General features: G+C 37.1%; 1 pseudogene; it reads right to left on the bottom strand.

Annotated features, from left to right (window-relative positions):
• Positions 1-46,473: 46,473 nt before the first annotated feature.
• LOC122231498 lies at positions 46,474-47,768 on the bottom strand (annotated as a pseudogene).
• Between the last annotated feature and the right edge of the window lie 24,321 nt (positions 47,769-72,089).

Here is a 72,089-nt window from a genome sequence, read left to right as displayed (position 1 = left end):
GTCTCTCTCTCTCTCTCTCTCTCTCTCTCTCTCTCTCTCTCTCTCTCAAAAATAAAGATTAAAAAACAACAAAAAATAAATAAGATAAAAATTAAAAAACAAGGAAAAGGTAAATGTATCAGAAACAGAGAAACATCTAACAAGGGAGACATCCTCATCCCATGCTCATCTCTCCATGGCCAGTGGCCAGCAAAGACAACACTTGTCTTACACTGCCAGTTCTTGTATGCAAAGACTAAAGGCTATGTGTCATGTCTTCAACCTCATCAGTGGAGATTCAGGACAGCAGCATAAATTCTACTCACATGTGGCACTACACAGGAGAGAAAAAAATGTAAAATGAAAAATAAACATAAAAATAGATGCCAGGGCGGCTGTCTGACTCAGTCATTCAAGCATCCAATCTCATGGTTTGTGGGTTCAGGCCCCATGTTGGGCTCTGTGCTGACAGCTCAGAGCCTGGACCCTCCTTTGGATTCTGTGTCTCCCTCTCTCTCTGCCCCTCCCACGTTCGCACTCTCTCTCTGTCTCTCAAAAATGAATTAACATTAATTTTTTTAAAAAACAGATGCCAAATGCATTTAATATAAACAGGCTGAAAATCATAGCATATAAGTATTTACCTAATAAATATACTTATTTTTCAAATGCACTATTGATTCAAATTCTTATTTGACTATCAATCATTTCATTGGACACCAAGGTAGGGTTCTCTGCTATGATCTGGAGTAGGGATTCTCTTAAAAGTATTTCTTAAGTGGGTACATCTATATTCACAATTTCCAATAGTACATAGAGGGATACAATCTGAACTATGTTGCACAGATTCCAAAAACAGTACTATAAAGCATTTTACTGTAGGCATCTAAGGTGGGTACTGGAATCATCTATAAGGAGTTGCTCCTTATAATAGTTTTAAAGAGGCCATCTTTGTTTTCCTGTGAAGTTTCCTTTTTTAGAGTTACCTTTGTAATGGCCTTTACTCAATATTTTGACATTCAGTCAGGATTCCTTTTTCTTGAACTACTTTGCTCTCAAAATCATGTCCAAAAGAGTTTAACTTCTTCCTCCTCCAACCACACAAATTGTTGCATTTGTTAAAGAGTAGATAAAATTCCTAATTAAAGAAAAAAGACATATGCATGTGTGTATGTATATCTCTCTTTCTTGAATTATTTCATAAGTATCTCACTATATTGTTCTTTCTTTGCAGTATTATTTTGTTACAATTTGGCAAACATCCCCTAAGACATTTACCATGGACAATAAAATCACTTCAGGCTTGTCAGTTCAACCTCATTGAGATAAATGACCATTCTCTTCTTTAACACCTGGGACACTAACTGCCAAGAGAGAAATGGGCCTCTCACTCTGTGCCTAGTATAAACAGCACAGAAACAACAGCAAAGTTGATTAAGGTCAATGTGACCAAGCTCCAGCACACCACTGAATCAAATCCATATCTTAAAGTATGACTTAATAGGGGAAAATAAAATTTAATAATCAAAGCTTAGAGGAATTTTATTTGGAAAAATTCAGGCTTTCTTTTCTGAAATCTGTGTTGTCTTTTTCAAATGATGGTGTCAACAAATCTTATACTCAAATACCTAAGGCTGAGACTATGAATCTGGAGGAGATTCCAAATCTGTCCGAAATAAGAATTATAAATTGAAAGACAGGAATTGGGGATCATTTTTAATGAAAAAAATATTCAACCTTATCTTTGGATTAGTGGCATCATTATTTTTTTTTTTCCTTTCACTTCTTTTAAACAGTAAGAGAAGGAGTACTGATTTCAAACTTTAATTTCTCCCTCCCCTGGTCAGATACCCTGTAGTGCTTCGTCTGTGCCTACTGTGATTAATTTATTGGACACTTATGATTTATCACCTGAATTAAGACAATATTCTTCTAACTGGTCCCCCTGCTTCCAAGCCATAATCTTTAAAAATCCCTATCCAGTTCTGCAAAATGATTTTTCTGGGTAAAAAAGGTATCATATTGATCCCCAACTATTTTCTCATTCCCCTCAGTACAGATACAGACTTTATAGACCAGAATAAAGAACCTCAATGACAAGGTCTTGGCCTCTTTGTCTCCTCTTTTCTACAAAACCAAACTCACCATGTGCTCTCTGTGGAAGACTGCACTGATATACCCAGTATCTATATCTTCTGGTATCCATGCATTTATTAATGCTCTCTCATGGATTTTGGACTCAGTAGGCCATGTGACTTGCTTTGGCCAATACGACAACAGTAATTTTGATGCAAGCAGAGTCTTGAAAAAGCATCTGCATATTCCTACTCCCATTCTTGGACCCCTGGGGATATGTGTCCAGGTCTGCTTACTGTAGGCTGAAAGCATGGATTAGGGACACTTGTACTGATAATCCTACATCAGCCAAAAGCAAAGACACATTTACATATGTATCCCAAGCTAAGGCCAGAAGAAATGGTCAGACAAGCCATACCAAAATCATTTGCAGATTCACAAACATTAGTAAATCACTATTATTTAAGGATCTAAGTAATGCAGCATTATTACAGTAAAACCTAAAAGACACAGAAATTGACACTGGGCAACGAACACAAGAGTGCGACCATAACAAAAAACAGTGGAATGGACATTGAACAAAGACTAGAAAAATGCTGAGAATATTCCTAAAAAAATGTTTTATAGTGGCAAAACAACCGAAGTAACTGTCGCTTGCAGTAAATTGGAAGATATAAAATGCACCTAATAAAACTTCAGAATTGAGCAACAGAGTTTCTAAGCACAAAGTGCAAAGTGTGCGGGCTTTTATAAGTTGCATATGTATATGACATAGATGGGCCAGTTTTTTCTGGATAGAGCATAAAATTGCTTCTCTTCTCCAAATTCTCAATTGGGAAAAATAATTCTCTAAGTAAAATACCTAGGAGCAAAGATCAAAGCAAGAAAGACTCACCTAAGTAAAAGGACTTCTTAAAGTCATAAAGGCATTACCCCACTGCAGACAGTGATACCCAAATTATTACTGAATAAGTCTAGAGAGACAGGTATGTCTCAATAAAGAAAATTCTTGGTGTGACACTTTAAGCATGAAAAGGAATCAAAAAATGTTTTAGATAGCCACAGTATCTATTGTTATTTTGTAGATGACCCACAGCATTTTTTTTTCAATATTGGTAAAAGTGTCATTGGCCTAGAGTTAAAAAGAATCTATGTATTTCAAAATGGATTTCAAAGCCTTTCAAAAGGCTTTGGGACATCTACTTTTAAACGTGCAAGGATCAGGCTGAGAAAGTAACTGAAAAAGTGTATTTTCCAATGACCTCTTCAGAAGTTAAAAAGTGAGGGCAATGGACCTGGAAAGATATATCCCAGAATGTGGAGCCATAAGTTGCTAAAAATAATAAAAAGAGAGTTTACTCCCATAGAACAGTAGAGAACAATGGTTTAGGGAGCCACTCCCAAGGAGCAAATCTTGGTCTAATCAAGAAACACCAACTCTCCAAATTTGGGTAGTGGGAATTTACAACACTGCTTCAGCTGGATTTCACAATCTCTAAGAAGTAGTGACTGCTATGTGTCCCCCATCCTATATTTTAAATGAAATGGACTATTGAGGTTATCCTATCCTTATCTCATTATGAGTATATAAAGATTTGGGAGGCTAAATAACTTATCTTTCTAATTTATAGATCTCTGCATGATGACAAACTAGATTATAAATATACAGACCTCATGTAAAGCCTGGGTTCCTGGACTCAGAGTCCCATATAATGATCAATGATTGTAGGGAATATTAAAGGGAAGTGGCGCATACATAAAAGGTATTTACATGTGAAAGAGACATGAATAACTGACCAGAGGGAAGATGTTAGCAAAGTCATTCTGTTTATGCCTTCAAGTTTTTATGTCTCTCTCTACTCATGTTCTTTGTGGTACCATCTTACGTGGATTCTGGGTTTGATTACATGAGTTGCTTTGGCCAACTGGCCACTAGCAAACTTGTCGCAAACAGAGGATTAAAAAGTACTTGGTACTCCCTTTGTTTTGCCATCAGAATATGTTTAGACTTGCCAGCTAGAGGCTGAGGTATGTCTCATAGAGACAGTCAAACAAGATGAGAGTATCCTTAACAGGCCAAAACATATCTGATCACCAGATAAATAACCCTAAGAAATACCATCATTCCTTGTCTCTAAGAAATGCTCAGCCAAAGGCCAATCAACCTGTAAACCTATGAGCAATGACAAATGTGTGTTTAAAGCCAGAGTTGCCTGCTGACTGCTATATGGCATTATTGTAATAGTTAACTGATATACTCCCTCAAACCAGATTTCCCTCTAGCCCCTACGTAATTATCATCTACTAATTACCTGAACTAGTAATCCCCAAATCTTCATAACTATAGTCTCTCCCCACCTCATCCACACACACACACACACACCCCAAATCATCAAAAATTGAGTCAATTCTACTTTTATAATATTTTTAAAATTTAACTATTTACCCTATTTCTACAGCCACAATTCTAATTTGTATTTTCATTACATTTAAATTGTCTCTTTGCAACATTCATCTCCTATCCACCCCCTTTCACCTATCTTGTATTATTCTTTCATATGCCAATAAGACTGTCCTAAAAGACATTTCATCATGTCACACTGTCAGGCTTCAATGTCTCTGGCCAACCTTACAACTTGGTTTGCTATTGGAAATCTTTCCCAACTTACCTTCGTCTATTATCCAGCCTCATCTTCAAATACACTACAGCATTCATCTATGCTCTAGCATTTACAAATTACTATCTTATTTCCAAATACACATGAATCTTTTCCTCTGAGCCTATTAACTCCTCCTGGAACTGCACTGTTCAATTAACCATGTGTGGCTATTTAAATTAAACTAAAATAAAAAATGATTAAACATTCAGTTCCTCATTCATACTAGCCATATTTCAAGTGCTCCGTAGCCACATGTCACTCTTGGCTACCATACTGTGTAGTACAGATTATATAACATTTCAATTATTATATAACATTTATATATATAATATATATAATAATATAATATATATAATTATTTATATATAATGTTATTATATAACATTTCAATTATTACAGGAAATTCTATAGCTGATCTAGAATGTTTTCTCCTTACAGTAAGTATCTGTTCTACTGGACTAGGCAGACATAATGTGAGGTCCAAACTGTATTTATATTATCTGATGTTCATGCCATTATTCTCATTGACAAAATATAGATGAAAAGGGGAAAATACGAGGATAATCAGGCTCAAATTGGTTACTTTGCCAGGCTTCAAAAGGACCTAATGAAGTAACCAGTTATATAGAATCACACAGCAGATTACTAATGGGTTCATATCATGTGACTCAGAACTGGGATTTAGAACAATCCAACAGAATCCTAGTACTACCTAGTACTACTCATCTGATTAGATTTCAGGAATTCTCAGGTCATTTTTCAAAGTCCAAGTCCAAATTTCACCTTCCCTCTTTAATATTCCATGTCATATCTCCTTTCTAAAATTGCTGTATCTCGGCGCACCTGGGTGGCTAGGTCAGTTAAGCATCCAACTTCGGCTCAGGTCATGATCTCACAGTTCATGGGTTTGAGCCCCAAATCAGGCTCTGTGCTGACAGCTGGGAGCCTGGAGCCTCATTCAGATTCTGTGTCTCCCTCTCTCTGCCCCTCCCCCATTCATGCATGTGCTTGCTCCCTCTCTCCCTCTACCTCTCAAAACTGAATAAACATTAAAAAAATTAAAAAATAAAATAACATAAAATTGCCATATCCCATCCCCAACCCATCTGGAACTAATTCTTATTTTCATGATTATAGTTATATTTTGTTTTACATACCACATTATATTATGTATTGATTAAATTCAACAGAATTTAATGGATGTCAATTATTTACTACTCATAATGTTCCATAGAATAAAGGATGATTAAGAGGGTAATAGGAATCATGCTTTATATTACACATTGCATATAAACATTATGCATATATCTCTCTACTCCTGCCCCTCAGTGTTCATTAGAATATTAAAGTGTTTGCTGACTCCTGAGTCTCAATTGAGAGGCTCTTCAGAAAATTGCACATTTTAGGGGGCACCTGGGTGGCTCAGTTGATTAAGTGTTGGGCTCCTTATTTGGGCTCAGGCCATGATCTCAGAGTGTCGGGCTCTGTACTGATGGCCAAGAGCCTGCTTGAGATTCTCTCTCCCTCTCTTTCTGCCCCTCCCTCCCTAATCTTAAAATAAATAAACTTAAAAAATAAAATAAAATCCCATGTTTTAGGAGAGGTTATATTCAAAGGTAATGCTTAATCCACATCGATGAATGTTTCTGAAGAATTTCAGCAACTGTGAGAGTTTGGGGTATTTTGTGGGTAGAAATGTCTTCCCAGTAGCCTTCCAATCATACTACATGGAATCCAACTCCTACTACAGGAAGAAATTTGGACACAAGCTTGGGCATGGTCTTATTCTTCCAACCGACCAATACAGGTCTTAAAACATTCAAACCAGCAATTCTATTTAAGATAACTCAGAGACTATAAGTATATGTCAATTCATGGGGGACCATTCCTCATAGACTTTGTGTATCTATACAATGAACATTTCTACTGTGGCTACATTTTAAAGAGAAATAAAAGGAAAGTATGGGATTTACTGCACCTCAGGAAGTACTATAAAAGTATTCATCCACCCCTTGTTAAAGACAAGACATTCATAGTTGAGTTGCCTTTAGCAAATGTAATCAATACAAGTGGTAATGAGAGTAGCAATCAGGTGGCAATATCTTGGGAGGAAAATTAAGTGCTCTCTTAAACAATAACAACAAAATGTCAGTACAATTTTATCAATGAAAGACAGACACATTACTAAAAAAAAAAAAAAGTGAAATTCCAAACACAGGTACTTTACTACACACTGTCTCTGGGTTTTCCTTTCCTATTACAGTCTTTACCTACTTCTGCCTAGCAGTATTAGCTCTCATATCTGACATCTCACTGTGCTTTTTCTGTATCTTATATTTGACATTCATGGCTGTTGTTATATTTGGACACGTGTTACCTCTCATACAATAGTCTGTGCTCTTAAAAGAACAGGCAGGTCTTTAAACCATGGTATTCTTTGTTGTTCTTATGTGTGGAACATGAGATATTAAACGAATGTCTGTTGAATGTATATATAATAAAAACTTTTGCATGTTATTAGTCAGACTCTCCTCAAGAAAAGCAGTATAGTGTAATGATTTTAAAAAACACTAACCTTGAAGCTTAAATATTCATTCTTTCAGTTTTTAGGTTGGGCAAACCACTCAACTTCGAGCTCTAAGTTTCAATTCTGTCATCTTTAAAGTGAAATTAAAAATAACTTTTTTATAGGGTTGTGAAGATGAAGTGAAATAAAGTATTATTTAACTGAGGAATTTTTAAGTGTTATTATCATTAATTAGGTCCAACTTAGACTTATCTTCACCAACTTCCCTCAAGGTAAAATAATAGTGTAGAGACAAGTGTGATTAAGTATATTGATCGCAGGGGTGCCTCGGTGGCTCAGTTGGTTAAGCCTCCTACTCTCGGTTTCTGCTCAGGTCATGATCTCATGGTTTCCTGGGTTTGAGTCCTGTGTTGGGCTCCCCACCCACAGCACGGAGCCTGCTTGGGATTCTCTCTCCCTCTCTGTCTGCCACTTCCCTGCCTGCACTGTCTTTGTCTCTAGCAAATAAATAAATCAAACCTTAAAAAAAAACCTGTTAAATAAAATAAAATAGGATATTGACTGTAATTGGCATTGGCAGTTTGGGTTTTTTTTTTTGTTTTTTTTTTTTTTTTTTTTTTTTTTTTTTTTACTTTGGGGATATGGAAGATGGTGCTATAGCTTCCTTAACTTCTGTGTTAAAACATACTGAAAAGTTAAAAAAACAATGCCCAATTCATAGGCATCAACAACTTGTTAACTGTGACAGTGCTTTAAATTTCAAAGCGGCTCCTCCTCACAACAACTAAAATAACCCGACACTTGGCTAAAATCAGTTAATAAGTCTTTTTCAATTATGGGAGATTATAACTGGCAAAGAGTATCTTCTCTAGCTGCAGAGTCAGCTTCACCAGCCTGATGCTCATCCTAGAAAAGCCAAACGAGTAACAGACTCACCGTGAGCAACTTTCCAAATGTCTTGCTACAAGTGCTATAATTTGCTTACAGGTGTAAGGTGCCACCAATAATTGGACGAGCTTGAATTCTGTTAGTGTAGCATCTGCTGATACCGTTCCTTCCTCCTAATTGCAATTATTAGAGCTCTTTTTGACTCTGTCAATTTCCAACTCCAATGCATTGGTTGTTCAGAGCTATTTGAGTAATTATGATTGTTGTTCTCCAATCATAGATTAATTCTTGCAAGCATGAATTGGGAGATAATTCAGTATGCCTGTTGCTTCATCATAAAAATGGAGAGACATTAAAAACAGAAAGTAGGGGGCGCCTGGGTGGCTCAGTCGGTTAAGCGTCCGACTTCTCACGGTCCGTTAGTTCGAGCCCCGCGTTGGGCTCTGGGCTGATGGCTCAGAGCCTGGAGCCTGCTTCTGATTCTGTGTCTCCCTCTCTCTCTGCCCCTGCCCCGTTCATGCACTGTCTCTGTCTCAAAAATAAATAAACGTTAAAAAAAATAAATAAAATAAAATAAAATAAAATAAAATAAAATAAAATAAAATAAAATAAAAACAGAAAGTGTGAATATGTATGGATGTGTATACATATCCACACCTATATAACATATATTTAAACCTTAAAAATATACATATATATATACACATACACACATATGTTTATATACATTAGCTTCTTCCTATGAAATGGGAATAATATCAATCCAAACGCTACAACTTAAATTTGTTTCGCAAATAACTAATTTATTGTTTACAGTTAATGTTAAGGCTGTATTGTCCCTTTGTCGTGTTGTTATGTTTGTTGAAGGGGGAGATTGCCTGTTTTATGTCTATTCTAAGTTAACTGAGTAGCTATGAAAACAAAAGATTTATTTTGGGCTCAGTCCACTCATTTGTTTGTTGTGCAGTCATTACCTGGCCCCAAATATATGAACTAAACTCCTGCAAAGTGTTTTGATTGACTCCTATCAATCATAATGACACTAATTATTGCTAATGAGAATGTGATAGGAGAGTCAATGTTAAATTTTAAATAAACTTGCTATGCTTCACGATGATTTTCTCATAATGACCATACCTATTGTATTAATGAGTGACTACCTGGCAGAGTTGGAAAACCTCCTGTTTAACTCTGTGTCGTGCAGTGAATGTAAGGTTTTGAACCAAAAAGAAATCAATCTAAAATTCTTTTTTAACTGTGCCAATAACCTAACAACTCTGAAACTCAGTTCCCTTATCTGTAATGTTGACATAATAAAATCTCTCTTTTAAAGTTATGAGGAATAGAATTGTCATGTACTGGGTCTAGCAGATAGTGTTCACCAGAGAAGTACCAAAGAAATGGTATTTGTCAGATCCGGAGTTGAGACCTAGAAAGCAACACAAGAACCTCACTAACTAAATGTTACATAATGCAGGGAAAATAATAATGCCTTTGGGAAAATTAGTTACATGGGCACCTGGGTGGCTCGGTTGGTTGAGCGTCCAACTTCAGCTCAGGTCATGATCTCACAGTTCATGATTTCAAGCCCTGCATCGGGCTCTCTGCTGTCAGTCTAGAGCCTGCTTCGGATCGTCTGTCCCCCACCCCCCCTCTCTGCCCTTCCCCCACTTGCATTCTCTCCAAAATAAATAAACATTTAAGAAAAGAAGAGATAGTCATATAAAGACTCAGAAGTTGGCTTTACTGGTTTTATTCATAAAATACCCCAAAAGTTGAATACATAAAATCAGTTGATAGTATAAAGCACATTTCACCATTTATACCTGAAGCTATCTACTTTCTGGTCTTCTAATCAACTGCATTTCAGAAATCTCAGTCTCACTCACAGACTCAATTAACTCAATAATAAAAACTGCATTTATTTTATTTTTAATTTGTTTAACATTTATTTATTTTTGAGACAGAGAGAAACAGAGTATGAATGGGGAAGAGTCAGAGACAGAGGGAGACACAGAATCTGAAACAGGCTCCAGGCTCTCAGCTGTCAGCAAAGAGCCTGATACGGGGCTTGAACTCACAGACTGCGAGATCATGACCTGAGCCAAAGTCGGACACTTAACCGACCGAGCCACCCAGGCGCCCCAAAACTGCATTTATTTTATAAATCATTAATGACTGTGTGCTATGTGCTAGTATATTAATATAGATTAGCTCAGTTACCACTTATGACAAATCTATGTTATAGTTGTTGTTATAGCCATTTTAAAGATAATTTAATAGAGGTTCAGACAAGTTAAATAATTTTCATGGATTCATATGTTAGTGGAGTTATTATTAGAACCTCCAAAATTCAACTCTAAAGTCCAAAGACAGCAAAAAAACAATAGAGGTTACAGCAGAGACACCATTTACCTGATTGTAAGATGACCCCAACATAGTTCCAGTCCCATAAAAAGGGCCTCATTTGGACCCAACTTAGAAACTAGCCCACAGAAAGTCCTGATTAAAAATAAACAAAAAGGTAGGTTCTAGAAGCAGCAAATTCAATTTGTTTAGTACTTAAGGTATGCATAAAGACAAACGGGGAGATAAAGCTGTGACTACAGATTGCATTTGGAACAGCAAGAGCCTTACACAAGGTATATGAACTGTTTTGTGCAGTCCAAATCAAATGCATGGCATCTCTGCTATGAGTTTTGTTGGTTCTTTGCCATTTCTGTTGGTTCCTATCAAATACTAAATGTTGTGTCCAAAAACTGAATATCATATGAATGAAAATTGGGTTTTCCCCAGTGTAGACAAGAAAGTTATCTCAGAATTCTCAAGTCGGTACTATGACCAATGATTCAATGGATATACACGGATTAATTGTAATATGATAGGAAAAATCAGAGAGGTTAGAACCTGTAACCAAGGCAATGCACTGAAGGAGAGAAGAGACTGCAGACTAAGCAATGGGAGCAAGTAGAACATTGTGCTGGGCAAATTCAGGTCATACGATACTACCTCCCCTCCCTCTTCTATTTCCACGGTATCCATCACTGATCAATCATGATCCCCATTTTCTCCTATAAATCTGAAGAGCCTTCATTCAATTCCTTTGAAACCTAGTGAAACAAGCAGCCACTACTAACTGAGAGGAGTTGATTTGGGTGAAATCTTGTGGCTATCTTGAGTCCACAATATTTAATAAATATTTACTCAGCTACCTATTAGTAACACCAGCCCATTTGAAAACAAACCAGAAACAAATATTGTTGTGAACAACTTACCAGATGAAAGGACAATGTAACAACTGAAAATTTTTTTCCAAGAGTATATTTTATATTAGATTTATATAGAATATACAAACTACTCCTGCAGTTATAGATAATCTTTGGAAACCTGAGAAATCTTTGGAAATCTTTTTAAATCTTTCAATTTAAAAATTGAAGAAAAAATTTATAAGGAAAAATCCAGACATTTAAACTCAGTATTCAGTCTCAAACAGTGAAGTGCATGTGAAGTGTGTTGTTGTTGCTGTTGTTGTTCAGGGTTCGTGTTTTGGTTTGAGGGGTTTTTTTTTTTCCACAAATTCACCTGCTTACCCCATAGTTTATCTCACTGGTTATATGAACAAAATGACTCTCTAACCTTATGCACATCAGCATGATCAGATAACTGGAAATTCTGTAATGCCAAAAAATGCTATGGCTGACAGTAAACAGTATTCTAGGCTAATTATTAAAATCAAGATTGTCCAGCAAGAGATACTCCTAGCAATAGAAGGCTTATAGCCAAACACTATTAAGGGATCTGTCCCAGCAGGAAGGTAGATCTAAATCACACCTTTCAGTAAGTGCATGAGAAAGAAAACTTCTGGGAACAAGGGCGGGCATTATAAAATCTAGGCATGTTATTCAAACAAACATTCAAGCAAAATCTTTACCAGGAGCAGGGTGAAATATGGTGGCTTTGTCTCAGGAATGAGGCAGAAACTCAAATTACAGAAGTAGGCCACAAGGTCAGAGCTGGACGGCAGCTCTGTTCCTGAATTCTAAATCCTCTGGGCATTGCCTTTAGGAAGTAAAAGACCTGAAAACCCAAATCCAAATTCTGGCTCTGCTATTTCTTATTTGTGTAACCTTGGAAAAATTACTTTGCCTTTCTGAACTTCAGTTTTCTCATGTGTAAACTACCATTAGCATTCTTACTCTGTAGAGACAGCTTAAGGATTAAATTAAAAAGTATAGGGGCGCCTGGGTGGCGCAGTCGGTTAAGCGTCCGACTTCAGCCAGGTCACGATCTCGCGGTCCGTGAGTTCGAGCCCCGCATCAGGCTCTGGGCTGATGGCTCGGAGCCTGGAGCCTGTTTCCGATTCTGTGTCTCCCTCTCTCTCTGCCCCTCCCCCGTTCATGCTCTGTCTCTCTCTGTCCCAAAAATAAATAAAAAACGTTGAAAAAAAAAAATTAAAAAAAAAAAAAAAGTATATATACATATATATATGTATATTTTTTTTTAAACATTTATTTTTGAGAGACAGAGAGAGACCAAACACAACTGGGGAAGGGGCAGAGAGAGGCACAGAATCTGAAGCAGGCCCAGGCTCTGAGCAGTCAGCACAGATGCAGGGTTCAAACCCACAAACCATGAGATCATGACCTGAGCTAAACTCTGACAGACTTAACCAAATGAGCCACCCAGGTGCCCCAATAAGAAAGCATTATTTTAGGGGAGCCTGGGTGGTTCAGTTTGTTAAGCATCCGACTCTTGATTACTGTTCAGGTCATGATCTGACATGAGAATAAGCACCTCATCAAGCTGTGTGCTGTCAGCTTGGAGCCTCCTTCCGCTTGGGATTCTCTCTCCTCTCTCTCTGCCTAACCAACCCCCCCCCCACATATACATATGTGCATGCTCTCCCTCTCTTTAAATAAATATTTAAAAAAATAAGAAAGCATACTCTACATGCTTCATACAGTACCTTAAGTGGACCTCAATAAATCTACTTGAATCCACTATGAAATTGTACCTCCTCGTCTACAAATGTTATCAGAATTAGGCCTGGAGTTTAGTGTGAAGTGGGCAGGGAAGTGGACTTCAAGGGGTTACTCCACTGTGGGGATATAATGTTCAAGAAATGCAGTAAAGTATGGACAAATGGACTCAGAAGCCAATTAAAGTCTTACTCCTCAAATAAACACTGCCTTCCTTTTTGGACCAGTTTGATTCAACACAAGAAAGGATAAAAACAAATATAACTGTTAATAACTTTTTCAGAAAAAAGGGCAATGACAACTTAAGGAGTTTTTTTTCTCCCATAAGAAAATGTCCCAAATAAAAGTAAAGAAGGTAACTGCCTTCATTATTGCAAGAAGGAATTCAGCTTTTAGTGCAACTTCTCGAACTAACTTCCCCCTCAACCATATGCACCAAACAAAGCCCACTGATGGTGTGTGGAAAGAGCGGTAAGAGAAAAGGCTCCTACATATGGCTCAGCCTCATTACAGTCATACCTTCTTGCAGCCATTTCCACAAGATTAAGGCTGGGAAGGTTTTGTTTGGGAACGATGTAAATGAGAGAGGCTGGGAGCTCAGCTGCCGAAAAGTAGAGGCAATATATGAAATTGGCTTTCTGCATGTCATTTCATATGCATTTAATGTTTTGATACGCTTTTGAGAAGAACTGCCAATAAAGTACTTCCTTGCTGCCATAGAAAAGAATATAAAAAAATTTTTCTCTATCTCTTGGACCAGGTAATAGTGTGTTTGCTTCCCTTTTTGGAAAGCTGTATGGGAAGATTTTCAATACATGCTTCTTCTCTCTCTTTCTCTCTCTCTCTCCATATATATGCTTATATTTATGTATATGCCCACATAAATATATCATATCATATATATGTACTATATATGTGTGTGAATATTGTATGCATTATCTGATATTTGTAATGTACCTTTTATATGATAATTTGGGAATCTTTTCTTGTATTGGGTTTCACATAAGAAACAAGAAAATCTTAAGCCAAAGAGTCTTTCATTATTGCAATAACCCTAAAAGCCCACAGTGTACTTTAGGAAATCAAACAGTACAAAGCACTACATTTAAACCTTTGGACAGCACTACCTCATGCTTACATCTATAAAATTATTACAATACATTTACTCCAGGTCATAACTGTTTATGTTTTCCAAACTATATGATATAGAAGGCAGAGATAAGTAAATGCTACCTTTCAGATGGTTAAGAAACTAAAAAAAAGGATTATTTCTTTCCACTGCACTAACCACTCACATAACTCATTTAAGTGATGATTATTCTTCAGTTAGGGACTCTAAAACTGATGAATATGAACGAGCTCCTGGATTATCCATAAACCCCTGTACAACGTATGTTGAATCTTCCATATGTATGTAATGTGTATTTTTCTTAGGGAAAAGATCCATAGCTGATATCAATTCTCAGGTATGTGATTCCCAACATAAAAATAAATGGCTACTACATTTGAGTATGTTTGCCTGGAGTTGTATCTCAAACCTAAAAACACATTCCTCTCAAAAATGAGAATTATTGGAGGCACAATGGAATATAGGGTGGTAGTGCACCTCCTTCATTTTCTGCCTCCGATTTCAGTAATGGCAGTGACCAGAAGAAAAACAATTGCACTCAAACGTGAAGGTTTGTTTTCTGAGGTTTACGCTAAACAAACAGCCAGGAAATACTAATTTAGGCAAAGGTTTCTAGAGAGTTGTGCACACATATATTTTATACTAATGAAGAATGACAACAACACATGAGTATTATCATTTATGACTCAAAAATCAATACAGCTATCCCAAATATCAGTACCAAACATTATGGATTTTACTTTTAGAGAAGGACATCATGTCTTTGTTTCAGGTCATGTAATCTCAAACTCATCCTTATTTTTGTCTGCATTAAGTTTTATGCCAGGCCTTATCTATATGTAAGTAGAAAGAGTCAACACAGCCATTTCCCTGAAAAATTCAGGATATTTCCTCTTATCACCTATGGTGTGATAGCACTGGGATAAATAAATCTTAGTTCTTCTATTTATTCCCTTTTATAGTGTTTCCTCAGGGGAAAAAGACGACTAATCTAAAAGATCCATATCCCCAGTGGCTGGAGCCCTGTTAGAGTCAGTCTTAATGTACAATCTAGCCTGTCTCTGGCCCTCCCAGACCTGTCTACACCCGGGCATGCTAGGCATGTTAGGCATGGTCTATGTTCTAACTCTTCCAGAGTTCCTCCCTACAAATAACTAAGTCAACAGACAAAGCTATATATCCCAGGGTTTGGATTTGAAGCAAGAAAAACAAATCCTTCACATGCTTTCCAATCTATACAGCCAGTAATCAGCCTCACATTTTGCCCTATTACATTCACTATTTTGTATCCTACTCTTATCTGACAGCACTGTGAAACAGAAGGATGAGTGGAAGCCCAAGCCACACTTCCAATAAAAACACAGACTTCTGGGGGGCTCCTGAGAGGCTTAGTTGGTTAAGCAGTCAACTCTTGATTTTAGCTCAGGTCATGATCTCATGGTTCAGTTCGTGAGATCAAGCCCTGCATCAGGCTCTGTGTTAACAACATAGATCCTGCTTGGGATTCTCTCTTTCCAACTCTCTCTGCCCCTCTCCCACTCGTGCTCTGCTCTCTCTCTCTCTCTCAAAATAAGTAAAATAAACTTAAACAAAAAAAAGCACAGACTTCTTGATGTTTGTATAAAACTCAGAGAATCTAAAAAAAAAAAAAAAGAAAGAAAGAAAGAAAAATAAAATAAAAGTAAAAACAGAACCTGCTACCCATGATCTTGACATCTGACTACCGGCATACCTTGTTTCAATAGACTTCTTATTGTGCTTTGCAAATATTGTGTTTTTTACAGATTGAAGGTTTCTGGCAACCCTGCATCCAGCAAATCTATCGGTGCCATTTTTCAACAGCATGTGCTCCCTTTCTGTTTGTGTGTCAATTTTGGTAATTCTTACAATATATCATACTTTTTAATTATTACTATATTTGTTACAATGATCTATGATAGGTGGTCTTTGATGTTACTATTGTAATTTATTTGGGGCACCACAAACTGTGGCCATACAAGATGGCAAGGTCAGTACATATTGTGTGTGTTCTGACTGTTCCACTGACGAGTCTTCCCCTATCTCTCTCCCTCTCCTGGGGTGTACCTATTCCCTGAGATACAATATTGAAATTAGGCTAATTAATAACCCTTCAATGTCCTCTAAATGTTCAACTGCAAAGAAGAGTCACACGTCTCTCACTTTATTTTTTTTTAACTTTATTTTTTTTCAAAGTTTATTTCCTTTTGAGAGAGAAAGTGGGGGAGGGACAGAGAAAGGGGGACAGAGGATCTGAAGCAGGCTCCAAGCTGACAGCAGAGACCCTGATGTGGGGCTGGAACTCATGAACTGAACCCTAAGATCACGACCTGAGCCAAAGTCTAAAGCTTAACCACCTGAACCACCCAGGTGCCCCATACATCTCTCACTTCAAATCAAAAGCTATATAAATGATTACCCTTAGAGAAGAAAGCATGTTGAAAGCCAAGACAGGCCAAAATTAGGCCTTTTGTAACAATTATCCAAGTATTAAATGAAAGGGAAAATTTTTGAAGGAAATTAAAAGTGCTACTCCAGTAAACACATGAACAATACAAAAGTTATATAGCCTTATTGCTGATATGGAGAAAGGTTTAATGATCTGAATAGAAGAGAAAACCAGCTACAAGCCTAAGCTAAAGCCTAATCCAAAGTAAGGCCCTAACGCTCTTCAATTCTGTGAAGACAAGGAGAGGTGAGGAAGCTGCAGAAGAAAAGTTTGAAAAAGGATCCTGAGGTTTAAGAAGCATTCTCCATAACTGAAACTTCTACTCTAAGGTGAAGCAGCAAGTGCTGAGATAGTAACTGCAGCAAGTTTTCCAGAAGATCTAACTAAGATCATTAATGAAGGTGGTTACACTAAACAGTTTTCAAAATAGGCAAAACAGTCTTATATTAAAAGAGGTTGCCATCTAGGACTTCCATAGCTAATGTGAAGTCAATGCCTGGCCTCAAAACTTCAAAAATCATGCTCCCTTGTTCATGGCTGATGACTTTCAATTGAAACCAATCATCACTTACCATTCTGATAATCTTAGGGCCCTTAAGAATTATGCTAGATTGGGGTGCCTGTGTGGCTCAGTCGGTTAAGCATCCGACTATTGATTTCATCTCGTGGTTGTGAGATGAGTAAGCCCTGCATTGGGCTCCATGCAGGGTGTGAAGCCTGCTTAAGATTCTCTCTCCCATGCTCTATCTCTCTTTGTCTCTCAAAAAAACAAAACAAAAAAACAAACAAAAAAACTCTTTCTCCCTCTTCCCCTCCCCCCACTCATGCTTGCTCTCTCTCAAAAATTAAATTAAAAAAAATATGCTAAATTTACTCTATGTTCTATAAATAGAAAAACAAAGTCTGGATAACTGCTCACCTGTTTATAACATGGTTTACTGAATATTTTAAGTCCACTGTTGAAACCTACCACTCACAAAAAAAAATATCCCTTTCAAAATATGACTGCTCATTGGTAATGAACCTGGTTACCAAAGAGCCCTGATGGAGATGTACAAGGAGATTAATGTCTTCATGACTGCTAACACAACATCCATTCTGTAGCCCATGGATCAAGGAGTCATTTCAACCTTCAAGTCTTATTACTTAAGAACTACATTTTGTAAGGCTATAGCTGCTATAAAGAGTGAATGGTTCCTCTGATAGATCTGGGCAAAGTAAATTAAAAACCTTCTGAGAAAGATTCTAGATACCATTAAGAACATTTGTGATGCACGGAAAGAGACCCAAATATCAACAGGAACAGGAGTCTGGAAGACAGTGATTCCAGCCTGCATGGATGACTTTGAAGGGCTCAAGACTTTAGTGGAAGAAGTCACTGCAGATGTGGTGCAAATGGTAAGAGAATTGGAACTATAAGTAGAAACTGAAGATGTGAATGAATTGCTGCAATCTCATGTTAAAACTTGAACAGATGAGGAGTTATTGCTTATAGATGAGCGAAGCAGTTTCTTGAAATGGAATCTACTCCTGGTGAAGACACTGTGAAGATTGCTGGAATGACAACAAAGGATGTAGAATATTATATAAAATTAGTTAATAAAGCATCAGCAGAGTTTGAGGGGATTGATTCCAATTTTGAAAGAAGCTCAGTGGGTAAAATGCTAGCAAACAGCATCACATGCTACAGAGAAATTATTTATGAAAAAAGAGTTCATCGATGTGGCAAACTTTAGGGCTTTGTAATTTTTAAAAATAGCCACAGCCACCCCAACTTCAGCAATCACTACCCTGATCATTCAGCAGCCATCAACACTGAGGTAAGACCCTCTACCAGCAAAAAGACTGTAACTCACTAACAGCTCACGTGATTAACATTTTTTAGCAATAAAGTATTTTTTTTATTAAGGTACATACATTTCTTAGGCATAATGCCATTGCACACTTAGGAGACTACAGTACAGTATAAACAAAACTTTCAGATGTCCTGAAAAAACAAACAAACAAAAAAATGCATTAGAGTCACTTTACTGCAGTGGTCTAGAACCAAACTCACAATCCCTCCAAGGTATGCCTATATTAGATTCTGGGTGCAAAGCATGTGGGAAAATAATCGCAAATATTTTTGCAAAGTTTTTCTACAAAATTTGGACTTGGAGCAACCACTGACCAAATCCAGCCATATCATTAATGTAAGGTCAGGGCAAAGGAACACAGTATGCTGCTAAGACAATAGGTCTACCAACTTCTACAATTAATTGGTGCCCAAGACTCTTAACAAAATCATCTCCAGCCCCACAACCCTCATGCCAAGCTGGCCAGGCAGAGCCTTCTCCCCAATGACCACAGAATCTAGATTTGTTACAAACCCTGAGGGCAAGGATCTAAGCCAAAGGTAATTCAATCTTTACACTATGTATACTCACTGCCAAAGAAAAATGTGTAACTCAAATTTTCCCTGCTTTAGGAAGGTAAAAAAAAGACAGAACCCTGTTGTTTTTTTTTTTTTTTTGAAAAAAAAAATTAACTAAATGAGAGATAAAACCTGCACACCAGGAGAAAGTCCTACGTCCTAAGTGGAATATAACTATAAAAACCATCTATTTTGAAGAAATTAATGATTCATTCCATAAAAGTTTATTAACTAACTGCTGCATGTAAATGTTTTAGAACCCAATCACCAGAATCTATTATATGGTGTTTAACATGAAACATAAAGGCATATGGCTAACAAGAGCCCTACAAACTGATGTTTTGAAACAGATCAGTGAATTTAAACTGATGAAACAGTTCTACTAATGTAGGTCACTATATACCCTCAGCGCCCTTTAGGACAATTATATTTGTCCAGATTACGTTCACTTTTGTTTGACACTTGGAAAAAATAACAAATTCTGTATTTTGCAAAGGAATAAGATAATGTTTATGTATTATTGAATTAAAATTGACTTGCTAGTGTAAGTAATTTATATGTTTAAATATGAAGGCTCCTGATAGTGGTTAAAATGACTGTGGTAAACCAGAATAAAAATAAACCAATTCCTCAAATGGGCTCCTTCTTTAGGGGCTGCGAAATAGAGGCTGTAGAAAGAGCTTGCAAGGAAAATGATGAAGCAATGACAGGTATCAAATGGTAATGATAGTGACTGGGGTGGGGCACTGGAAGTGGCCTTAGCTGACATCCAAAAAAAAAAAAAAATCAATTGAATCAAATCCATCAAGAAAATGATGTATTTATTGGGAGTTCAGGGAGTTGGAAAGCAGAAAAAAAATACCTGAACTGAGGTTACGTGATAACGACTGCTACCTAAATACTGACATAGACCAATGGATAGAAGGGAATTCTATGTCTGATTCAGCTGCCTCTCAACCAGCGGCACTGAGGCACAGTTTCTTAAAAAAATCTACCAGAATGTGCCACAGCAATTTCATGAGAATATACTCGGTATCCTATTAATCTTCCAATTCCTTCTCTTCTGTGGATTCCTGGCTTCCCTGATTTCACCTTCAATTTTATCACCGCTATTCTTAAATCTCTAGATCTTGATCTGACTAGGTATTCTTGTTCAAGCTGTGATTGGTAAGTGATCCCCTGCTATGTTTCTTGCTCAGGTTTTACATTACCATCCTCAGGAAGAGTTTTATTCCTTGTAGCTCTTAGGAATAACAACGTCCAGCCTGGTGTATTATCCATATTCCTTGGACTAGGGTAAAATCACCTCTTCTATGACAGATCTATTAGCCATGACACATCATTTATTTCCACGCTTAATATTGTACATCTTTCTGGCAGTATGCAATTATTTAGGACCTAATACAAAATGGGCTTCATATGAAGGTCCAAAATCAATTTGTAGAGATGTATGGAAGTCTACACATAAATGAATTCTCAGGTCATATCAAGGGTCAATATGAGAGATTCCAGGACCACACCCAGGTTCAGTGAGAAATGGCATATTTATCGATTAATATTAGTTAACTATGATATATGTTGCAGTATCTCCCTTTGTCTACAAGTGGAATTGAACCCATAGTGCACATATAGCATATTTCCTTTCACTTACAGAACTAACTTGCTCTCATTCATTTGGCTACAACTTCACTATTTACACTATTAAACACACCTATCCACCTCACCCTGATGGGCATGTGTTCCAGGCCTTCCAATCATACTACCTGTTCTCCCAGTTTAGCAATTCATACAAAGAGTGAACAGATGACTCCAAGGTATATACCTTTCTAGGGACTGATAGATGTCCAGGAGGAAGAAGCATTATCTTCCCTTATGAATTTGCAGTGAGATCATTGGGAACTTCCAGTGGCCATCTTTCCTAGCTGCATGGAAGAAGACCATTTACAGTAGGAGCAAATAAGACCAACAGGTGCACATGTATACATACACATGCACATGTGTACATACACATACACAACAAAGAAGCAGGGATATGAAGTGCTGAAAAAAGGACAAAGAGAGGGTACTCTAGAGGCATTAATAAATGTCCAATTCCTCTGAGGACTTTATTTCTTTGTAATTATTTCTTTGATTAGGTAAAGTGCATTTTTTCTAGATGAACATGTAATTTCCTTTTTGCTCAAGCCATTTATTCTTTTTCACTTCCAGTACACATTCATTCAGTGCATATAATTTTCTTGGCCACTATTTTAGAAAATGAAAATACAGCTACAAACCTAACAGACCAAGCCCTGACTTCATGGAGCTCATACTCTAGTGGAGAGATAGAGAGTGAAAAAATATATAAGTAATTATTTTAAATGTGCTAGGGCGTGATATATGTTAAGAAAAAGAAAATGAAGAATAGAAATATAGGTGCTGCTGATGGTAAGGAGGTGTTAAAAATGTATATAGTGTAGCCAGGAAAGAGAATTTTTTTTTTAATTTTTTTTTAATGTTTATTTATTTTTGAGACAGAGAGAGACAGAGCATGAATGGGGGAGGGGCAGAGAGAGAGGGAGACACAGAATCGGAAGCAGGCTTCAGGCTCTAAGCCATCAGCCCAGAGCCTGACGCGGGGCTCGAACTCACGGACCACGAGATCGTGACCTGAGCTGAAGTCGGACGCTTAACCAACTGCGCCACCCAGGCGCCCCAGGAAAGAGAATTTTGAATTAAGGTTTTCTCATATATCACCACAAACATTTTATTACAAAGCCCAATATATTGTGTGGATCCATCATCCTATAAATTTTACTTATCACCTTTTATAATTTTAATCTTACATATTACCCTCATATTCCCATTAAAAGAGTCTATCCCACAAGATAATAGCATGGTCTCATATTGTAAAAATATGCAACCTTTTTAATGTTTTCATTTTATATGGTTTTTAATCCTGTAATCTTTATACTATTAGGCTGCTTCAAAACTCATTCATATTCTTCATCTGAAGCAACAATAACTATTTTCCAATAGTTTTTTAACAATGAGCACAGTTGCTTTATTAGCTTTTGCTGCAGTACCAATATATAAAAAACAATCCCAAGATCTCAATGGCTTACAACACTGTATTTTATGCTCACAGTTTGGCAGACTTTTGATCTCTTGATGGATCAGAGCAGCTTACGAGACATGGGGGGCAACCTGCTACGTAAGGACATGGCTCAGAAGTGACCATGTCCTTCCCTTCCAAATTCCATTGTTCAGTGCAAGTCATAAGGTCAAGTCCTACATAACGGGATGGAGATTAATATTCTACTCATAGTGAACCACTGCAAGGGCAGAGAGGAAAGGAAGAATTTTTAATAGATACTATAATCTACCATATTCACAAAGTAATTCTATAAACTGAGTACTAAAATACTAGGAGAGATCTAAATAAATATGGTTACATAAGGGAAATTCTAGAAATTTGGCCCTATATGGGTGATACAGAAACAACTTCCAAAAGACAGAAAGGACTTTAAAAATATATGTAAAGGTGATATGCCCACCAATGGAATACCTCCGTATGGTTGCCTGAACATGCTATGTTATTGTATGCCTCCACTACCTTCTACCTAATTCTCTGCCCTTCACAATTGATATTCTCCTTTTGCAAAGCCCTGCCTTGCTCTCTCCAATGTAACTTTGTTTCCTGTATTTACCCCTTATAATAGAATGTGTAGAGAACCATAATACATTTATTATTTAATATGTCAAAACTGTGCTATGATCAATAGCGTAAGAGTCTTATGAGTTCTCTGAAAGAGAGCACTATACATTTACCTCTGTGCACCCATGCCTAGCTCAGTCCCTGGCTATAGGGATATTCAAATATCATATAATCCTTTTAACCTGAATGATCTTTAAAATTCCTTGCTCCTCTAATATTATAAACAAAGCACCATATTAACACAAGGATTTGAAATGTTGTTTTAATGAAGGGTCAATGATTCTCCAGTCCTACCAATGCCAAAAATCCTTAACAATAATCAAAACAGTTATTTTGTTTGCTGCATTTAAACAGCATTTGCTCCAACCTTTAGCTCCCAACCCTGGGTTTTTCATCCTCAGGGTCCTCTTCTGCAGTGCTCAGTTGTGCTCAGTCTTTGGACTGCTGTTGGCGCTGCCGATCACTTCGCAGCAACGATTTTGGCAGACGAAGCAACCCCTATGCGCAGCCAGGTGTTCACTTTGGCACCCTCACCACTGGAAGGGGTTGACTCAGATGTTTTCCACACCTGTGAATTGGCTGCCCAATCTTAGCCAGCTCCCAAGAACTTAATTATCATGTTCTATTTCAAAATTAAAAAAAAAAAAAAAAACAGTGAAGAGAACGCACATAAAAATTCAGACATGGCTGCTTCCTGCCATCCCCGGCCACATCCTCCCCAACACAACACTACCGTAAACAAATCAGCATTTCCTCATCATCATTTTAGTTTGACTTGTGGGATGTGGAAATGGAATACAACTCATTTTCTCTGAAAAGCTGATTAATTCCACTGGTGAAAGCATCTCTGTGTTTGCCCACTGGATTGTGACTAAGGTGCTTAACATGTAATCCATGAATAAGTTAAGGGTCCATGATTAACCTTGACATTTGACATGTCTGTTTTTGAAGCCCACTACAGTTTAGACACCAAAAGGTGGAACTTTATACTAAAATAAAATTGTTGGGGTGCTTGGGTGGCTCAGTCAGTTAAGCATCCGACATCAGCTCAGGTCATCATCGCAGTTTGTGAGTTCGACCCCACATGCAATAGCAGTGCAGAGCCTGCTTTGGATCCTGTCTCCCTCTCTCTCTGCCCCTGCCCCACTCACACATGAGCACTCTTGCTCTCTCTCACTCTCTCTCTCTCTCTCTCTCTCAAAAATAAATAAGCGTTTAAAAATCATATATAAAAATAAATAATACAAAATAAAGTTGTAAATAGAATTAGACTTCAAACACATTCTCACAACTTTCTCTTTTCTGTCAGCAAACTATTTGCTTTATTTCCTCAAGGAAAAGTATTTTTGTATATTCCGAATAGCCATTCATTTGCTTCCTACTTTTCTCGCTGTTCCACTTATTTTATCTGTTGTACCAACCAACTGATTGCAATTCCACGTTTATTTTTCAGAATCAAAACTAGGGTACTGACATAAGAACTGGCATACAGATCAATGGAATAGGTTTGAGATTTCAGAAACAAACCCATATATGCACAGTTAAATGATTTTTGACAAGGGCCCTGAGACAATTTAATGAAGAAAGAATCGTGTTTTCAACAAAAAGTACTGGGATAACTGGATGTCCACAGACAAATTAAGTTGGACCTCTTCCCAAAATAATCAAAATTAACTCAAAATCAGTCAAAAACCTAAATGCAAAAGATAAAACTTAAAAACTCTTAGAACAAAACAGATGTAAATTTTCATAACTGAGAATTAGACAATGGTTTCTTAGAGACAGCACCTGAAGCACAAGCTAACCAAGGATAAAAACAGGTAAAGTAAACTTTACCAAATTTAAAAACCTTTTGCCTCAAAGGATATTATCAAGAAAGTGAAAGGACAATCCCCAGTAAGTGGAAGTAAAAAATTTTCAAACCATGTATCTAGTAAGAGTCTTATATCCAGAGTATATAAAGAGCTCCAAAATAAAAAAATAGTAACTCAAAAAATGGACAAAGGATTTGATACATTTCCCCCCAAGAATATATACATGGCCAATAAGCAAATGGAAAGATGTTCAACACTATTAGTAGTCATTAGGGAAATATAAGTTAAAAACAATAAGATACTACTTCACATCCACCAGGACAGCAATAATCAAAAAGACAGTAACATGTTTTGACAAAGACGAACAGAAATTGAAACCCTTAGGTATTGGTGATGGGAATGTGAAAGGGGTAGAGCCCTCTGGAAAATAGTTTGACAGTTCAAAAGTTACACAGAGTTACATTATGACCAAGAAATTCCACTCCTAAATATATATCCAAGAGAACTGAAAACTTATTTTCATGTAAAAATTTATACCAGAATGTTCATGGTAGTATTATTCACAATAGCCCCAAAATGAAAACAACCCTAGTGACCATCAACTGATGAATGGATGATACATAATATAATATATCCACACAACAGAATATTACACAGCCATAAGAAGGAATGAGACACTGATAAATCCAACCAGGATGAACCTTGTAAAGGTTATGCTAAGTGAAAGAAGCCACATACAAAGAACTACATATTGTGGGATCCATTTATATGAAATTTCTAGAATAGACAAGTCCATAAGACAAAGTAAATTAGTGGATGCCAGAGACTTGGGGGAACAAGAATATAGGACTGACTGCTAATGCATATAGGATTTGTGGTGGGGTGAGGCAGATAAAGTTGTTCTGGAATTATACACTGGTGTTCTGGAATTAGAAGGTGTACAATCTTTTGGGGTGCCTGGGTGGTTCAGTCGGTTAAGCATCCTACTCTTGATTTTGGCTCAGGTCATGATCTCAGGGTTATGGGATCAGGCCTTGCATTGGCCTCTGCACTGGGCATTTAAGATTTTCTCTCTCTCTTTCGCTCTTTCTCCCTTTCTCCCTCTGCCCCTCTCCCTGTCTTGCATGCTCTCTCTCTTTCTAAAAAAAAAAAATTGTACAACCCTTTAAATATACTAAAAAAATCACTGAATTGTGTATTTTAAATGGGTGAATCTGATGGTATGTGAATTATATTTCAGTAATAAAAAATGAAAACCTATTGATACATTAAGCAATGTAATTCTGGACCTCAAAATAATCATGTTGAGTGAAAAAAGTTAAACCAAAAACATGGTACATACTTATATAATTTTATTTATATATTCTAGAAAATGCAAACTAGTCTACAGTCGTAGGAGGCAGATAGGTCAGTGGTTGCCTGATGGGAAGCATGATGGAAAGGACTAATTTCAAAGGGGCATCAGTAAACTTTTGGGAAGGATGGATACATTATCTTGATGGTGGTGATGGTTCCACAGCTATATACCTATGACAGAACTTAGCAAATTGTTCACTTTATGTATGTGCAGTTTATTAAACATCCATTATTTCTTAACAAAGTGGATAGATTTTTAAAAATATATACTGAATCTATTGGTAGTGAGTAAATCATCATCTGGGAGGAGACAGGCCCAAACCTAGAAAATTACAATTAATATTTTAGCTTATACAATTTTTATGATGAGATAAATTGGACTTGATGAGTAGAAATCTTTTTGAGAACTTGTGTCTCTAGTACATGAGCTTCAAAATTAGATCTGTTCAATCATAAAAACCCCAGGTGCTGACTCGTCTCTTCTCCACAAACCTTCACCATTTTCACACAGATGGGATACAGGGAGAAGTAACAATAAAAACTGAATTTCATCCCAAGAAGTCCTCATCAAGACCTCTGTTGCCTACGCCATGTCTGCAGTGGAGTAGAGATACCATGTGTCCTGAGGAAGCTCTCCAATCACCACCAGTTGACAGCTGTCGGCGTCTGTCTTCTACCTATGGATAGGGCAGGGCTATGGCCTTTTCCATCTGGTTCTCCAAGCCAGGCTTCAGGTCTGGTCCTATTGTGGAAATGGAGGAACTTCCTCCAGACCACCAACTCCCAGGCTCCCTAGAGTTAACAGGTCATTTGTCACTGTTCTCTGTGCTAGTATGAAGCCCAGCTCTCACATGTGCTAGGATAGGTGATGTGGGCAAAGGACAAAAAAAGGAGAGAACTTCATGAAAACCATTTGGGAGTCACTAGTTGGTAGCCTCCATGATGAACTTGCTTCTTCTCAGAGGGACGAGGGACAAAAAGCAGACATTATTTTACTTCAGCAAACTCAAGGAGGGGGAATAACTCAGCTCCCTTAATTTGAATACCAGAATTACAGAGATGGGTAAAACTTTCTTGTCAAGACAATAAAATAGCAACATAACTGCTCAAAGTTAGAAGAACGCTGTATTTATGTCTCTTATTAGTAGGCTCCTGGAAGTGGGCAATTACTGAAATGTTTGGCCTGAAAAGAAGTGACAGCAGAAAACAAGGTCACAGGCGTTTGTAAAGTCACCTAAAAATTATGCCCTAGACAAAGCTCCATGAGAAGTAGGTCTTTGCATTTAACCTTAGTGCCTGAGAACAGTACCTAATAAAAAGTGGCATTCAATATATGACTGAATAAAATATTCTAGACTTCCAGTGATTAAATGACCTGTTGTCACTGAAGTCCAGAATTACTTTAAAAAGAGCAGATCTTGGGGGCGCCTGGGTGGCTCAGTCGCTGGGTTGCTGACAGTGCGAGCCTGCTTTGGATCCTCTGTCTCCCTCTCTCTCTGCCTCTCCCCTGCTTGTTCTCTCTCTCTCAATCCCTCTCTCTCTATCTCGCTCTGGCTGTCATTCTCGCTCTCGCTCTGGCTCTCTAAAATTAATAAATATTTTTAAAAGGAGTATAGTGTGTGTGTGTGTATGTGTGTGTGTGTGTGCGTGTGTGTGTCACACGTTTAATTAGAGACTCAAGTGGATCTATGGCCTAAATACAGTGAAGAATCACTTGTTTAGACCTAGAAATTACCATTTGTAAAGCTTCCAATTTGAGAATCAGTAAAGAAGGAAAACTCTCCCACCTCACAGCTGATCCCAGCTTGATATAAGAGTTAAGATTTTATACGACTAGATATTTGTTCCCAATTCAAAATTCTTTCTCCACTTAAATCCTTCTTACCTGGAACGTTCTTTCTCTGGGATAGCAGGGTCTATTTCATATTCCAACAGAGAAGAATTGCTAACCATGCGATACTAGTGCCTTTCCCCGCCCAAACTATACTGTATTGTATCTCTTTGCATCGTCCTAACAGCACTAACACATTCCACTAATATTTTTTTAATTTGTCTTAAATCTGACTTCTCCAACTAGAATCTAAGCTCCATGAAGGGAGGAACCTTATCTATCTTATTCCCTGCTGAATCTCCAATACTCAGAGACCAGCACATTGTAAACATTTAATAAACATTCGTGAATGAATGATGAATAAATGAATGAATGAGTTTAAGTATAAGAACTTTAAAAGGGAAGCTAGTTGAATTCTTCGAATACCTTAAAACTCTGGCTGGTCTCACTCACAAAAATAAGTAAGGAACGTATCCCAGCTCAGGAATTACAAAGACCCTTTCACCCCACAATACCAAACTGTGACCATTTCATTCCAGGCTAACAGTTCAATATCTTTTGAACATCCACTATAATCCAAATCTGTTATTAGTTCTTGAAGATAGAAAGATTAAATAAGGATTTCTGTTGTTTTCCCTGTTTGGAGGACAAGTGACATGAAGAGATGAAGCTGAAATCAAAAGACTTCATCTCCAGATAGTGTTTCCAACACACTTAGTGCAAGAGGAGAAGGATGTAAGTGATTAAGCTCAAGTTTGGGGACAGTCTGTGAATTTTAATTCTCTCTACTATCCCTGTCTCTCATTGCCATGGATAATTGAAAGTTGGCCATATTGCTAGGTAACGCTTCATTCCCTGCATAACTTGGCACTTAGAAAACGTTTTGCAAGAGAAGCTATTACAGCAATTGTCCCATCTGGGGCGGGTGAAGGGTGGATATAAACTGACTCTTGATGGTATTTTTGCTCTTTCAATGTATTTATAAAATAGATTCTTCAAACTGGTTTTGAAAATCTTCAAACACACAGGCTTAGTTGCTACACCTACAAACCTGTGTGGGCAGAGAGGAATACAGCAAGAAGTTTGTATCATTCCAGGTAAAGCGACTTTCTTCAGTCCTTACATAAGGGCACTCTGAGCAGTAGCCACTATGGCCCCTCATTTCCCTCCACATATGTGTGCCAAGGTAGTTATGTTCAAGATATCATTAAACAAAGATCTGAAGACAAAAACAAACAAAACAAAATACAGAATGGTCTGAAAAGGTGCGGGAGTAGTTCTGTTTGCCCTGCAGACTTAGAGCTTTGGTGGAGAGGACTTACAGATTTTTCAAATTGTTTAAGCACCCCCGTAGTTCATTTCATCAACTTTCTCTAACCACCTTGCCTCCCAGGTCACTGCTCTGTCACTGTGACACAATACGTTTAGACTTTTCTAAAGCATGGCGTTTGAGACAACCCTTCTGACGTGTGAATGCCTAGGAGGGTCTGCTGTGTTCTCCACTCCTATTATAACAGCCATTCCCACACAGTTTTTTAGGAAGGGATCTGCAGAGCCTCTCAGATATCGCTCTGACCCTCTGTGGCACAGGCAGAGAAAGATTTTTCCAGCAAGAGGGAGAAACAGGCATTTTAGTCCCGGACTAAGCAAGATCTATTTGGTGTTATCAATACAACCATCAGTGCTTACTAGTAAGTCAGTTGGGAAGAGGGTCTCTGCTGTACCTAAGGCATAGTTCACAAAGTATGATGAAAAATAAAATTCACTGATACCTGAAAACCCATCAGGATTTACAATTAAATAGGTCAGTATCTTCTGCTCATATTTATGTGTGCTGTTTCTGGTATCAGTATTTTTTTTTGATAATTCTTTTTCTTTGGGTAGTAGATTGAACTTTCAGGGTATATTTCAGTTCTCCTTCAAATGCCTTCACTTCTCATTAAAAATTTTAAAAAGAGGAAAAGCACTTTTATGTTTAAAGTTATCATTAGTTATGATATGGGTAAGATTCCTTGACATATCATTACCTAATCAGCTACTCTCAGGCAAGTGATTCCTACAAATTCATATGACATCTCCTGACTTCTTTCTTTTTTATTTTTTTTAAAGAAGGGAAAACATACTTCTAATATAATCACTGAAATCATTTTTCCTTACCATCCTCAGAAATTCACAGAAGTCTCCTACTACACTAGGGAATTCGTGGAAATGCTGGTGTGGATGGATGATTCAGAGTACTGGAAACATTTGCTGACCTTCCTGATCAGGTTCAAACCTGCTATGTGCACCCACAGCATCTTATATATCTCCTTTGCAGAACTCAAGACAATGGCAATTGATTATTTGTGTGGCTTTTGCTGACTAAGCTCTACATGTATGTCATTATGCTAAGTGCTTTGCAAATGTTATATAATGTAATCTTTAAAGTAACCCTGTAAGCTCGATACTTTAATTCAGTATTATAGAAATGAAAAATGTGTCTGTGTGACGCTAGGTAGCCCAAGGTCACATGCTTTGTAATTGGCAGTGTTCTGAGTGACCAAGAGTTACTTGACCTCACTGGACATGATCTTAACCACTATGTAAAACTGGCTTTCCAGTTGATAAACTAATGCCGGGTTTTTAATTTTTTTAATGTTTATTCATTTTTGAGAGACAGAGTGTAAGCAGAGGAGGGGTAGAGAGAGAAGGAGACGAAGAATCCGAAGCAGGCTCCAGGCTCTGAGCTGTCAGACGGAGCCTGACATGGAGCTCGAACCCATAAACCATGAGATCATGACCCAAGCCAAAGCTGGACACTTAACTGACTGAGCCACCCAGGCGCCCCAATGCCAGATTTTTTAAAATGCATTTTTAGTTGCTCTTTAGGGGATTGAAGATTGAAGATTGAAGAATTTACTGTCCATTTAGCTGTCCATGTCTTGGTATGGACTCCTCAAGACTGAGTAAAGAAACTGCATAATGCAGCAAAGACAAGCAGAGTTCTAAAGAGTAATAGCCACAAGGCATGTGTGCAGTGTCGAGGATTTAGTTAGAAATGTATAATACAAACCTTCATCTAAGTTTGTTGTCATTTATAGATTTAGAAATAGATACGCTCTTGGGGTGTGTGGGTGGCTCAGTCGGTTAAGGGTCAGACTTCGGCTCAAGTCATGATCTCACAGCTTGTGAATTCGAGCCTCGCGTGGGGCTCGGTGCTGACAGCTCAGAGCCTGGAGCCTGTTTTAGATTCTGTGTCTCCCTCTCTCTCTGCCCCTCACCTGCTCACACTCTCTCTCTCTCAAAAATAAATTAACATAAAAAAAAAAAAGGAAATAGATACGCTCTCAAGTTTTTAATAACAAAGGAATAAAGAAGGTATCAAATTACCCTAAATCTTACTACTGAAAAATAACAAGTTTTATATATATATATATATATGTTTGTGTGTGTATACATATATATATATACAGGTATATATATATATGTATACACATATATATATACATATATATATATGGTGACCTTGTATATATATGTATGGTTATATATATATATGGTTACATATATATAGTGATTTTGTATGTATATATATATATATGTGTATATATATATATATATATATATATATATAAAGGTGATCTTGTAAATCATTCTATCAGGGTAAGTAGACAGAATCAATCATAAGATTTCTATTTATAAAGACATTACTGAACATGGATTCATATTCTCCCTACTTTAAAAAATAAAATGTTGAGATTAATTTCAATTAAAATTAACATATGTAATAAAAATGTTACCTTTTAGCTAAACTAAAATAGCTACTAAATTTAAAGAAGTGTTTCTTAACAGTAAAAGGTATTACTAAAGTATCTGGATACAAAATTTAATTAAGAACCGTGAGAAATATTGAGGTTGAAATAATTAGTTTTTAACTCCACTTTACAAGTTTAATCAAGTTTAAACTGTATCAACTGACTCTGCTATGAAAGATGAGGAGGAACAGTCTCCTTCCAATTTTCTTAACTATATTGAAATTTTAAACTGTCAGTGTTCTTAACATATATTATCTTGTGTAATCACTATTTTAAATTTACTTAAAATTGATTAAATGCTCACTACCAGTCCTTTCACATAGATTCAGTCCTAAGGTCTTTATTATGAATTAATTCCTCTGTGGGCTGGATTTCATTATCAAGATTTGTTATCCCCCAAGAAAAATGGATGGGTGCTATAATTGCTGAATTCCTGCCTTTTGAGAATGTCTGTCTCTTGGCTTTATTTAAATAATAAAGACAATTTGGCTGAGTTTAAATTATTTGTGATACTTTGTTTCATGCAAAAGATAATGTACATTGCTGCAGTTTTTTGGTACATACTATTGCTGAAGAAAACTTAAGCTTAAAATTTTCCTCTTCCTTGGTAACTTCCTTTTTCTGCCTAGACACTGACTTTCTTCTTTGTCCTTGAAAATCAGCATCCCCAATATACGTCTTCATTTTTATCTTTCAGTTTTATTTCCACACCATGCACCAATAGATCACATGTACTTTTGAAATGGAGAATCATGATTGATTTCAAGAATATAGTTCTGGCATTATTAAACAAATACCATGGTCACTTTTGTTTTTAAGTATCTGTTTAGGTACAGTTTTTAAAAGCTGAAGTAATTTTAATATTTCTAAATATTTGTGACAATGTCTTAAAATGGCAACTTTTTTTTAGATTATCTTTACAAGACTCAAAGTGGTTTGATCACATCAATGGCACCATCAACTGAAAGATACAACATTGTTTTAAGTACAAGTAAGAATAAAGACATGTTGTCACCGATAAGGTGGTGTTTATAGTTAGATGTGTTCCAATTTAAAAGAGGTGAAAATGGGGGTAGGGGGGCAGGCATTAGAGTTGATGAAATATGAAACTTTTCTCATTTTTCCAGTAAAAAAAAATCCAACCAGGCTCAGTAAAAAGACTTTACTGCACTGCAGTGACTGACCTAGTCACAGGGCCATCCAGAAGTCTCTACTCCCATGTCCTTTAATGCCCATCCTCATTTTTCATCCACCAAAATAGCTTCCTCCATCCTAAAGTATGTGAAGGTAGAGGGCAGAGCTAGAAACCTAAGCTCACAATAACAACAACAACAAAACCAAATTACTTTCAAATAAAAATGTCTGCTTTCATGATTCCTAATATGGGGCATTTTAATTTTTTTTAATGTTTATTTTTGAGAGAGAGAGAGAGAGAGGGAAAGAGAGAGCAAGCAGGAAAGGGGCAGAGAGAGAGGGAGACAGAAGATTGGAAGCCGGCTTTGTGCTGACAGCAGAGAGCCCAACGTGGAGCTAGAACTCACAAACCATGAGCATGACCTGGGCCAAAGTCAGACACTTAACTGACTGAGTCACCTAGGCACTCTAGATATTGGATCATCTTAAAGTTTATTTATTTATTTTGAGAGAGAGAGAGAGAGAGAGAGAGAGAACACTTGCAAGTGTGTGTAAGTGGAGGAGGTGCAGAAAGGGAGGGAGAGAGAAAATCCCAACACAGGGCACCATCCCACTAACCTGACCTGAGCTGAAATCAAGAGTCAGTCACTTAGCCAATTGAGACACCCAGGAGCCCCTGATATTGGATCATTGTAAAAAACCCATATTTTTCTTCCTTTCATTTGTTGGTAAAACCGAACTAATGGTCTATTGAGTCTACTGCATACCCAGCATTTGGAATGACCCATTACACTGGGGTTGCACCTTCATTTTCTGTTACTCAATCTTAAGATTGATGGAATTAATATGACCTTGTGAATAGTGACTCCTCTTTGGCCATTTGTAGATCATCATAATAACATCATCTGAATGTCAGGTTTAAACTATATAGGAATATAGGGTGCCTGGGTGGCTCAGTCAGTTAAGCGTACGACTTCAGCTCAAGTCATGATCTCATGGTCTGTGGGTTCAAGCCCCATGTCGGGCTCTGTGCTGACAGTTCAGAGCTTGGACCCTGCTTCAGATTCTGTGTCTCCCTCTCTCTCTCCTTCCCCTGCTCACACCTCTGTCTCTCTCTCTCTTTCTCTCAAAAGTAAATAAACATTAAAAGTAAAAAATAATAATAATAAAGTATATAGGAACAAACTCTCTTTATTGAGAATCATTTTATTTTGTTCATAAATACCTAAAAGAAAAAAAAATTCTTAACATGAATAATAGGATCAGGGGCTATGAAGAATGAAATTCACATTAAGAGGAAACTGGCTAGGGGCATCTTGGTGTCTCAGCTCGTTAAAAGGCTGACTCTTGATCTCAGCTCAGGTCAGGTCATGATCGAGTTCAAGCCCAGGCACCAGGCTCTACACTGACAGTGCGGAACCTGTTTGAGATTCTCTCTCTCTCTCTCTCTCTCTCTCTCTCTCTCTCTCTCTCTCTTTCTCTCTCTCTCTCTCTCTTCCCCTCCACACTCTCACTCACTCACTCTCTCTCAAAATAAATACATAAACTTAAAAAAAAAAAAAAGAGGAAACTGGCTAATCTGGAGTGTAAACTATCCCTAAAGGATGGCTTAGGGAATTATTTTAGTGCCAAAAGATTTTATTAGATGCTAAAGATATGGTTTCATGTCCCGGCTCCACAAGAAATTAGTGTGTTAAGATTTGGAATGTCAGTTAACCTCTCTGAGGCTGAGTTTTACATGGCCACTCCTGTATGCAGAGTAGATAGGAACAGTAGTTGATAGCTTCAGCGGGTATAAACCCAGGTAAAACTGAAGTGGTACTATTGCTAAAAGGAGGGTAAAAATTCATACCGAGATATAAGTAGAAGTGTCTGTCACAAAAATATTTAAATAAAAACAAAGCCTACAAATAAAAAAATACTTTAAAGGTACAATGCCTTTTTGGTAAACACTATTTTTTTTATCTCTTTTAAATTTTCAGGCAGGAAGTGATAGCTTGTTTTGTTTTTTTGGTTTTATTGTGTGTTTGGTTGTTTTGTTACTGCTTCACAATCTTAATACCCTAGTTTAAGGAGGAAGCTCTGCCAAGCCAAGTTTAGTGACATACTTGAGTCAACCAGAACTGTAGAATAGTTCCATTTAAGCAACTTATGATGCCATTAGTGACACAGGTGAAGGCATTTAAAATGCATGTTAGTTTTTATCCTGCCCCATTCAATAAAGAGGCATTTTGTTGAAGCAAGGTGATTATCTCTAAGATATTGTTCTTTCATCAAATTTCCCAATTTAACCCACTTCTGAGTTCTCGAAGGGTTTGAGTAAAAAGTATCATAATTGAATTGCTTTAGCTAATGATATCCCCTGATGGGCAGGCAGGAAAGCAGAGCAAAGTTCTGCACAGCTGAAGGTGCAATTTGGCCTGGCGTGAACACTCCTTTCTTGTAAGAGATGGAAGGGGAAACAAAACAAAACAAAAACAAATCGCTTCTTGAACTGATATGTATTAAAGATGTATAAAAGTATGTATATTATATATGTATGTATAAAATATGTATAAAAGTATGTATATTATATATATAAAAGTATTAAAGATGTATTAAAGTATGTATAAAGATTAAATTTAAAGATCTCCTTAATGGTAAATTTTCTTAGAATTTATGCTGTCATAGTATATGGTGCCAGCTTTGAGTTTATGATATATTAAACACGTTTTGCATTATACTTGAGCAAAAAAAAAAAAAAAATTGAGGGAAGATACAACTTTTCATCTCAAAATGTCCTACATGATAACCCTTTCACTTCACAAAGCAGTGTGTCATGCAGTATGAAGGAAAATTTTTTTGATAAACAGACCCACTGTAACCCAGTTAATTAACTGGTCCAAATAAAGTGACGGGGGTTGTTTCGGTTTTTTCTCTTGTTTTAAAGAGTGGCGGGAATTATGGCTATGACCGATTGAAGCAACTGGCAAATCCTCTCCCCAAAAAGCTATTATAAAGCTGAACAACATACCAAAAACATAACAAAACAAAAATGAGGAAAAAAAATTCAGTGCTCCAAAAATCAACCAAAAGCAAAACATAATCTTAGAAGTATTTATGGTTTAAAAATGGTTGGACATGAAATAAGAATAGTAGAGGTCTATGGCATTCCGGCCTGGGCAAGCTCCCATCTCCCCCACTCCCAACTCTGCACAGTGGTTCTGTTAGGATGGTCACGACACAAGGATTATCAGAGTCTTTGCAGCAAGAAGAAGGGGCTCACTTTATTTGGCTTGAGAGTTAACAGTACCAGTATCAGTGGATATGACTTCTCAGCAGTAGGAGAGTGGGGGTGGGTGGTCAACATATCATGTCTACAAGCTTCATATTGTGTACTAAGACTGATCACAGCAACAGGAAAGAAGCAGCAAAGTATTTCATAGTATAGGACTAACAAAAAACGTCCAAATTTGATGAAAATAAAATTTACACAACCAAGAAACTCAACAAATCTAAGCAGGATAAATACAAAAAGATCCATATTTAAAGACATCATATTCAAACTATTGAAAAACAAGGTCAAAATCTTGAAATCGCAAGAAAAAACAATTCATCATATACAAAGGAGCATTGATATTACTGTTTCTCATCAGGAACAATTGAGGTAGTGGGATGGCACATTCAATGTGGTAGAAAAAAATGTGATTGACCAACAAAGACTCCTATACATTGCAAAACTATTCTACAAAAATAAAGGTAAAATTAAAAAAGAAAATTTTCTGCTGGCAGATTTGCCTTACAAAAAATATTAAAGGAGTTTTTTCAGGCTGACAAAAAATGACACCAGATTGCAAACAAAAGCCACAGGAACAAATTAAGATTACAGGAAGTGGCAAAAACATGAGTTAACATAAACAATGCAAAGTTGAATTTGTTTTCTATAGGTTTATATAAACATATAAATATGTTTTTCTCTCCTTTCTTAACTTTTATAGAAAGACAAAGATTATATAAAGTGTTAAGAATAACACTGTATTGCTTGGGCTCATAATACATAAAAATATATTTTACAGTAATAGCAAAAAGGAAGGGAGAGGGAATGAACGTATTTTGGAATAAGGTTAGAGAATTTAACCAAAATTGGGTTAGTATTAATCTACAGTGGCTTATGATTAAGTTAATATGCATATTATAATCCTTAAAACAACCATCATAAAATAACCAAATGAACGTACTGAAAAGTGGAAATTCTACATTAAAAAATACTTATTTAGTACAAAGAATGCAGTCTTGGAGTAACAGAGAAAAAATAAATGACAAGATACATTAGAAACTAGAAGGTAAATTACAAATGACAAAGATCAATTCAACCATATTAATAATTACATTGAATAGAAATAGTCTAAATACCCCAATCAACAGGCACTGGTTGTTAGACTGTATATGGAAAAAAAAAAAAAAAAAAGCAAGGCCAACTGTAAGCTGTTTACAGGACATCTCCTTAGATGAGGAAACAAGAACAGATTTAAAATAAAATGATACAAAAAGATTTATCATGACAACAATAAACATAAGAGATCTAGAATGTTATATTAATAAAAAACAAAACAGACATTAAGGACAGAAATACTATATAATTTCATAATGATAAAAGGGTCAATACATCAAGAAGATACAACAATTATATAAGCACCAACAACCCTGGCCCAAAATATATGAAACAAAAAATGGACAGAATTGAAGGGAGAAATAGGTGATTCAACAATAGTTGTGAGAAAGTTTGATATTTTACTCAGTAAGTGATAGAACTGCTCAGAAAAATTAGAAAACTATATAGAAGACCTGAACAAAAGTATCAACCTAACCAATAACTATAGTTAATTCCACCCAACAGCAGAATCCACATTCTTTTCATGCACATTCTCCAGGATAAAACAAGTCATACTACATTTAAAAGTACTGAGGAGCACTTGTATGGCTCAGTTGGTTAAGCACCCAACTCTTTTTTTTTTTTTTTTTTAATGTTTATTTATTTTTGAGAGAGACAGAGACAGAATGTGAGTGGGTTAGGGGCAGAGAAAGAGGGAAACACAGAATCCGAAGCAGGCTCCAGGCCCCAAACTGTCAGCTCAGAGCCCGACATGGGGCTCAAATTCACAAGCTGTGAGATCATGACCTGAGCTGAAGTCGGATGCTCAACCGACTGAGTCACCCAAGCGCTCCAAGCACCCAACTCTTGATTTCAGCTCAGGTCATGATTTTGTGGGCATGAAATCAAGCCCCACATCAGGCTCTGCATCAACAGCTTGGAGCCTGTTTAGGATTCTCTCTCTCCTGCTCTCTCTGCCCCTCCCTTTCTCCCTCCCTCTCTCTCTCTCCCTCCCCCCACCTCTGTCTCTCTCTCTCTGTCTCTCTCTCTCTCTCTCTCTCTCTCGTGCAAAATAAATAAATATTTTTTTTAAAAAGAGAGAGAAAAGTACTGAAATCATACATAGTATGTTATCTGATGTGATACTGTGATTTATAAGAAATATGTATTTGGTCATTCAGATGACCAAAATATATTTTTCATATGTATTTGGTGTGCATCCATTGTTACTGGCTTACAGCTACCAAAACCCTTGGAATTTCCTAAGTGTTGAGAGTGAAACAGGTATCTTTTGTTATATTAATGAAGATTACTTTTGGACCCCACCAAGGGCAGGGGCTGGTTGCCAGAAGGACCAACCATGTAATTAGAGGGTTGAAACCTTCAATCCCACTTAAGGGGATACAGGTTGAACCAGCCAATGGCCAAGGACTTAGTCAATCATGACTATGCAATGAATCCCCCTTAAAAACTCAAGGGGACTTTGTTAAGAGAGCTTCTGGGTTGGTGAACATGTGGAGTTGAGGAGACAGTGACATACCTGGGGAGGGCACAGAAATTCTGTGCCCTTTCTCCACATGTCATCCTATGTATATCTCTTCTTTTGGCTACTGAAGTGTTTCCCTGAGTTCTGTGAGCCACTCTAGCAAACTGAAAGAACCTAAGGAGGAGGTCGTTGGAACCTCCAATCTGTAGTCAGTCTGTCAGCACATGGAACAGGCTGGGGCTTGCAACTGACATCTGAATTGGAGGGTGGTATAGAAAAAGTCTTGTAAAACCGAGCCCTTAACCCCTGAACCCGTGGAATCTGATGCTGTCTTAGGGTAGGGTCACAACTGAGTTGAATTCTTAGACGCTTCGCTGTTGTCCAAGAATTGCTTTGGTGTTATGTCAGAGGGTGGAAACCATCATACACACATAGGAATTGGATCTGGGACCCCAAAAAGAGTTGTCAGGGGATCTGACCACAATAATACATTAGAAGCCAACAACAGGAAGAAATATGGGTAATCTCCTAGTATTATTAATTTAAACACTATTCTCACTAACTCACTGACCAAAGGAGAAATAACAGGCAAAATAGAAAACACCCTGAAATGAATGAAAATGAAAACACAATACACCGTAATTTATGTGATGCAGCTAAAACTTCAAATAGAAATTTATAGCCATATGGCCTATATCAGAAAAAAAGAAAGGTCTCAATAATGACCTAAGCTTCCATCTTATGAAACTAGATACCCATGAGCAAACTAAACCCTAAACAATTGGACACAAAGAACTAAAATCTATTAGAGGAGGTATGAGTGAAAGAGAAAGCAGATAAATAATTGAAAAGTCAGTGAAACCTAAAGTTTGTTCTTTGAAGAGTTAAAAAAACACAAATTATCAAAATCCAGAAAGAAAACAGGAGACATCATTAATGACCCTACCAAAATAAAAACATGTAAGGGATTATGATAAATAACTTTGTACCAACAAATTATATAACTGAGATGAAGCAGAAAATTCAGAAAGAAATGACCAAAACTGATTTAGGAAGAAAAAGCAAGTCTTAATATACTTATAAAATATAAAGAAATATAAAGAAATTGGTAATTGAAAACATTCCCACAAAGAAAAGCTCAGGTCTGGGTGAATTCTATCAAAGGACGGAATTATTATAATTTTTTTTACAAACTTTTTTCTAACGTAAGAGGAAGAAACACTTACCAACCCATTTTCTAAGACTGGCATTACTTTGTTACTCAATACAAACAAGGATAACTCAAGAAAATAGTACAAAACAATACCCACCTTGAATATATATACAAAATCCTTGATAAAGTGTTAGTAAACTAAATAAAACATTATGCACTAGAATTGTTTTAGTTAGCTCAGGTTGTTATAACAAGATACCACAGACTAAGTGGCTTAAACAACAGAAATTTATTACTCACAGTTCTGGAGGTTGGGAAGTCCAAAATCAAGGTGTTAGTCCATTTGGTTCCTGATGAGAGCACTTTTTATTTGGTTTGCAGACGGCATTTTTCTCCTTATATCCTGACATGGTAGAAAGCAGAGAAAGAAAAAATGATCTCTCCTGTCTCTTCTTCTGAGGACACTAATGTTATCATGAGGGCTCCAATCTTATGACCTACTTACCTTCCAAAGACTCCATCTTTAAATACCATCATGTTGGGGGTTAGGATTTCAAGATATGAATTTGGAGTTGACACAAACATGCAGTCTATAACAATTAACCAGATGTTACTTAGGAATGTAAAATTGGTTTAACATATTAAAATGAAATAATGTCATATACCATAATAATAGAATGAAATACAAAAACAGATGACCATCTCATTAAACACAGAAAAAGCACTGGAAAAATTCAAAGCAAGGATCCATGATTTTTAACAAAATTTTTTTTTAATATTTATTTATTTTTGAGAGAGACAGAGAAAAAAAAAGGAGAGACAAAGCATGAGCAGGGGAGGGGCAGACAGAAAGGAAGACACAGAATCTGAAGCAGACTCCAGGCTCTGAGCTGTTAGCACAGAGCCTGATGCAATGCTCGAACTCATGAACTGTGAGATCATAACCTGAGCCAAGGTCGGACGCTTAACCGACTGAGCCACCAAGGCGCCACACCCCAAGGACCCATGAGTTAAAAAAAAAAAAAAAAAAAAATGATGAAGAATACCAACTGACTATGAATAATAGGAAACAACATCTTGAAGCTGATTTAATCTCTATGCATTCCCCATACCTAACATAACCCTTAGTGGTGAATATGAGCTTTCCTCCAAAAATAAGGAACAAGTCAAATATGTGCATTCTTGCCACATCTATTAACCTTGTACTGGAGGCTCCCACCATGGTTGACAAGAAAAATTAAAAGTAAAATTATCTTATTTGCAGATGACATGATCTTCTAGAAAATACTATGGAATCCACTAATATTATTAAAACTAATTAGTTCATCAAGATTGCAAGACTCAGGGGAGCCTGGGTGGCTCAGTCGGTTGAGCGGCCGACTTCAGCTCAGGTCATGATCTCGCGGTCCGTGAGTTCGAGTCCCGTGTCGGGCTCTGTGCTGACAGCTCAGAGCCTGGAGCCTGTTTCAGATTCTGTGTCTCCCTCTCTCTGACCCTCCCCTGTTCATGCTCTGTCTCTTCCTGTCTCAAAAATAAATAAAACGTTAAAAAAATATATATTTTTTAAAAAGATTGCAAGACTCATTATTATTGCTGATGATAAATATATTAAAGCCAATTGTAGCAGTGAACATTACAAAAATGAAATTAAGAAAATAATTCCATTTATGATAGCATCAAAGAATAAAATACCTAGGAATATATTTACTATTCAAAGAAGAGCATAACTTCTACACTTAAAAGTATATAGCATTACTGGGGTGCCTGGGTGGCTCAGTTAGTTAACCAGAAGCTTAACTCTTTATTTCTTTTCAGGTCATGATCTCACAGTTCCTGAGTTCGAGCCCTATTATCTGGCTCTGCACTAACAGTAAGGAGCCTGCTTGGGATCTTCCCTCTCCCTCTCTCTCTGCCCCTCCCCTACTTGTTCTCTCTCTCTCTCTCTCTCTCTCTCTCTCTCTCAAAATAAGTAAATTTAAAAAATATATATACAGCATTACGGAATGGAATTTAAGAAGATCTAAATAAATCTAAATAGAACCATGTTAATGGATCTAGTATTCTCATAGGTCTATATGTTAAGAATTAAACTATAAAACTTCTAGAAATAAGAGAAAGTCACTGTAACCTTGAGTTTGCCAAAAAAAAATTCTTATACTTCAAACGTGATTCATAAAATAATCAATTGATAAACTGAACTTCATAAAAATTAAAATTTTTGTGCTTAAAAAATATTATTATGAAAATAAAAAGTCAAGCCACATACTGGAAGAAAATATTTGAAAACAAAAAACAACTCAATGATAAGAAGACAAACAACCAATTTAAAAATCAGCAAAAGATCTGAATAGACATTTGACAAAAGATATATGAATAATAAGCACTTGAAAATATGCTTACATTATTAATCATTAGAAAAACGCCAAACTCAAAAAGAGATACAACTAAACACCCATTAAAATGGCTATAATAAAAAATTCAGTTATTATGTCTTAGAATGCTGAAAAAGCGATAACCATCAGGACTGTTTATGGGACGATTAAAATGATACAGCCAGTTTGGAAAATGTTTCTTAAAATATATAAACATTTATTTACCATACATCCCAGCAATTTCACTTCTAGGAATCTATCCAAGAAAAATGAAAAGATAGATGCACGTGTGTGTGAATGATCATAGCATCATTATTCCTAATAGCCCCAAAATGGAGACGACCCAAATGTGTATCAACCTACAAAAATAAATAAAATGTGGTAGACCTATACAACATAATAGTATTCAGCCATAAAAAGTAATGAACTACCAATGTATGCTACCACTTGGATGACCTCAAAGCCAGGAGAATAAATGACACAAACTAAATGTACAAAATAAAATGTATGATGTTATTTCTATGCATTTTCTAGAGAAGGCAGATTTATAAGAAATCAAAGAAAATCAATAGCTTCTTAAGGCTAGATGTGGGAGCAGGGATTAACTTTGGGGGATGATGGAATGTTCTAAATCTGGATTAGGGCAAAGGTTGTACAACTCTAAATTTGTTTAAATTGTAAATTTATTACTTTTAAAGTTAGTTGAGGGGGCGCCTGGGTGGCTCAGTTGGTTAAGCACCTGACTTCAGCTCAGGTAATGATCTTACAGTTTGTGAGTTCAAGCCCTGCGTCGGGCTCTGTGCTGACAATTCAGAGTTTGGAGCCCGCTTCAGATTCTGTGTCTCCCTCTCTCTCTGCCTCTTCCCTGTTTGCACTCTGTCTCTCTCAAAAATAAACAAACATTAATAAATAAATAAATAAATAATCAAAGTTAGTTGGCAGAATCTACTGTTAAGTTTGGTGCATTTAGACTTACAAACTGATCATTAATTAATTAATTAATTTATAAAACCTAATTTCTCCTTGTTCTCATGGTGGAGTGTTGGGGGCAGGAAGAATATTATCTTTTTCCTTCCCTATCTATAGGTTTATTGTCTGCAATTCCTAGAATCTTTTCTTCTCCAGTTTGGGACTAAACCTTTTATTCAAAGATGATGCAGGAAATCCATCTTTGACAGTGAGCAACAAAGTAACCACATCAACAGAAAAGTTCTGTTTCATTGCAAGGATGCCTGACATTTGAGTCTATTTTTCTATTGTTGCCCTACTGTCACGGTCTACTTTGTAGATGAGGTTAAATAAAAGGCAGCATAATGTTATAGGCAAAAACTCAAGTTACAGAGACAGCCAAGTTCAAGTTTAATCATTTTTAATTCTACCAGTTACTAGTGCAGCAACATTGAGAAAATTACTTGACATCTTTCATCCACAGATTCTGCTTCTAGAAATGAAAATAATGGATGTCTTCCTTATTCAATTGTTTTGAGGATTAAGTGAGATGTTATATATAAAGAACTTAGAATAGTTTTTGACGCTTCAAAATATATATGAAAAAGGACCACTTCTCACCTCTTCCACTATAATTCCCCTAGCCCTGATAGCATCATTCTCTCCTATACAACTATAAAAATAGCTGTTGAATTGGTCTCTCTGCTTCTGTCTTTTTTCTCCTATGAACTACTATTCACAAGGCAGATGTTTCTAAAATGTAAATAAGATTATGTTACTCTCTTGCTCTAAAATCCTTCAGTGGTCTCCTATAAATCCCTAGATAAGCTGGCTCCCCCTACGTCTCTGGGTTCATTCCTACCAATATCCTTCTTGATCACTGAATAACCTGACCTTACAACTCCCTAAACTATAGAATAAATTGTACCTTGAAGTATTTGCCCCTCCTGTTTACTTTTCTGAAATATTCTTCCCCCAGATAATCAAATAATTTATTCCTTCACTTTACTCAAGACAGATGACACCTTCTCAAGGACACTTTTCCTGAGTCCTCTAACAGAGCAAACTCTACCACTCTATGTACTTTTAAACTTACTTTATTCTTACTATTGAATAATACACCTATTAATTTTTCTGTCAGCTTATAATTTTTGCCCCTTCTAGAATATAAGTAACATGAAGGAAGGTCCTTTGTATCTTTACTCTTGTTTTCTTAGGATCTACAACAGTGCCAAGTACATAGCAGGCTCTCAATAAATGTCTGATAAATGAAGGAATGATAGATGGCAATACCTCAATATAATTAAATATCATTAAAATTGAATAAAGACCTTAGATGATTTGACTCAACATTAGCAACTACACGTAACATTGCAATCAATTTCCTAATCACACTCAGGTGACTGTATTAAAATCCTCTTGTCTCTTAAAACAGGGGCGCCAGGTGCCTCAGTCAGTGACCAACTTTGGCTCAGGTCATGACCTCATGATTCGTGAGTTCAAGCCTCACGCTGGGCTTTTCGCTGTCAGTGCAGAGCCCACTTCGGATCCTCTGTCTCCCTCTCTCTCTGCCCCTCCCCTGCTCGCACTCTTTCTTTGAAAAATAAATAAACATTAAAAAAATAAATAAAAACAACACAACACACACATGCAAAAAAAAAAAAACTTGTCATTCACTGGATAACATGTTCACAGATCATACAAACATTTCTATAAAAATTAAATGGAAAACAAAATAATTCTCTATATAAATTCATTATTGACTTACTACTTTCTATTTCTGTTTCAATATTGAACAGTATAATTTATCCCCCTTAGGGAGTGTGTATATATTTTAAGACCTCTACACATACTACTACTACTGTTAAGGGAACAGGAATTTATACCTACACACAATTAATCATAGCTTCCTGGAAATGCTTTACAGACCCAATCATCCTACAGCTATTTATCTATTTCCTTGTAAATTTATCTATTTCCTTGTATTTATCTATTTCCTTGTAAATTTCCTTCTTATAAAGTTTAACTGTTTGAAACCTGACTTTTCTATCTCATATTTATTTTGTAACTACAGTAAAATCCTTCCATAAATCACAAAGTATGACCTCAAAACTCAAGTCTACAAAGTTCTATGGGAGCAAAAAAAGAAGCACCTGGTTGGTAGAGATCCTAGTCTGGGGTACAGGATTTAAATCATGTTAAGATTCAGCTGACTTTTGGAGCCATTAAGTGAGAGTTGATAACTTAAATAACCACAGTGATAATTCTAGGTCCCATGGTTAGACAGGCTCACCTGGAAAGTTATCTTTTTAATTGGTTCCATCCCAGGAGAATTCACTGGGAAAACAGAGGGCCATTAGGACCCACACCTAACCTCTGTGCTCACCTAAGTGGGATTACTTTCGTGTTTGTTTCCATCTGGACTTGCCATCCTCTCCCCCTCTTATCCCACTATCCTCCACAAATATTTATACACCTTGGTTAAGGAGGATGAGAAACAATCACCAAACTGTACCTTAATTTATATTAAAGAGGCTTTTGCTCAAATCTGTTAGTCTCACAAATGTTTTCCAAGGTAGGATTAGAATTTGTGGAATGTAAATAAATTACATAGCTGTCATTTTACCTCCCACTCCAAGTGCACTGTCACCAAATGGAGATAGACACCAATTAAAAACAAAATTAAACAAACAACAAAAAACCCTCACAAAAATATAAAAATGCTCTTAGTAGTATCTTTGAAGGCCTCTACTTCTTTACCAGCTGCATCTGGACTGGGGGGCCCAGCAGGCTGTGTCCTCTTGGCCATCTTTTAAGAATATATCCTCATCATGCTCCTTGCCCACCACCTGGTGGAAATATTCATCTACACCCCCAACCATTTCCTTCTCTTTCTCCTCTTCCTCCCCTTGCTGCTGCTGCCAAGTCTCCTCTGCTTCCTGAGCGGGCCCCTAGGGTCCTGGGTATCACTGTCCCACTGGCCTCTCTGCCCATGCCCTCTTCATGCCCACCAGGCTCTTCCTCATGAAGGCCTCTCACCCATTCCTGCTTGCACTGGATGTTTTGGGCCTGCTGGGCCTGCCTCTGGCCTTGAGCAGCAGCTTCTCTTCCTCAACTGTGAGGGTGACCTGGTGCTCCTCCAACCTCTTGTGCAGAAGCTGACACTGGGTGTTAAATGTAGGGGATGAATCACTGGATTCTACTCCTGAAATCATTATGCACTATATGCTAACTTGGATGTAAATTTAAAAAATAAATAAAAAGAATTAAGTTAATTTAAACAAAACAAAACAACAACAACAAAAACAGAAAGAAAGAAACTGACACCCTTCTGGATCTTGATAAGCAGCAACCCCATCGGAGACCAGACCTCAGTGAGCCACACTCAGCCACTACCATGGCCGCTTGGGGCAGCTCAGTCATGATATATGCTTACCTTGGGGCTCTGCCTCACTCTCTGGAAGCCCCGCGCCTGTGGCCAGCAGATCACCCATGTCCTGCGGGTGGCTCATGCTGGGGACCCTTCATAACCATCCCACGACTTGTACCCACAGGAAGGACTTTGACGCTATGAAGGTGGAAATCCAGCTCCCGGGAGTGGAGTTGCAGGTGATGAGAAGGCGGTGCTTCATGGTGTTGTAGTTCCCCTAGTACACGCTCATGCAGGGGAACCGACTCTGGCACATGGTGGCCATGAGCTTCAGGCGCATGCCCTGGAGGCCAAAACTGTTGACCACCAGGAGGGACAGGCGGGCAAACAGCTGCTCGTGCACGCGGTGCCACTGCGGCGGCAAGGAGACATCACCAACCTTGTTGTGATTCGGAAAGTCAAGGTGAGGCTTTGTGGAAGCTGCATGGGCTTAAAGTAAATATTGCTCCCAGTCTAACTCAAGATTAGTAAGTGCGTGACTCTGAGGGGCCCAACTACTGCCACAAAATTATTCAGAGAGTTTTTCTTTGGACCCTATAGACAGGCCGCGGTGAGCGGCTCAGCGACTCACCGGGCAGAACAGAGACACTCCCCGAACTGCCGCGCGCCAAAGGAACATGAAGGACTGCGGCTGCGCGGCCCAGACCTCCAGGGGGCGGAGCTGCACGTAGGCGCGCACTGCTGGTATAGACACGCCCATTCAGGGTACAGCCCTGTAAGTCAAGAGGGCTGCTGTGCCGCTGCTGCCTGAGCTGGGCTGCTCTCTTCTGGTGCCAGTAACGAGTAGGGGGCAGCCTGCTGTTACATACACATACGACTTTAAAAATCTCAGGAAACAGACATTTGTTTCCTGAGTGGTGCACAGGATGGGGTATGTTGGGGGAGACAGGTAAAAGCGGAGTCAGGTTCTTGTTAAACAAGGCATTGTGGGGCGCCTGGGTGGCTCAGTCAGTTAAGCATCTGACTCTTAATTTAGGCTCAGGACATGATCTCATAATTTCATGAGTTCGAGCCCCACATTGGGCTCTGTGCTGACAGTGCAGAACCTGCTTGGGATTCTTTCTCCATCTCTGCTCCTCCCCTGCTCATGCTGTCTCTCTCAAAATAAATAAATAAACTTTAAAAATTTAAAAAAAAAAAAAAAGGGCATTTCTTATGGGAGGCTTGATAATACCTTCCCCTGGCATTCGAGCGGAATGCTTTCCTTCCTGATTACCTTCGCATGTTAGTCAGAATCAACACATCTCCACCTTGCCCCATACAGCTGATGATACAGTGCTGCATGCTAGCAAGGATTTTCCTTAGATTGCCACCCCTGCAAACCCTGACCTTTAGCAGCTTATCCACTCAGGATCTGTGTCTTCCTGTCCCATCATGCATCTATGTGTTCTCTTGGTCAGTATTTTAAATGACTTCAGTTGGCTCTTTCTCCAAGTCACACACATCTGGTACTGGTGAAACATTTCCACTCCTTGTCCCTGGCCCCACTCATCACTTTAAGTATCTGTCTCTCTCTCTCTCTCTCTCTCTCTCTCTCTCTCTCTATCTCAAGCTGACAGCTACAACCTCTTGCCTTTATATTCCTTAGTAAGACTCGACTGTGTTACTCCCCTACTATTATAAGAAACGTATATCAAGCACTCCTAAGGGTCCCATAGAAGCCCTTTTCAGTAGAATTGAGGTTGGGGACAGGCACCTTCTGCTTTGCAGTGGCAGAGACTCACAGCACACACACAACTCTCCCCAAAGAAAAAGTCCCCAGGTATCCTCTCTGCATCCTCTCTCTCTCTCTCAATGTATTTATGTTCTTGGTGACTTTCTAGAACTCTGAACTTGTTTTTAATATTTCCCTCGAAAACTTCCCATTGCTCTGGCATACCACTTCAGAATTTTATGTTTGATATGATTTGGTCTTGGTTTAACACTGACCTGCTATTATATTCACATCATTGAAAAGTGGTGGATCTAGGATTTAAACCTAGATATGACTCAAAAGTCCCCTGCTCTTGTAAATGTCCCCAAACACAAGTACACTGTCTCACACCCTTTCCCACCTCCATCTCCACGTCTTGCCTTTGACATTTTTAAGTGCTCTGAGAAAGTGCTGGTCTTGCCTCACTCTCTCGGAATGGTTTAGTTTGAACTCTGAAGGAGAATTTATTCCAGCTCTTACCCATTAACTTTAAAGAACCCATTAACATTGTGTCTCCTCTTTCCTTTCATGGTCTTTATCTGGTAAATTTCTTTGTGGGGACATCTATGTGGCAACTTATCTACCCACACTCCATCTTGGAAAATGACATCAGTTGTTTTCCTTCTCAAACAGAACTGGCATAATCAGAAATTGGGTTAATATCAGAAGTGTTCACCTGATCGCTGTATATACCATTTTTTCAATAAATATATTTGGCAGCTGAGTAACATAATTTGTTCTCTTTTCCCTTTGAAGTATTTTTAATCACAAACTAGGGGGTTGAATGGGCCTATATTTACAGATCATTTGATAATTCCAATGATTCTACCACATTTGATTATATTTTTTAGAAGCAAAGGATTGATAATTTAGTGTCTGCAAGAAATTTTAACTGGGAGTCAGAAGACTAACAATACCTGCCCAGACACCCACGTAAGATGGTTGGTAAATGTATATAATAGCATTTTATAAAACATGAAGGGAATTTAATGCCTTTACCCACCTCCACACCTTGCTTCATAATGCACAGAAAAGCACTGGTTACATTCATCAAGAAAATGTATATAATCCAAAGGTATATAGCTGAAACAATATTTTATTATTAAAAGTTCTATAAGTGCTGAAGTTTCCTTTTATGAAGTTAGTGATACTATCTTAGAGAGGAACATTTCTTTTATTCTGATTCGCTCAATTATTCGTAAACTACTGAATAGTTTGAACGTATTCTTCAATACATTTGTAACATATTAGAAACATGATAGGTTTTGAGAAAGCAAAAGATGCAAACATCACCTTTGTATTTGAATTATGTATGCAATTTTACTTCTTTTGCACTTCCCCATATTTCATTTGATGTGTTCTATTCAAAAAGTGATGGGGGGTGGGAGGGAGGGGAGGGTGGGTGATGGGTATGGAAGAGGGCATCTTTTGGGATGAGCACTGGGTGCTGTATGGAAACCAATTTGACAATAAATTTCATATATTAAAAAATAATAAAATAATCAGCAAAGGTCAAATTAAAAAATCACAGGAGAAAAATAAATAAATAAATAAATAAATAAATAAATAAATAAATAAATAAATAACAGATCTTGAGGGGCACCTGGGTGACTCAGTTGGTTAAGCATCTGACCTTGGCTCAGGTCATGATCTCACAGCTTGTGAGTTCGAGCCCCACGTCGGGCTCTGTGCTGACAGCTCAGAACCTGGAGCCTGCTTTGGATTCTGTGTCTCCCTCTCTCTCTCTGCCCCTCCCCCACTCACACTCTGTCTCTCTCTCTCTCAAAAAGATAAATAAACATTAAAAAAAATTTTAATAAACAAATAACAGATCTTGAATTTTAGTATATTAAAAGGAACCTTAAATACAAAGATTGTTGCCCTTTAAAACACGTATCCTTCATAAAACTTGCATCTTTAAATCATTCCTTTGATAGTAATTGAATAAAACACGATTTCCAATCACACAAAAAAGAAATCACATAAGTGCAGGTTAAGTCAATAATAGATTCAATTAAAAGTGGGCACAGGTAGAAATAGCCATTTTTGGTTGGGGAAAGGGGCTGGAGAGAGTGGTCATTTCTTATAGCAAAGAAGTTAAATGGACAAAAGAAAGGACATTAATTAAAAAAAAAAACCTAAGGGGGTGCCTGGGTGGCTCAGTAAATTAAACATCAGACTCTTGATTTTGGCTCAGGTCATGATCTCAGGGTACTTAAGTTTGAGCCCAACATCGGGCTTTGCACTGATAGCATGGACTCTGTTTAGGATTCTCTCTCTCCCTCTTTCTGCCCCTCCCCTGCTTGTGCTCTCTCTCTCTCTCTCTCTCTGTCTTGCTCTCTCTCAAAATGAATAAATAAATGACTTAAAAAAATTTTTTAAATAAAAATAAACTTTAAAAAAACCTAAGCAAGCTATAAATAGATAAACATCTAATTTAAGACAATTTAAAAGCTAAATCTTTTTCCTATAATCTCATATTATTCACATTTTCCAAAGATTAATTCTGCATCCTCTGAATGCATGAATTTCATAGACCTTGTCAAAAGTCAACTGGTAAAATGATAGTCAGGGGACTCAACACCAACCTAAAACCAAGCAAAGTATGTAGTTGACATGAACTATGTTAACTCCATATTTATTTTTAATTCAAACATATCATGGCAGAACCACTAGTTATATATCTATGTGCTTTTTCTGAATGCTGTTAAAGAAACTCCCTTTTGGTTGTGATTCATAGCACCTGCAGACGTAAATCCATTGCTATCCTCATGTATCCTATATGTGATAAATAGACATAAAAATACAAAAAGACAAAAAGAATTATTGATTTGGTTTTTACCCTCATCTTCCCTATTGGACTATAAACTCTTTGAGGACAAAGAGAGTGAGTTATCAACCTGTGTATACCAAGTTATATATAGTAAACATTGTGAACATTCTAAAAATGTAGAATAAATATAAAATAGTTTAATAAACTAAGTATATTAATTTGAGAAACCTAATTGTTTAAATATTAGATCCATTTTGAGTTAACTTTCACACATGATATAAAGATTCAACTTCATTTTCTGTATATTGATATCCAGTGTTCCCAGCACTGTTTGTTGAAAAGACTGTCCTTTCCACATTGAATGGTCATGGCCTCCTTGTCAAAAATCATTTGACCTTATATATGAGGGTTTATTTCTGGGATTTCTCTTCTATTTCATTTATCTATATGTCTTTGTGCCAGTACCACACTGTTTTGATTATCATAGCTTTGTAGTAAATTTGAAATCATGAAGTGTGAGACCTCCAATTTGTTTCTATTTTAAGATTATTTCGCTATTTGGAGTCCCTTGAGATGCCATATGAATTTTAGGGTGGATCACAAAAATACATACATTCATACACTTACAAAAATTGGTAAGTCAAATGTGGTCACTGTAGCACTCTGTAATAAAAAAAAATTTTGGTGGCACCCTTAATGTCTATCTTAAGGACATGGGTAAATAAATATTTTAGATATATACTATGGAATACCTTATGGCAAGAAGCAACCAGTTAGATAATTGGCAACATGAAGAGATCACAAAGCAATATTTTTTTTTTGAGTTAGAGAGGCATCTTACTTTTTTAACTCGAATATTATTTTAAGATCTATGTTGCCACTTACATAATTTATTACTGGTTGTCTCTTGCTACTGTAAGTTATTTTATAGTGTGGCTAACATATGCATCTATATATATTATATATAATATAAAGAGATATATATGTGTGTGTGCACATGTGTGTTCATACAGAAGGAGATTCAGGAGGATGAAAAACAGAAAAACTAGCAAGAGAAGAGGTTCTCCTACATTATTCTATTATCATGTAGTTGTAACTTTCACATTTAGGCCTTTAAATAAACTGAAGTCTATTTTTGTAAGTAGTATAGAGGGTAAGGCAATTTTTCTAACATCACTTCATAGGACCCATTTTTAAACACCATATGTGTAATACACTTTATATAGATAATGCATCATATACCATGTCTGCTTATTTATGTACTGCATGTGTGTGTATATATAACATTTAGAAAGGAAGTGCTAAAGTTATATACAATTAAATAATATAATGTTTGCCTGGCTAAATGAATTCAAGCTGAGATTCTTTCACTTGAGTCTGAAAAGTCTTGAACAACAGAGATTCTTTCACTTGAGTCTGAAACAGTCTTGAACAACAGAGATGTTATGAAATATTCCTGAGATGATACCATGATACAGATTTGTCTGTCATTGTTTCATCAGAATGATTTGAAAGAAGAAACTAGAAAAATAATTTAATGCCTATAGTAAAAGCCTTATATTGTGGTGAAATAAACCTCATGGAAGGACTTGGCTGTTGCCATATCTATTTCATAGAGAGGAAAACTGAGCCTATTTGTGCTAAGTAGCTTTCTCTGAAATCCCAGCTGGTGAAGAGAGTATCTAAGATTTGTATCCAGCTCCACTAGCATACTCTTACACTCAGGCTTCATCCACTAAACCAGGGGTCAGGAGACTTTTTCTAGAAAGGGCCAAATATTAAATATTTTAAGCTTTGCAGCCCACATTCTCTCTGATGCAACTGTTCAGCTCTGTCATCATAGGACCCAAGGAGCCATAGACAACATGCAAACAAATAAGCATGGCTGTATTCCAAAAAAAAAAAAAAACAAAAACAAAAACAAAAAAAAAAACATTATTTGTAGACATAATTTTAATTTCATAAAATTTCACATGTCATGATATATTATTCTTCCCTCAATTTTTTTCCAGCTATTTGAAATATAACAAATATCCTTTGCTTATATGCTATACAAAAACAGGTGGCAGGCTGGGTTTGGCCCAGGGGCTGTAATTTTTCAACCTCTACACTAAACTGTGTGAAACAAGCACTCAGAAAGGAAACTTGTATTTCAGTAGCAAGATCCTGCAATGAAATCATTTTACTTTATGAATGTACACTGAAGTTATTTTATGGCATCAAAAATAGTTGCCCAGCAGAGAGATAGAAATGCAAAACCAGAGTTCAAGATTTAATAATGGTAAATATTTTTTGAGTCATTTCCATGATGCTATAACTCAGACTGAGCTAGTAGTTGAAAATGTGAGTTTAGGGGCGCCTGGGTGGCTCAGTCGGTTAGGCATCCGACTTCAGCTCGGGTCACGATCTCGCGGTCCGTGAGTTCGAGCCCCGTGTCAGGCTCTGGGCTGCTGGCTCGGAGCCTGGAGCCTGCTTCCGATTCTGTGTCTCCTTCTCTCTCTGCCCCTCCCCCGTTCATGCTCTGTCTCTCTCTGTCTCAAAATAAATAAACGTCAAAAAAAAATTAAAAAAAAAAAAAAGAAAATGTGAGTTTGGAAACAGCCAGAACTATGCAGTGGAAGGGGAGAAAGGAGCAAGACAAAGTGACTTGTGTATGGAGATAGTAGTGAAAAGGATAGAACCAAGATGAGCAAAGTGATAGGAAATAGGGAAGGAGTTAGTTTCATGAAAGAGAAGGAGCAGAGCTAATAACAAATCCAAGAGGACAAGGAAAATCCATGTCTCCCTTTAGCAACTAAGTACGTCAACAATGAGTTTTGAAAAGAAGAATCACCACAGAAAGGTTAGTATGAAAAGCAAGTTACAGGTGCTTAAGTAGGAGGCAGAATAGAAGCTCTGGCTCCCTTTTAGAAATGAACTTTTGGGGGGCACCTGGGTGGCTCAGATGGTTAAGTGTCCTACTTCCGGTCAGGTCATGATCTCACGGTTGGTGGGTTCCAGCCCCACATCAGGCTGTGTGCTGACAGCTCAGAGCCTGGAGTCTGCTTTGGTTTCTGTGTGTGTCTCTCTCTGCCCCTCCTCCACTTGGGCTCTGTCTCTCTCTGTTTCTCAAAAATAAATAAAACGTTAAAAACAAATTTAGAAATGAACTTTTTGAAAGGAGACCCCATATTTATCTAAAATTTAATGCTTGGGGCGCCTGGGTGGCGCAGTCGGTTAAGCGTCCGACTTCAGCCAGGTCACGATCTCACGGTCCGTGAGTTCGAGCCCCGCGTTGGGCTCTGGGCTGATGGCTCGGAGCCTGGAGCCTGTTTCCGATTCTGTGTCTCCCTCTCTCTCTGTCCCTCCCCCGTTCATGCTCTGTCTCTCTCTGTCCCAAAAATAAAATAAACGTTGAAAAAAAAAATTTAAAATTTAATGCTTAATAAATACCTAATTCAGTGAAACCTTTATATTTCATAGGTAAGCATTGACAATAAGTAACTGAGAGACAATAGTGTTTATGCTCAGATCTGCAATCTTTGCAAAGATTAAGAAACTGCTGACATTCAGCTGTCATATTCTGGAGCTTCCATGAGCTATTACCTTCTCATTAGAAATTTTCTCATGTAAGTACAACTTTTATTCCAGTGTGTTTCAATATTTGAGATATATTGCTAATTTGGAAACTGTAGTGAATCTACCAGTCTTCCAACTTTAAATGACTCACTGATTCAAATTCTGGCCCGTAGGTCTATCTGCATAGGAGATGAAACTGTATAAAAACTAGCTCCCATGTTGGTATTTACAAGGAAAGAGAAATTGGAAATAAAACATGGAATGTGGAAATATACCCCCTCCAGGGTGGAGAAAGTTTTCAACAAGAAATACAATCTATGAAGGTAAGGTAAAATTGGTTTCTGATTTAGGATCTCGGAAGGATATACAAGGGAAATATTGGAAAGACATTAACTTACAGAATAATTACAAAGGTATGGAGAAGATTAAGAGAACACACAAGGCATGGTTAGCCAAAAGCAAGAAGCTGCTTTTATGCTGAGGACTGAAAGGGAGGGTGGACAAAATAGTTTCTACAATTCAATGAGGCTGAGACTATGGAGGAAGCTCAGGGTCCAGAAGTTCTACTCATGGAGGGATACAGCAACTGCTAGTGATTCAGCCTTCTAGAAAAAGCATGGCAATCTGATAAGACTTAACTATTCTTTAGGCATTTAAAAAAATGGCTATAAACAAGATCTTTGCCTGTAAAAAAAAAAAATAAGAAATAAAAAAAACTGATGCTGCATTTTTAGTCATCTGACAATATTTTAATATTTTAACCAAATGGCCTACATCATTTGATTAGAGTACATTTGAACATATTGTGTTAAATACATATTGTTTGCTATATTCTGCACCAAAATACATCGTGGATTTGTTATTTCATAAAATACTAATTTCTTCTGTAATCTTCAACCAGGACTCTCTGCCACCTGTGTCACATATTTGGAAATAATTTTAGTATCTTAATATACTCAATTTAAAAATATATAACCCAACATTTTTCACATTGTTTGGGGGGAGAAAACTATACCAAACTCATTTATATTTTTCTTCTTTTATATTGTCTTCATTTAGCTTCCTTGGATAAGATTAATTCATTGACACACTGTAGTATTTTTCCTGGGCATCAGGAAGAATAATAATTAGAAAACAATATTCCTGGTTTACAGGGAATAAGGCAATTTATAAATAAATGTATTGGAATTCACAAGAGAGAAAGACTGGAGGAAAAGAGATAAAGTGACAACTTCATGAAAGATGTAATATCTGAGCTCAGCATTTAAGAATGAGTGACAGGATATTTTCCAATTACAGATAGCAAAGAGAATGCCTCCCCTCCTACTCTGACAAGTGAAAATAAGCAGGCCCTGGGTACAAACAACACCACCATAAATGGAAATAAATCAGCAATGATGCAATCCTTGGGATGGATTGCTCTATGGGGAAATACCATTCTATCTACTAGATTCTATAATAACGGGCAAAGTGACTACATCAAACTTTTACTAATGCTGAGTAAGCACTTTGCCCTAATATGCTATGAGTACAGAATTTATGGCAAAACATAATACACACTATGTGATCATCTCCCTAGTAAATTCTTTCCAAACTGTTTGAACTCAACACATTTTTACCTAGTTTGGAAGAGTAATGGTATGTTTTATTCTCCTGGAAGCTTGATAAAATAGAACAAGAAAATTTACATTGAAAATGAAGATTGCACGTTCTCATAAACAGCTGCAAACTTATGTGTCACTAGTCAGTTCTTAACTAACTACAAAGAGGACTGATATCTGAGAAAAGAAATAGAAAGAATTTTGAAAAAAATACATATATTACAAGGCTGGTGAAATGATGCTTAGTCCTTAACAGTTAATTATCTTTTTACAAATATGGAAGTAAAGGTTTTTTTTTTAATTGTAGTTACAAATATCTACTATTTATTAGCTCTAGTTCATATTATTTTATTTTGTATTTATTACTCTGACAACTTCCTCAATGTTTGTTTGGCAACAATGTGGACCTGGTATGATATCATGCCATCACAGGCAAATTCTGAATATCTGTTCCTGTTTTAGAGCTCCCCATGCAATTGACTTGGGTCTCTGTTGAAGAAGTATCATGGGTGAATGTATTTCATTGTCCAGACCTGCTTCTCTATCCCTGAAGAACTGTTATTCTCAAGAGGACTCACTAATATCCTCATGGGTGCAAATATCAGTGTCAGGGCCCAATATCACAGAGAATCCAACCTAAGACAGATGTCCATATTCTCTAAGTTGATCTGTAGATTCAATAAAATTCTAATACAATCCAAATTGATTCTTGATGAAATTGACGAGTTGACTCTAAAAATTTGTATGAAAAGGCATATGATTTAGAATGGCCAGGGGTGCCTGGCTGGCTCAGTTCGTTGAGTGTCTGACTTAGGCTCAGGTCATTATCTCACGGTTTGTGAGTTTGAGCCTTTCGTCGGACTCTGTGCTAACAGCTCGGAGCCTGGAGCCTGCTTCGGATTGTGTGTGTGTCTCTCTCTGCTCGTCCCCGACTCATGCTCTGTCTCTGTCTCTCAAAAATAAACAAACATTAAAAAATTTTTTTTAGAATGGCCAATTTGGGGAAGAAAAAGTTGGAGAACTTACACTACTTGATTTCAGGTTTTACTCCATAAGCCAGCAATCAAGATATGGTGGTACTGTCATAAGGATAGACACACGGACCAGTTGAATGGATTGCAGAGATGAGAAAGAGACCACACATGACTTTTAGCCAAAGCAATTCAGAGGAAAGGACAATCTCCCCAACAGAGACAATCTAAATGCATTAAAGCTGCATTTGTGGAAGCATGAAGTACAAATTCACTAAACACTGAGAAAGATGACAAATGGGGCTACTACCACTTCATACTTTGGTAATTATACCCATGGATTATACTTATTTGGGAAACACCATATAAGACCACAGAATTAAGGTATACACTGCATCATGGCTGGATGGAGCACCATTCTGGTAGCATAAAATCTCAAAGCGGGAACCTCACCTGTGCCTACAAAAGACCATTCCATCCACCACTCTACTGCTGTGGACCTATATTTCTATAGAATATTGTAAGTGACAGACCAATGGCTCCCATGGTCATGTGGCAACTTCATCACCATATTGGCTCCTATATGAAGGCCAACTTCCAAAAGGGTGCCTATTCATTTTTATTTCCATGTGCACATCCTTTTGTGCAGTCTTCTGTCACACCAAATGTGGCTAATTTCTATAAACAATAGGATATTGCAGAAGCGATGTTGTATGACTTTCAGAGCTATTCCACATAACATACATCAGCCACCTTGTTCCCCACGAGACCATTTGCTTCAGGGGAAGCATTTGTTAAGTTCTAAGAAAGCGCCAGCAGGCTTATATAGGCTCCAAGTGACAAGGAATTGGAATCCCCTACAAAGAACCAACACTTACTTGCCAGGTCTGTGAGTGAGAGAAATTGGCAATGGATATCCAGAAGCAATCAATCCTTCAGGTGACTATAGCCCCAGCTGACATGTTGAGTATAACTGTAGCTTGTATAACTATCCAGCTAAGTCACTCCCAGATTCTTGACCCGAAGAAATTGTATAATAAATATTTATTGTCTTAAGCTTTGTATGTTCTTTCTGTAGTTCCTTTAGGTGTGAACTTAAATTGAGAGTTTTCTTGTTTCTTGAGATAGGCCTGTATTGCTATGAACTTTCCTCTTGAAACCACTTTTGCTGCATCCTATAGGTTTTGGTATGTTGTATTTCTGCTTTCATTTATCACTAGATATTTTAATTTGGGGGCATTTTTATTCAACAATAGATAATTCATAAAGCTGTAAGGCAGGTACATTAGACTAATACAATTTTATGTGTAATCTCATGTGTGAACCAACCATAAATCCTCAGAAAATGGAGCTAGGGAAAACTCCATGAGAAAAAAAGAAAAACCTAATCCTAGAATATGTGTTGATTCTAATCAAGATGAATCACTATCCTCTCCAAAGGAATCAAGTGACCATCCCTTAAAGGGTGGTATCATATTGGAAGCTAAATGCAAGTTTCTCTTAATGGCAGTTAGACATTTAGCAGCAGCAATAGCTAACTCAGGCTTGAAGCCCATGCTACTGGGCCTTCTATAGCATCCATTCCTGCCATCATGACTGTTTCTTTCATATACCCATTGTGGTAGCACTGAGGCGATCAATGAAAGAAACTAGCTGACATCAACTGGGTAGCTCATTTTGCTTACTTGTAAATTTAGCTCCAACTCTGTAGGCCAGTGAAAGGTATCCCTTTACTTTGAAGGAGACATCCTAATATGTCCCATACCACTGGGCCTCTAGAAAAATTGACTTATGTGTAAGTTATTGAATCTTCATGGTTTATTTTCTATTCCTTTTTTTTAAAAAAAAATTTTTTTGAGAGACAGAGAGTGACTGGGGGAGGGGCAGAGAAAGAGAAAGTGACTAGGGGAGGGGCAGAGAGAGAGAGAGAAAGAGAAAGAGAGAGATACAGAATATAAAGCAGGCTCCAGGCTCTGAGCTGTCAGCACAGAGCCTGAAGCAGGGCTTGAACCCATGAACCATGAGATCATGACCTGAGCTGAAGTCAGACGTTTAACAAACTGAGCCACCCAGGCACCCCTATGTTCTATTCTAAAGATTATACATGTCTTATCAAGACCTAGCACACTTGCCATATTTTTCTCAGTCTGATTGACCTGATATATTTATAGCGGACTAATGTTTTGTTCACAGAAATATCTAGGCAGACTAGATAACTTTGGACTATACTTTGACTCATGTTATGGTCCACTGTGTGGTCCATCCTGCTGTTTTGCATTTATACTTGAAAAGTACATGTGTTTTATAATTATTGAGCTTAATTTTGTGTAAGTAAACTGAACCAAGTTATGCAATTTCATGTTCAATTTGTCTATGTCACTATGTCTCACTATATCTTCTATATACATATCACTACTGATATTTTTATCTATGTTCTCTATTAATTACTAATTAAAGGGTGTTAAAATCGGCATTGGTTTTATTATCCATCTAGTTGTGTCCAGATATATCTTATAGTATATAATGTATATTACAGTTCTGTTATTAGATTTATAGACATTTAGGATCTACATATTTCCTGAAGAATTAACTATTTTATGATCCTGATAGGTTCCTATTTATCTCTTGCTACACTCTCCAAGTCAGCTTTGTCTGATACTAATACAACCATATCATATTCTTATGCTTAGTATGTAGCTCCGTCCTTTTATATTCAAGCTAGTTGTGTCTTTGTGTATAAAGCATATACTAACTCTTGAGACCACAAGATAGTTAGGTCTTGCTTTTTGTTATCTAGTCTAACCATCTCTGCCTTTTACTTAGAATGGTTAGTCTGTTCGTATTTAATGTTGTTATTTATATGGTTTGGTTTAATTCAACTACTTGCAATGTGTCCTATAGTGGTACTACATGTTTTTCTTGTTCCCTTTCTCCTTTCCTGAATTCTTTAGAGTTAATAAAAGAAGTTTTATTATTTAACCTTCTTGGTAGATTTTGTCGCTGTATCCCTTTATACTATTCTTTAGTAGTTTGTCTAGAGGTTATGATATGTATCTTAACTTACCAAGTTTTCCTAGATTTGGTATTGTGAAATTACGAGTAAAATGTTAGAATCATAGTGAAATCCCATTAAACTCCCATTCTTGGTGCTATGGTTTTAATATGCTTTACATCTGCTTCTAAGATAAATCTTGTAATATAAGGTTACACTTTTGATTATATAGTTTTCTACATAAAAATTAAAAAGAAAAAATGTATTTTATACCTATATGCATATTTATCATCTTGTGTCCTTCTTTCCTTCTGGAAGATCTAAGTTTCCATTTGCTATTATTTCTCTTCAGTCTCAAAAACTTCCTCATTTTCTGAAAAGCAGGTATGCTAATGACATTTTTTTCTAGCTGTCATTGATCTGAAATGTCTTTCTCAATTTTTAAGGAGTATCTTCATTGCTTGTAGAATAGTAGGTTGACTGTTGATTTACATTCAGCACTTTAAAGATGTTAGTTCATTGGCTTCTACTTCCTTTGTTTCCAAAGCGAAGTCAGTAATCCTTCAGAATATTGTTCTTTTCTATATATGTTTCTTTTTCTCTGCTTTTAGATTCTCTATTTTCAGTTTTCAGCAGTTTAAGTATGGTGTTCTATGACATGATTTTCTTTTTATTTACCCTTCTTGGGATTAGGAATCAATAGGTCTTCATATATAACTTGATGTTTCTTATGAATTTGGGAAAATTCAGCATTAGACTTTCAAATATTTTCACAGGCATTCTCTTTCTCATCTCTTTCTGGTACTTAAAATACACTAGCTTACGTTGTTTGAGACTGACTACAAGTTAGTGAGTCAATGTTCGGTTGGTTTATTTTTTTTTCTGACATTTTCTGCAGTATTCTTCAGATTGAATAATTTGTATTGAATCTGTCTCAAGTTTAATATCCCTTTCTATTCCTGATTCTGGTTCTAATAAGTTCATCATTTAATTTTTTTTCCAGATATATTTTCACTTCTAAAATTTCTATTTGATTCTTTATTATCTTCTATTACTATTCAGACCCTTGCCATCTGTTCACTCTTTGTGACCAATTACTTTTTATTTCAGGTTTTTAAATATATTAATAATAACTGCTTTAAAGTCTTTGTATGCTAATTCTATAATTCATGTTTATTACCTTTTTTAAAAATTGGCAAAGGGTTACATTTCCCTACCTCTTTGGTTACACACTAATTTTTAAGATTTTTATGCTTCACATCATGTCATATATTGAAGGGAGCCTCACTTATGCCACCTTTTAAAAAGTATTTAGACTCTTTGCACAGGCAGTTAAACTTGCTAGGCTTGGTTATATTCTGTTAGGAGATATCTCCTGCCATTTAGAACTTGGCCTTAAAGAATTCCCTTACTTTAGAAAGGGATCCTCACTACTAAGCACCTTTCTAAGACCTACATTGTATGTCCAAGGTGCTCAGTGAGGTTTTTCCATTCTGGTTGGGCTGGAATTCCAATGTCTTTTAGAACTGTACATCTAGTCCCAGCCTTGCAAGACCTTTGGTGTCATAATTCAACTTTCAGTCTCATAGCAGGAGATCTCTACTGGGCTGCAGCCTGAAGGAAATCTTACCTTGTGAATGTGTAGCTTAGCTCATGGCCAAGAATCCACAATGAATGACCTTACAGACTTCTGAAGTGCTCACTCTTTTTAAGAGTGCTCACTCTTGAAGTGCTCTTTTTCAATGTATGCCCTGCAAATGCCAAGTACTTAAACAGTACACGATTCCAATGTTTTATCCTCAGCTTGGGAAAACAAGGTTTCTTAGCCTTTATCTCACTGTTCTGTAGCAGGAAAATGTTACTAGTTGATCCTTCACTTTTAAGAAATCAACATATTTGTCAAGGCTTAGTTTAAATGCTACAAAACTTTTATCACCAGCACCCACCCAGATTTTTTTCCCTAAATCTCAATACCCTTTAGTTAGTAGCTTGCCATGGCTGTGTGTTCTTGCTTAATATTCCTCATTTAAAGCAAGTTCCTCAAGGGCAGGTGTATTTGTGATTGTGAAATGGAGGGAACATGGGATTAAGTTTTGGGAGCTCATGACACTTAGTATTAGAAATAGCTGGGGCACCTGGGTGGCTCAGTCCATTAAGCATCTAACTCTTGATTTCAGCTCAGGTCATGATCTCACGATTGTGAGATAGATCAAGCCCCATGTCAGGCTCCACGATAAGCGTGGAGCCTTCTTGGGATTCTCTCCCCACCTCTCCCTTTGCCCCTCCCCTATTATCTCTCTCTCTCTCTCTCTCTCTCTCTCTCTCTCTCTCTCTCTCTCTCTCAAAACAAATACACATTTTTAAAAAAAAGAAATAGCTCTATTATTTTCGAGCTACATATAGCTTACATATTTCCTACTTACATATAGCTTACATGTTTTTTAGAAATTTATCTAACCTGGGGTGCCTGGGTGCCTCAGTCAGTTAAGCATCCAACTCTTGATTTCAGCTCAGATTATGGTCTCACAGTTATGGGATCAAGCCCCACATCAGGCTCTGTGCTGACACGGAGCCTGCTTAAGATTCTCTCTCCCTCTCTTTCTGCTCCTCTCCCCAGCTCATGCTCGCTCTCTCCCTCTCTCTCTCTCTCTCTCAAAATAAATAAGCATTAAAAAAAATAAACCTTTAGAAATTTATCTAATCTTTCATCAAATCTCAAATGTATAATAGGTACCTAAGACTAACTACTTCTATATATCAAGTTCCCATGGGGGTAAAGTGAGATAATATACATGAATGAAATTTTAATGAATAAAAGGTCCATAAAAGTATCAGTTAAAGTACTGCGGGTGAATCAACATCATCTTTGTAATTATAATCATCCTAATTCCTCATAAGATAACATTTTAAGGTTTTTTAAAAATGGCAATAAAATTTTTATCTTTGGAATATTTAAATGCACAAAAAATTCATGACACTAAAGGATAATGGTTACTACTAAAATAAATTCCACTTTGCTTTTCATGTTATAAAAAATTGAACCTTCAAATAGAAAACAGAAATGTTGAATAATCTGTTTTCCTTGAATGAATGAAGAAGCAAATATGTCAACTGATAAAAGGCTACATTTCTATAATGCTGCTCACATACAAGAATAATATACAGCAGTAAATATTTTTGTAACCTTTGTCATAAAATAGATTCTTCTGTTGTTGTTAATATACCCCTTCCTACACAGCTTTATATGTTTAAGACTACACTACAGTATATCTGTAATCTCTGGGGGCTCACAGCAATATAATTCCAGCAAAAATGGCAAAACTTGTACAAGTGAAGGTGAAGAAAAGAAACGAAACTTGGTGTTGTCAGAAAATTTAATCATTTCTTAATATACTATAGAAAAAGAGTTCTTCTTCAGTTCCTTAATAGAGGAATTTTTAGAAGATTTGCTTCACACAGTGAATAAAACCATTTAAAATTTCACATATTTTAGTTTCAAAGGTGGCTCTTATAAGGCTATATTTATAAAATGAGTTTTTATCATAACAGCATGACAATAGAGCATAGCTCTATTGGAGAAGAAAACTGGTTGCAATTCAATGCTATATGGCAAAAACATTTTAAAAAGTAAATAAGGATGTCTAACACGTTTAATAAACATACCAAACTTGGTAGGATACAGAGAATAAACAGAGAATACTATTTTTTTTCCACCAGGACCTTCAAATATGCCCTGAGGTCTTCATTATCTCTCTTGGATATCTTTGACAGATAGATTGTTTTTCTGATGACTTGTGGGTGTCAGAAGAGCATTACTTTTCAGCATTTAAAAAGTCTAGTTGAATCTGAATCAAAACTAAACCTCTCACACAATTCAAATATTTTTCCCCCACCCCCATTCAAGATTGACCAAATGTTTGGGAACCGGCAAAGAGAAAGAAAGATTTTGGCATGGTGTCTCTCCACTCGACAGATTTTGTGAAGTAGACAAGAGGAGAGAAAGGGATGAGAAGGAAATGAACAAAACCTTTCTACTTAGTTAATACCGGTTGTACTCCTTTGGTGACTGCAGAGCCAGGGATCCCAATGTTGGCTTTTCTGTGAATGTGCATTGGAAGATTCTTGGAGCCTTCACTCTGCACCATTCTGATATGGGTGATGCACTATATGGCTGACTTCACTCAAAATCCCCAGTCTCTTCCCCCATGTTATCCTCACCTCAACACTCAGAGTCCTTTCAATATGGCAAACCCATCACCTGAGCTTACAGGAGAAACACACACCCATCCTCCATCTTGCCAAAATCTCAAAGGGCAGACCGTTTCCAGTACAGCTTTCTCTCCTTCCCTGCCATCAGCAGTTGTGTCAACTAGCTTTAATTCCTTTAGGCTTTTTCATGCAAGGAGAAAGCATTCTTTTGCATACTCTCAAGAATTTTCTGGCACTTAACTCTAGTAGAAGTCTTGGTAATTTTGCCAGTGTGGCCATGATGTGAGTCGCTAGTCTCCCCGCTTGTAGACAATCCAATATCTATGAATGTTTATCACTTGGCTCTAATCGCTTGGCCTGAAACAAAAGGAAACACAGCCGTTCACTAATAGGAATGGGAAGGAAATGCACAAAACTCCTGTCTCATGTATCCTTTTCAAGGAAATTTATTTGGAAAACTCCTCCATTTTACTCATATGTAGAAGGCAGATGTTTTCTATATGATAAATTTAGTTTCCTCTTCAATTAGCCCAACAGAGATTTTTGTAGTCTCTCTTGTTAAAATGTATAAATACTTTCAATTTATCCAATTTGGGGGACAGAACCTAAAACCCCAGGACAACTACAAGGATCTCACTTTTTATTCCATTACTCATGTGTATGCAAATAAATATTTTTGCTTCTAGTTTGCTAGAATAAGAGACAAATTTATAATAAAGTTAATGATGCTTAAGATTCAGGTCTGTTTAGTTGCATGGGTGCCTTTCAAATCCTATACCTATGTGCAAATTTAAATTTTATTTTACTTTGAAAAATGGCTCCCATATTGTATAAGATTGAGAGACATATTTGTAAAGTGTTTAAAGCAAAGACTAAAATGACTTAATTTATTCAAGGGTGGATACCAATCTTTATCTTTCTCTTACCAACTCCTCCCTCCAAATTCCTACCTATTTGTGCACATCTAACTCTTCCTGGACTCTGGAACATGATATAATGTAATAATCAATTGTGAGACTTGATTTAACCATATGATAATTTGCTGTGCCTAGGTGGTTCAGTTGGTTAAGCATCTGACTTGATCTCAGCTCAGATATTTTTTTTATTGTTTTTCATGTTTATTTATTTATTTTGAGAGAGAGAGAGAGAGACAAAGAGTGCAGAGGAGGAAGGGGCAGAGAGAAAAGGAGAGAGAATCCCAAGCAGACTCCACGCTGTCAGTAGAAATCCCTACGTGGGGCTCAATCTCACAAACTGTGAGATCATGACCTGAGCTGAAATTAAGAGTGAAGCCTACTTAAAACACACACACACACACACACACACACACACACACACACACACACACAGAGTAATTTACTGAGGTACAAATTTACATCGATGTGCCAGCACATCATAATCCTGGTGACTTGAGAGGTTTTGCGTATTAAGATGGCTTTTTTCTGCCACAGCTACCTCTAGATTCAGTCTGAAAGCATGCTACAGTCACTCAGTGAGGCCACCATAGGTACTGCAATGAAAAGCAATATTTATTCAATGTATCCTCATTCATGTATGAGGATAAGCAGATTCTCTGCCTGGCAACTAATCTTAACATTACATTGTCCTCCATCAATACATCAAGATACACCCTACAGTCAGTAATGGCATTTTTATGAATACATTCTGTATAATAATCTGAAAGAAATACAAAATATCTACGTTTTGTGTATTCATTTTAAAATGTGTGCAATACTCAGCAGAACATCATAGCGAGCCATGATTGGAATGGAAATAAGTGAAGAGGGCCTTTTCTTTCCCCATTTCTAATTCTTCTGCCTCAGTGTATAAAATGTAATAATACCATGTATTATTTATCAACAGCAGTTCAGTACTGCCACACAAATGTCACTCAGCGAGATTACCATATATATCTGGCTGTACATCAAAACGTTTTTATGTGGTTTGCAATTATCGAACATTATGGAAATGTGACTAACACGAGTTAAAGCGAATAAGAAATTTTCAGCCCAGTGGTGAAAAGGGAGGAGAGACTTTCCCGAGAGCAACACTGTTAGAAGAACCCAGGTGAGGAGAAAAGACTTCTTCTAGCTGCCACGCCAAAGCTGACAGAGACCGTGGCAATCCAAGTTGGTTGACATGTATCTGAGCCAAGCTCCACAGACACCACCACCTCTTTTCTGGCATCAGCCATGACGACTTGTATAGCTGCCTCATGATAAAGCCAGGGACTTGACAGACTCATAAAATAAACTCCTGAGATAAGAGAGAGAGAGGTGTTTTCCCTTTTTTAGTTAACAGGAGTTTCTTTGCCTTCATTTAGTACTTCAGTATTTAAAGTCCTTGAGAGGGATGGAAGAAACTAATGTATTTAAGACCAACTATGTTTCAGGCACTGGGATCAATACTTTATACATATTAATATATTTAACCATATATCTGTATACATTTAATTTTATGATATCAAGTTATAATTTTTTTAATTTTTTTAACATTTTATTTATATTTGAGACAGGGAGAGACAGAGCATGAACAGGGGAGGGTCAGAGAAAGGGAGACACAGAATCTGAAACAGGCCCCAGGCTCTGAGCTGTCAGCACAGAGCCCGACGCGGGGCTCAAACTCACAGACTGTGAGATCATGACCTGAGCCGAAGTCGGCCACTTAACCAACTGAGCCACCCAGGCACCCCTCAAATTATAATTTAAAGTATACATAGTGATACATGTAATCATATCTGAATATATATATATATATATATATATATATATATATACCTCCATATGTTATAAACTACAGATCAGAAAGTTGAGGTAATTTACCTGAGGTAATTTACCCAGAATTTGAACCTACAACTATTTAGCATTAATTTGTTTTTTCTATTATATTAGTCTATCTCATGATTTAAAAATTGCATTTTCCCAATTATTTGTCTTTTTGTTTGTTTTATCTCCCTGAATCTTCTCAGCTATCTTCTTCCTACCACTTCTTAGAAGGTGAAACTGATTTCTCACCATGTTTTGGAAACTTGACATACTTACAAAGAAATATAAAGTAAGAAATTTTCTGTAATTTGGCCATATTTCACAATCAATATTTTCCAAAGGTTTTCCTCTTGTTGCTTTTAAGTTAAGCAGCTATAATGACATTTAGAAACTGGGTGATCTCCATGCTCACCTAAGGCTTTATTCCTCATGTTCTAGAAGAGCAGCAGAACGTCAGGATCATTCTCTGTAGGTATCTCAGGAGTACTAACCCTAGAAATCCCACGTCCCCTTGTAGATGTTTAACATCAATAACAGCTTTTGTTATGGTAGGAAACTCCTTCTACTCTATTTGTTGCTTTCCATTTCCAAGGGCTGACCTACTAAGATGTTATCTTAGTTGTGACCATAGTCTTAACCTTTCATATTTCCCCCGTCTTCATTTCTCCACTCCTGCACAGTGAATCACTATGTCACATAGAGGCAGTCATACCTATAGGCTCCTTTATGGCATCAGATACAGACCTAACTCCATTTGTAGTAGAGATCGCAAATACATTGTTTTAATAAAAATAGCCTGTAACTATTGAGTATTTACTTGGTGCCAATCATTAAGTATTCTCCATAGATAGAATCATTTAATCCTCGAAACAGCACTGTAATACAGATATTAAGATCCTGCATTTCAGCAAGCCGTGGTTCATAGCTTGCAAAGTTATCTATGCAAGGTTACATAGCTCGCTCAAGGTCTGACCTTCTATTAAGTAGCAGAGCTACGTGTGAATCCAGTCATTCTGACTATAAGCCTTGGATGCTTAACCATTACAATGATAGCCTGCATTGCCTAGTAACCACTTCACCTGAATTATCTAATAAACTATCATACCTCCTGTGAATTAAGTACAACTACTGGCTATATCTTCTATATTATTCACATAAAGAATCTGAGGCTCAACTTTTATCTAAAAGTTATTTAGTAGAATGAAGATTTAGACTAGATTCGTTTTCACTTCTGATCATGCTAACACCCTAGCAGCATGTGTCATGCATTATATATAAAGCTCTTTTCAAAAAACCAGCAATATGATCTCAAAGGAAAATGTTCATAACTATTACATGGTAGTAAATATTTTGAATCAACCCATAATTCCAGAGCTCCAAATAGCTGGTTTTAAAGACAGATCTTCTAAATTCAAAACAAACAAACAAACAAACAAACAAAATAGTGCTTTGTAATTATTTGTCATTTAAAAGAATAAAAGAAAAAGAAAAGAACTTTTAAGCTGCCTAAGTATTAAATCTTCAGGTATTCATATTCCTCACAGGAAGACAAAGTAAAACAACATGAGGGAACATGTTGGCAGGAACAACATGAGGTTCAGGAACTGTCATTGTAGGTCTCTAAATTGTCTTTATATACTTGTTAAATGGTTTTACTTTTTAGACATCTTCTTTAATTAGAAACCTCACATTACAAAATATTCTTTATTGTCTAACAAGATCCTTACTGTACCATTACTACGTACATGAAGTTTGTCAACTCTCAGCTCCCCCAAATGACCTTGAATTATTCATTTTAGTGCATCATCATCTATATGGAATAGGATTTTTCCTGCATAGTAAGGTGGCAATGAAAATGGGATATGGTGTCATGCAGACTTATGTTTCTATCACTTATAGACATTTGGTCTTAAGCGAGTTACATAATCTCCATCCCAATTTTCTCACCACTAAAATGTGAATAATAATACCTATAATTCATGACTGTTTGGGAGTTAAATGAAGTGCTTAACAGGTATTAGTTTCCTGCTCTTTTTCCTACCTCAGTGCCTTAGTCACGGTGATTTGATGACAAAGTACAGAAACTCACTTCAAACTAGTTTAAGCAAGAAATGGAAGTTACTGGAAAAACATTCTACAAACAACCCAAGTAAAAGATAATAAACCAGGTCTCAAGACAAGTGGGAAGAGTAAACAGTAGGCTACCTGGAACCTAAGCAGATACTTTTAAATTGTCTCTCTCTGACGGATGCCAAGTAGGTTCTCAAACTGCTTCTGTCTACCTCGTTTTTCTTTTATCTGTGTAGTTCATCTATCCGCCTTTCCATACACACCTTACTCGGAACAACAAGGATTTGCACTACATGGGTCCACTTAAACACTGTAAATGTATTTTCTCTCCCTTATGATTTTCTTACTAACATTTTTCTCTGGATTACTGTATTATAAGAATAGTAAAAAATACATGTGTCATCCAAAATATGTGTTAATTGACTATTATCAGTAAGGTATGTAGTTAACAAGTTTTTGTTTTGTTTTGTTTTGTTTTTCTTTCTTTTTTTTTTTTTTGAGGGAGAGAGAGAGCATGGGGGAGGGAAAGGGGGAGAGGGAGAGAGAGAGAATTGTAAGCAGGCTCCATGCTCAGCTCAGAGCCTGACGTGGGGCTCAATCTCACAACCATGAGATCATGACCTGAGCTAAAATCAGGAGTCAGATGCTGAACTGACTGAGCCACCGAGTTGCCCCAATAGTTACATTTTTGAGGAATCAAAAATTATGTGCAGATTTTCAACTGCACAGGGGTTGGTTCGTGGTGCAAGGGTCAATTGTATGTGACTGGCCCAAATTTTTACACTGATACTTTCTCAAAATCCATACAGAGTCTGATTCCAAATTCTAGGGGAGAGGATCTGACACCCGTTGTACCTGTTGCCTGGCACTGATTCAACTGTCCAACTGTGAAGTATCAGAAGCACCAGAATCCACCCCTGTGCTTAATACAAATTGATGGGTGTAAAGCAAGAACTGTATTTGATGTTATGTTTTACAAAGAAGCGCTCATCATTTTTATATTCTCTATTTCACCTAGCACAGAACCGTATACATAATGATCGCTTTTTTTTCCTAACCCTGCTGGCAGAAATAGAAGTACATCAATATGTATTGGGCACCTACTAGGAAATTCACACATTGTTATTTAATCCACAGAAAAAACTCATGGGGCAAATATTATCATCCTAAAATTCTTGCATATTTATATACTGAGTCACAGAAATACCAAGTAACTTGCCCACAGTCACACTATTAATAGATAAGAGGGCCTCCTGTCTTACTCTAAAAGCATATACAGTCACCTCCAACTATCAACCATTGCCTGTACCTCCACCAACCCACTGAAGGTGGGTTGAAAAAGATGTGGGATAGATTTAAGAAACCCTATGATTCTCTTCAGCTGTATATTTAGAGCAGCGGCTGTGGGCACAGAATCCACAGTACTGCTGATAGTGTGATTCTGGATCAGTGACATCTCTCTGTGTTTCAATTTCCTCATCTGTAAGAGAGAGATAATAGTTTCTATATTATACAGTTGTGTGCATTTAATGATATGTTCGAGTGTCTGGCACATAGTAATGACAACATCTATTACTGACCATCTGCCCTGGGACAGGTATGTTCTAATTGCTTTTCTTGGTTAACACTTTTAATACAGTGACCCTGTGATACCCATTTTATACATGAGGAAAGCAAAGCAGAGAAGTTCCTTGGTCAGTTTCACATAGCTACAAAGTTACAGGGCCAGCATGCAAACCTGGGAAATCAGGTTCCCCAACACCAGGGCTTTCAGTGACTGCATTATGCTGCCAGCCTTTAAATAGTAAGGCCTCCGTGATACTAGTTGGTATTCTGACTTGTCCTGTAGTTATTCATATCATATAATGCATCCCTATAATGATCTTTCTTTAATTATCTTATTTAACTTGGTACTAACATTGCTAATCTTAAGATTGTTAATAATTATCTCTTGTATGGCATTTGTCAGAATCTTTGCACTTTTCTTCTTTTATTTTTTAAAGTTTTATTTTATTCATTTTGAGAGAGAGACAGAGAGACAGAGAGAGAGAGAGAGCACACAAGCAGGGGGAAGGGCAGTGAGAGGAAAAGAGAGAGAGAATCCCAAGCAGGCTCCCCACCACAAGCACAGAGCTGGATACAGGGCTCGAACTCACGGACTGTGAGATCATGACTTGAGCCAAAATCAAGAGTAGGGTGCTTAATCAACTGAGCCAGCCAGGTGACCACAGTGCAGATCAGCTACTTTGGAATCTTTCAGGTTCCATGAAAGGCTGTGCAAGCACAACGCATTGTCATGCATTTGGAATGTCTTTGGGCATGGCAGCCCCTTCAGTATTTTCTCAATCAACTGACAGTGAGGAAACTTGGACTAGGGGATGTTGAAGAGTGTTTCTAAGCCAGCCACGACTTTTGCCGTTTTAATTCGATGTGATTTATAAATTGCTGTTATTGTGTTGTTGCTAGTGAACCCCGCTGCTATAGAAGGCAGCTGCCTTCTGTAGTTGAGGTATGCCTGCATCCATTAATGGATGTCTCGGTCACAGCTACAATGTTATAACAGATGTCATTTACCTAGACTGACATCCCATATGAAATCCCTGCTGTTTCCCTTTTGCACACCAGTGAGAGGAAGCTGTTTTCTTGCTGCATTCAAAGCTGTATTGCTGTCGGCTAATGATTCAGAACACAACAGCTACCTTTTACAAAAAATCCCACCAAGAGACATTTCTTAGTATGGCAAAAATAACCATCTCTGCATCACATTTCTCGTGAAGCAAAGAAACTTAGCCTAATATGAGAGGGAACAATGATCAAACACCAAGAGTTATCCAACCCAAGTCCAAATTCTGTATGGGCTGACCATTTCCTAAAAAGCATTGTGGTGAAAGCTCTTTCATTTTTGATATGACACTTCATTTATTTTTTCAACTAGCCTTTTTTTTCTTAAGAACACCAAAAATTTTAAGATAC

This window comes from Panthera tigris, chromosome D1, assembly GCF_018350195.1.
Source record: "Panthera tigris isolate Pti1 chromosome D1, P.tigris_Pti1_mat1.1, whole genome shotgun sequence".
Taxonomy (NCBI): Eukaryota; Metazoa; Chordata; class Mammalia; order Carnivora; family Felidae; genus Panthera; species Panthera tigris.
The sequence above is the reverse complement of the archived record's forward strand: the minus strand, read 5'-3'. Positions and strand labels throughout refer to the sequence as shown.